The following is a 72,089-nucleotide window of genomic DNA, read 5'->3' as shown; positions in this document are numbered from 1 at the left end:
TTAGGTTATGGGGTTTTACTTGCCGAAACCACCACCTGATTACGAGGCACGCAGTAGTGGGAGACGCCGAATTAATTTTAACCCCCTAGGGTTTAGCGAGCACCCCATGCACGTTACACGAGCGTTTTTGCATTCCGCCTCCAACGGAATGCGGTCGCCACGGCAGTCAGCATGTTGAGCCTGTGACCACGAGCTCCACAGCACTACAACATAGCCACTGAGATACCACGGCGGATAGTTGGCGACAGCGTTTGTAAGAGCACCTGCAGCCGCCAACTAATTTGGGGGTGAAACTTTTTGGTAAGTTAAACAATATGGGGTACCAAAATGGCGACAAACAAGCCGGACTGACAGCGCTGCTCGCCACCGTTGGTGACGTAAAAGTAATCAAAAGCCTGCAATAAACTCCAATACTTCAATAAACTTTGGCTCAAGTCGCCAGAGCAATATAGCGCATATGTGCGCAGTACACGACACGTTTAGCTTATTTTTAAACTGGCTAGTAAGCACAGTCTTTATTCACGCACTTTGCGAAAAATACCCGTATCCTTTATGTGCAAGTGGAAAGCAACGACAGTGCTGATCGCACTTTCACATTCTTGATGTGAGATAATGCTAGCCGCCTATTTCACGTACATGCTCTGTAATTGCGTGCTTTACGTGGTTTGTGCAACTTACAAGCGTAAAAAATAAATTTTATCTGTTCAAATACGATAAAAGGCAATATATACGAGTATATAGTCGACTAGCGTCGATGAGGCCATTCTTATTTCCAGTCATCTTCAGCCTGCTTGTGTGACCCTTTCTTTTTCGCAAACGTCATCAGTATTGCAGTGTCTGTGGTTTGTATTTGTTATTTTTATTTATTTCTTATTTTTTACTTTGCATCTGAAGCATCGAGACGATGTTTTCTGGAAAGGAGAGGGTATGCCACGCGTGTAACAGCTGGCTGTTTTGTTGTTTTGCCGCTTCTGTGAAAAGTGAGGGCCACTTAGTAAACTGAGTGTCGACGAAAACAAGGACGCGCTGGCAGCGAAGGTGCAAGACTGAAACTTCATGTTTCGTTTAGGTTAAATTATGGTTTTCACCATATATAGTAACGTGACTATATTGAAGGTAGATGCAGGCTTCCCGTGCTTTTCAATAAAAATAATGATAGGGAATTTATTAAAACATGCGCCAAGTTGGGTACATTTCCGAGCCTAACAAAAAAAAAAACAAATTGAAAATTCGGGCCCATAACGGCGGCCCTCCAAATTATGTGGCGAATAGTTGTTAAAAATTTCGGTATTTCGCCACCCTAAAAAGTACTTGCATGCAGCCTCCCTAACGGCAGGTTGTGCAGCGTTCCCTCTTGTAATTCTAGCAGAAAGCTCTATATACTCTGCACGAGCCACCACAACGTTGAACGTTTTGACGCATGGCGTTTTCTGAACGTATGCAGGTTTGGACACATACCGGACGCCTTGATCGGCCTTGCGCACTTGGCGGAACGGGACTTCTACAGTGGCTATGCGTGCCGCATCATGCCTCCTCTGTTTCTACAAGTACCGCAGATACCACCGAAATTCCAGAAAGAAAGCTACTACGCTTACAGCATGGTCAGTGCCTGCCGTGCATGTGTCTCGAAATATATTCAGTGAGAACATGAACGGATGCTCGAAATAACTGTGATATTTCTAAGAATGAAATGCTTTTAGCTCACGTTGTCGGCGACCTTCAAGTGACCTTGAGCCAAAAGCCATAACCGTTATCCAGGCACTCAAACGAGAACATCCGGGCATCGTTGGGAGAGCAAAACGAGATCATCTGGGCAACATCCCAGTCAAAAGTTGTACTCCCTTTGGACAGGACCACATTACATACGCTAGTTACTGCCCAAACAAGTTACAAAAATATTGCTTCCGAGTTATTCCTAATGTTTGTTCGCAATATAACTCAAGCTGTACCTTCTAGTACGCTGAAGTTTTATTTGTCATTTTCACTAGCGACGGTCAAAAGGCCGATACAGGGCACCATACACTTGATTGTCAACGTTTCGCGCTGAGGCAGGGTTGTCTGTGCTCTTTTGAACGCCAGCGGTCCGTGAGTTCCGGGGCGTGGGTTTTTCGTCGCCTCGAGAGATGGCGCCACGTTGCGTGGCGCCTCCTTCATCCGGTTTTCTTTTTCTAGCTGGTCAGCGTCCATACGGACCAATGCACAGTATGGCGTGCTGCGGTGTGGCAGGGTGGTGTGTGCCCTTGAGAACATGCACAACACCCATTTTAAGATTAAAAATTATGGGGTTTTACGTGCCAAAACCACGATCTGATTATGAGGCACGCCGTAGTGGTGGACTCCGTAAATTTGGACCACCTGGGGTTCTTTAACGTGCACCTAAATCTAAGTACACGGGTGTTTTCGCATTTCGCCCCCATCGAAATGCGGCCGCCGTGGCCGGGATTCGATCCCGCGACCTCGTGCTCAGCAGCCCAACACCATAGCCACTGAGCAAAATACTGCGGGTCCATTTTAAGATTCTGGCTCGTATCATCTCCAACAAATCTGCTTTGCGGGTAGGCAGTTCATGCTTACATCTACTCTCGATTACGGGAGAACCAGCAATTTTTTTAATTTTTTACGTGTGCACCTATGATTCTTAATTTTACAAAGAAGCTGTTTGTGCAGCTTCACTTTTGGTTCAACATTGTATGCGTTTTTACATGGTGTCCTGTGAGAAATAGATTAGTCATCATGTTTCGTATGATGTGCAGGCAAATATTGAAACGTGGGGGCTAATTATGGTCTAAATGAAAATTGCTTAGCATTCGTTTCCTGATTATTTTATGAGCCCTCATTTGAAACTTCTACACATTTTTTCCGTTGTTGTGGCAGAATCAAAAGCAGGAGCAGTTGTATATAGGGCGAAAATAGGAGTCATTATTTGGGTGACGTGTGCCGAACGTTTCAAGGGTTGTGTAGGTTAATTATGTGCTTTGAACATAATCACTGAATGTTCGTTTTGCCCCTATTTTCATGCCATATACAAGGTGCACAGTTAATTTTTTTGGAACTCATCGGTGCAGTAAATGAGGCATGTTGCTTATATTTCATTCGAATAGGAAGCACGCTGTGGGTGATATGCGATAAAATATGAAACTGTGTAAGTTGACTAAAGCCTCTGCAGAAAATTACTTATAAGGGAATTCCAGACTTTACAGGGGTATTTTAAAAACCGCCTTGAAAGTTCTTCCTCATCATGCAAGAACTCAACGTGCTACGAAATTGTTATTTCAAAAAAAGTTACTTCTTATGCGTGATGCATGGGCTGTTTCAAGCGTGTCGCCTAATTACGGACATTGCGGAAGATACTTTAAGCAATAGATCGAAAGCGTATTACAGCTGTTGTCTGCCATACTATCGAAATGGGTAGAAATTTACGTCACACCGAGTTTACATTCGTTGAAAATGAGGGACCTCTTAAGTTTAATGATGGATGAAGCTTCAGCGTATCTCCCTTAATTATCAACTTCGCGAATAATTACTTAGGCTTCAGTTTCGCTATATTCTCACGGGTTATATGAAGCAGCTTTGGTTTGCCGCGCGACGGTATACATGGGAAGCGAGAGGAGTGACAGGAAGACCCATGGAGATCGTCCAACGAAAGATGCCACTTTACCAACACGCCCGGTCAGCCACCCTTGCAAATTATATGAGGCACCCTTGAAGTCCTCAGTAGACTTAACGAGTCACTTTGTTTAAAATGGTGTGAATAATTACATTGGTATTTTTATAATGTCCCTACAATGGCGACAATTTGTGGTTTAATTACGGCGTCTTGGGTAAATTACTTGCACAAGCGCTCCAGTGCGCTTTAATTCTTCATGAATGGCGTAAAATTTCGGGAACTTTAGTGTTCTGGAGGAACTGTAGCAACCAACAATATCAAATCTAGTGAAAAATACCATAAGTGATATGATGCTGTTTTTCTTGAAGTTCAATATTTGACCTTTATGTTTGTAATTAACCCCCCTACGATAATGCCCAACTCGGGCGCTGTAGGTATTTGTAGTAAATAAATAAATAAATAAAAATGGGGAGAAAATGGTCTGATTGCGCATGCAATGTCAAACGAGCGTTTGTGAAGCGCGGCCTTATGCTAAAAAGTTCTTAAACAAGTGTTCGGAAATGCTATGTGCGAGCAACGTTTTTATTGGTTTAGTCATATGTGGGCAACGTTTAAAGTGTAGTTTAATCGCCAGCAACTAAAGGTCTTTAAACAGTTGGTCGAAAGAAACAGAGTCCGATTTCGCAAAGCTTCTCATTCGCCGAGAGCTGTTTGCCATTAACAATCAACTTTCCCTCGTTAAGTGTCCGAAATCACGATTTACCGGCATCTGCACTTACGAACAATTCAGCGTAAGAACTCTTTTGTGAAAACGGGCGCAGTTTCGATGGAAATAGGGCCGCGATTCTGCAAGGTCATACAAATCTGTTTTATTTTCTTTATCGCGTTTCTAGCCTTCGCCATAATAATAATAATAATACTTTTATTGCCAATAATAAAATCAGCACATTCATACAGCCCTGCCAAAGCCTTTGAAGGCTTGAGCGCCAGAACCTGGCAGGCAGCAAAACCATACACGATACATTAATAGATTATTTATAAGCAGCGAACTCAAGTATAGCATACGAGAAAAAAATGTTATTAAAATTTATACAGTGTCTATGAAAAGAATTTCCATTGAGCATAATGAAACACAGAAACACAGCAATACTATTGAACAAAATGACCATGAGATAATAGATAACCATACACCAATCTGACCGTCATGGTGCAAAGGAATTGCACAATCGCGTGCACGAACACAAGCAATAACGGTAAACAAAAGGAACAAATACGCCTTTACAAACCGATACGCCTTAGCAGTCTCTTTAACTTGTATTCCTTTTTTTGCACAGCAGGTGCTGGGGGGTAATTCATTGAAGTAGGTTGGAACATAATGGGTGCGAGCTCTATAGTGCCGTCCCTCCAAAAGGGGTCCCTGGGCCTTAAAGAACGAGAAGTGTGCGGAACTAGGAATTCACTGGACCTGAAGTGTTTTAAAACAACCGTTTACATTAAAAGATCATCGAAATTCGGCAGCGAATGTATTTTGTAATGGTGTGCGTATGCATTCACGCTCAGATATGTTTTTAAGAGGTATAGCATTTATTCTGTTGTGCCAGCGAACATTGCAGTGCCCGTAAATTGTTATTCCATACTTAGCAGACTGTAGCCTAAAGCATGTGTTGTTGTTTTCCTTACTGATAAGTGCATGTAATATCTTATATTCTACAGTAGACATGATACGGCACAAAGTTTTTTGCAAACGTAAGCAGGGTGGCTGTTACAAGAAAGGTCGCTGTCAAGATATATACCACGACACTTAACAACAGGTGAATACGGTAATGGTCTACAAGAGCAAGATGAACAGTCTGCACAAGGCAAAACAAGAGAATAGTCAAGGGCTACCTTCCTCAAACGATTATGGAAGCAGATTAATTGCATCTTAGATGCATTTATATTAATTAGGTTATTTCGAAACCAGTCCATAGCTTTTGTGGCACCAGACTGTAAAGAAGCAATCGCATGATAGTAGCTGTTGGCAGAAGTTACGATCACCGTATCATCAGCGTATTGATAAAGAGAAATGGGTATCATGCTATAGAGGTCATTTACAAAATTATTAAATAGTATTGGGCTGAGTATAGATCCCTGCGGAACTCCAGCATTAATAATGAAGAATGCGCTATGACCTTGCCCAAATGAGACGAGCTGACGCCTATCCCGAAGGAAATTTGCTAACAACGACCAGAAAGCACCCAGAAATCCTAACAAGGAAAGCTTATTCAACAACAGACCGTAATGAACACTGTCTACAGCCTTGCTAAAATCAAGAAGGAGCGCACAAGCAACTTTATTACTATCGAAAGCTACATTCAACTGATCAGAAAATTCTTCCAGAAGGGTTTGAGTGCTTTTGCCTGGCCGGAAACCATGCTGACTAGGCGACAAAAATGCTGTGGGCGTCCAGAAGCTCGTCATCGTTAACAATATGTGTTTTTTCTAGTATTTGAAAAATAGAAGGCACAATTAAAATGGGGCGATAATTTTCAATTTTATTGCGCGCACCGCTTTTATGAAGAGGTATAACTATGGCTGTTTTCAGTTTTACAGGAACTTCACCACTTGAAATTATGCGATTGAGTAGTGCTAGCAAAACCTCTTAGATGCATTCATATGTTCTGCGCAAATCATTAATGGAAATAGCGTCAATTTCAGGAGATTCATTACATTTTAAAGTGCAAATCATCGGTCTTAGCTCTTCCTGAGAAATTGAAGGCAGATGTTCCGATTCACTAATGCTGTGACGCAAAGTGCAGAAAACCTACATGTGTGTGTTTCTAATTACACGAGAGAAGTGGTTGTTAAACTGATTAGCAATATTCTTTCTGCCGCTGAATAAACTGGATAGAAAATAATGCATTATGTTAGCTTGCGTATAAGTGCGTCTAAAGCTGTTAATTAACGAGCATGTTTTCTTACTACTGTAACTAGCAGCTTCAAAATTTTCTCGAAAATGTGGTTGCTTTGCGGAGCGGATCACGGCATTAACTTTATTTCTCAACTGCCTAAATTTTACCCGTAGGTTTGCACAATTCAGGGTACGCTTGCATTGGGCCCGAAGTAATTCGTTTTCGTTTATTGCAGCTAGTATGTCAGGCGACATCCACTTGTTATCCACGTTACGTTATTTGATAAGTATTGTTCGGGTAGCACTTTCTGGAACACTTCTAAAAGTTCTGGAGCACTTCTACGAGCTTGTAATATAGGTCAACAGGCGACACTATTGCTAAAAAATATTCAGTGATATTGAGCCACCAGCTTATCAAATATTTCGGATCAATCACTGACATTAGTTTTTTTTAGAATCTGTGGGTGCTGTCACAGTACCTGGATAACTCACTGAGCCGTAATCGAAGTAATGGTCAGCAAGATAATTTTCTACTATAGCGGATTTTACGACTAGATTCTGAGCGCAAACGATAACGTGATCAATGCAGGACACGGCGAGCTTACCGGCGAAAAACTCCTCACGAGTCGCTTGATAAACGACACATTCAAAGCCCCATTTGCAAAGGCTATCGAGGTGATCTGCGACCAAGCCTACAGTGGGACGCAGAAGGTCAATGTTGATATCACCTATGATACACACGTGCTCTTCAAGCGATAATGTCGACAATGCGGAATCGAGTTCGGATAAGAAAAGCCGCGCATTGAAACTGGGAGGTCGGTAAAGCGATAACAGAATCACCGAAAAAACGGGTGTGCTCAAGCGTAGCGATATCACTTCAGCTTGGGAAGAGGAAAAAGTCAACTGCGAAGCTGCCCATCTGTTACTTATAAAAACTGCGATGCCTCCTCCTTTTCTGGTTGGACGCGTGTGCGAAAAGGCTTGGTAACCCGGCAATGAATACTGTGTAATGCTCTCGGATCGAGTAAGTACAAAAGCATCGAACGTTAGGCGAGATGATGAAGTGATGGTACATTAATACTTTCCATGTCAGTCATGTCTAGGCCATCTTATCCAAATCCGAGAATTTTTCAATTCGAATGGAAGGTGCTCCCTCAGACTGTCTCGCCAGAACCTTTCCGTTTCTCGTCCACACGAACTTATATCCATTTTCCTTTACTTTGGCGCGGGCCAAACGGAAGAGCTCCCGGTTCATCCGCGTCAGGTTTTCGTTAATGAACAGACCAGGGAACTACTCAGGCTGAGCAAGATCCGGGAGACCTTTCCGAGCGCGAAACCATTTCTCTTTCACTGAAGCGTTCTGTACTTGCACAAGAATAAGCGGGCTAGTGCTAGATTTATTCTGGGTCGGTAAACGGTGTATCCTGGTGTATCCTGCAAATTTCAACTTCCTGGAAGTTCCTTAGGCTCAGTTGTCCAGCTAAGTCGCACATGAAGGACTTCGTCTTCGCCAGGAATCAAAGGGAGGCAATGGATTTCAAAATTGCAACGTCTGCCATATTGCTCAAGTTCATTTATTTGCACCGTCGTTTGGTCTAGAATTTCAGCCTGACGAGCGACCGTACCGGAAAGTGACTACACTTGAACCCGTAGCTGAGACACTTCGGTCTGATGAGTAGTCACAGTAGAGAGCATAGAATCATACTTTCCAGAAAGGAAATCGATAGAGGCTCTAATGTCGGTCAGCGTATCAGCCATCTTTTGACAAGTTGCCAATTGAAAGAGAGCAGTTCCTCAACCCTCACCATGAGTGTCTCAACAGTGCTGGTTAGTTGGTCCAGTTTGGTAATAATAGTCGAACATAGGGGCCAAGTGAGCCATCGCTATGACTGGAACCGGTACCAGACTTACAAGTCTGACACGTCTATGTTTCACGTTTAACAATGGACATTTTGGTGTAAAAACTGTCTGTAATCACGGAACAGTGTTTCCTTCGATGGAAACTTCCTTTGAAACCGGTACATACAAGGAATTTTACCTCTACCGGCTTGTCGCATACTGAACACACAGAAGACATTGCGGTGCAGTCAGCGGCAAAATAGCCAAATGTGCACGTACTAAAAGCAGCTTAAGAAACCTACCTGCCAAGAACGAAGTAACGTTTCAGTGAAAGCGGCCGGTTTTGCCGCTGACTGCTGGAGAGCACCGGGGATGCAGGCTTTATGTACGCTGCAACAGACACCAGGCAGACCGGGTTGAGCTGTCTTACATCAGGTGATGCTGCGGAGCCAGTTCGCGGGTGGGACCATGGATGCGGAGGCCGCATGCACCGCTAGCGTCCGTAATGCCAGCGACCGACGACAGGGATGATAAGATCCGGGGGATGGCCGCCGCGCTTAGCCTGTGAAATCTGCCAAGAACGATAGTCAAAGGCCTTCCGCGTTAGTGCGCCAGATTTAAATAGTTGCTAAGTTTCATGCTCGTCCTAGAAACCCCGCTCAAGTTGCTCGTTAGTTTAATGATTAGCGCGTCCGCAGGCCTGATTTCATGCTCCAACAGTTGCCCATGTGCGATCGCTGATGGCAAGGGCTTACGAAGTTTTGTTTCTTACTGTCCCTCTGCCGTGCCGTCAGCATGACGTGACTGCAACGTCGTCGGTGCGACAATCAATTCGCCACTAACGTCACGCCGCTACCGAAAGCTCCCCCTCGTCCTCTGCGGCAAGGACGGGTCTTCGCCGCGAAAGAGTGATAAAAGTATGAACTGTCGCCGTCGCGCGCAAGCGATCTTGCGCGCGACGTCGACAAGCGACGCGATGGAGATGGCTGTTGCGTTCGCTCGTCGTCAAGTCGATGGCTCCTACGGCATCATCATCAAGTCATCGCTCGCGTTGAGCGACGTCTCCCAGGTGTTTCTGGTATGAGGGCAGCAAGTACGCGCCGTAACGTGCTTTATCAATTTAAGTTGACGTTTTTTACTATACAGAGCAGCATAAAATATTTCTGGAGGTTTTGCAGTTGGTTCTTATCCTTGCACGTATCTAAATTGTTTCGTTTGCTCGTTCTGTGCGGCAATCGGTATGGTACTTCACGGATGTACATCCAGTTCCGGCTTCGCGCTATTGGCTGGTCGCTCACAACACTACCGGGCGACGAGTGAAGAATTCTATATTTAGAGAACCGAGCGATTGAGCGACAAGAACGAGCAATCTGTTCGCACGACGGCCCATTACGTCGATAGAAGCCGTCGCCGTCGCGCAGAAAATCGCTCTCATGGTGTTTGGGCTTCAATTTCTGGAATCTCAGCACCCGCCGCTTCATACCAGGAAATCCTTTGGGTAGCCGGAACTATCTCGGAATCAACATTTGTAAAGAGGTGCAACGCATCAGCTCGAGTCCGTCCACAGAACGAATTGTTTGGCCCTTGTAGTGTAAATGCTAGGAGGCCTAAAACAATAAAAGTTTGTTGTTTCCGGCTAAAATAATAGCTTTGACTAAATATTGATATTGTTGGCTTCCATAAAATCTGCCTCAATGTTAGTTTCATCCGCAAGCTCTTTGACACAGACTCATGTCGAACAAGACGTAAACGGCGAAATCTGCGGGACTTACGTTGTAGGAAGCACACCTCATTCATAACGTACGTGCGACTGCAGTTATCAAGCCGTATCTTGACAACTGGCCGCCGGTATCAAAGAACCGCCGAACAGAAGTAACACTTTGCAGACTTAGGATAGGACACACACACAGTACACACGCATATGTCTTGTCCGGTGGTGATCCACCCACGTGTGATAAATGTGGTGAGCCACTTACTGCGCATCACATACTCCTGTAATGCACTCAATTAGACGCTAATAGGGAAAAGCATTTTCCAATACCACACCGGCAACAAATTCCACTTCATCCTCTAATGATCATAGGTATAGAACCTCTCTTTAAATATCAATCCTTGTTCGAAATTTTAAAAGATGTACATAGTTTTCACGTTATAGCCCCAGAAAATCCGTAGCACGGCTTCTTAACAGAGGTTTCTGCTGCGGTAGCTGCACTAAATGAAAGCACCTGCCTCCAAGCCTTTGGGCTCAAAGGCCTTAAAGAGGCATACGTGCTATTTCCATATTCTCGCATTTCAGCCTCATGATCACTGGTGATTGGTACTATACCCATAGACCACTCCACATATCACCGTCGTAATTTTGTACTATATATAATTTTACACTTCTACGATAGCTATTAACTTTAGACCACTTTACTGCCATGTTACATCCCATCATCGCAACTCACCAATCAGCGCTTACCACAACATTATCAGTCGTGGCGCTCTTTGGCCGCACCTGGCCCTTGCGCCAAAAATAAAAAAAGCGCATATCATCAGCATCATCGGTTCTGACAACGAAAGTGGAAATTGACTTTCATCATGCTCAACGCTTCGCAGAACACGACGCACACAAATCTCAAGATATTTGCCAGCCGAGAGAGGCCGTCTTCGGCGTTGTTCGTGACTGTGCCGATGTTCGCCAAGTGGTACACTTACTTCTACGATGAGTACACGTTCGAGACGGAGTGCGGCGACACCAGCTTGCCTTCCGTTTACGGCACCGTTACCCAGGTGAGAAGGAAGCAGAACTAGAACTTGAAATGAAAATATTCTCATTCTATCTCTGTGTCTAGTTCTCGTTAATTATAAGCCGATTTACTGATAGATAGATAGATAGATAGATAGATAGATAGATAGATAGATAGATAGATAGATAGATAGATAGATAGATAGATAGATAGATAGATAGATAGATAGATAGATAGATAGATAGATAGATAGATAGATAGATAGATAGATAGATAGTAAATCATCTTCCTTATGTCACAAACGGTAATTTGCGAATTTTCTTGTGCAACGACCACCCACGAGCGTAATTGGAAAACTCTGGGGGCACTTTAAATGAAATGGGCCCGGTCTCTAATGAAGCAGAGATAAAACGGCTTCTGCAAAACATGCATTCCGTCGATGAATCGGCGTCAGACGACAAAAAAAAAAGAAAAACATTCTGTTGATCCAATGCCCAAGTTTGAATGTATGTGAAACGAAGCTTCAGTTAAGTAAGTAAATAAATACCATGCAACTAAATGTCTGTCTTTTTTCCATCTAACGCTGCATGTGATTTCATGCAATGTTTGCTTTTGCACCGTGCTCCTCGCACACTTTATCACATGCACTTGTTTACCAATAACATTCTTCTCTATTTACGCCCAAGTGAAAACATAAATCAGGCATGTGCGCAGTGTGAGACGTCGACAAATGAAGTTCACGAGGACAAAGCACTGTATGATGCGTGTGGAAGGAAGAACGATGATGAGGAGGTGTATGCACAGAGAAGTACGACTGAGATGTAACTGCACATGCTTTACGTCGTTATGCGTTGTTTTATTAAGCAGAACAGGGTTGAGCTGACTGGCACTATTTTATCGGTCAAAATTTACTGCTTTAGGCCAGAGCATACAGTGACACATACTCATTTGCCCAAGAATGGAGCAGCCGATGAAAATTTCAGGAAACTTAAAGAAATCGTTGAATATCATGTACCATTCCATTAAGAGGTTTGTGTGCTGCAGGGATACCCATGAACCTACAATACAGTTAAACCTCGGTATAAAGAAGTCGGTAAAACCGGCAATTTCATTCGTTATATCGGAATTTCGTGGTATTGAAATTTCACTTTTATGCAAATAAGTACATCGCCGATCAATTTTTCTTGGACCCAAAGGGGCCACAGAACTTTCCGCATTGTCGGGCAATCGAAGACGCGCAGCAGAAATCGAGATGCGCGCCAACTTAACCCCCACTCCACCCCCCGCCTCGCTGCCCCCTCGCGCGCGCTTGATCGCTACCCTTCTCCTCTTTCCTTTGCTTGCGCGGGAAGGCGGCACTCGTGAAGCCACAATCTTTCTTATCTCACCGTCGCAGGCTTTCACTCGCACCTAAAATACACAGTGCGCAAGGTGCGATAGGCTCTTATCGCCCTTGGACTTTATACGGAACATCGTCAGCTCCACTTCTGCGATTGCTCTTGCCGCGCCGCGCGCGATTTGAGGAGCGCATTTGCAAGCAGCCACTTGTAATTCAATCATTTGACCATCTGCATCCGCGGAAGTTTCTATTTCCTTTCTCGGCATTCCTTTGCGGTGGCAGTGAATCTTCGTTGTATTGGAATCGCATACAAACACACTTCCTTATATTGAGGTTCTGAATAAAAAAAAATAATGGTGTTTTACGTGCCAAAACCACGATCTGATTATGAGGCACGCCGTAGTGGGGGACTCCAGAAATTTGGACCACCTGGGGTTCTTTAACGTGCACCTAAATCTAAGTACACGGGTGTTTTCGCATTTCGCCCCCATCGAAATGCGGCCGCCGTTGCCGGGATTCGATCCCGTGACCTCGTGCTCAGCAACCCAATACCATAGCCACTGAGCAACCACGGCGGGTGAGGTTCTGAATACATGGTGTTCTAGGCACGTGAGGTTATGAAAAGTTAAATACTTCGTTATGTCGAGAATTTCGTTATATTGAAGTTCGTTATATCGTACATGTACAAGTTTTATGTCGCGATTTGTTGTGTTATTACGCCGAACAGGTGTATGCTTACTGGAACTACACTGTTGGTCCTGCATAGTGTTTTGCGTGCCTATAAGGCAACAAACCCGAAATCCATGCCATACCGCGGAGAGTTAGACGAAAAAAGTTTCGCTCTAGTATGCGCAGTTACGGCTGAAGCGAGAATTACGGACAGCAACAGCAAGGTATTAGAATATGACACGGAGAGGATCGTATTGGATGGTAGCTTCTTGGGCCGATCCAATCTTTCAGTCAATACACCATTGATCCCAAGGAGTGCGAGGATGAATATGCTGAGGGTGGTCTAAAGGACTTTAAGGGGGTGTGTCGATGGATTTCTGCCGGAGTGGCACGGTTGGGGAGGCAGAATGGGGAGGTGCGACGAAATGATAGACGGATCGTTGCGACGGCGCATATATATGGAACCCGCTTGTATGTATAGCCATTTGTACTACCTTTAATGACGTCTCTTAAACACGTCTCTACCCTTAAAGACATCGCATTGGGCTACAACGCTACCTTTGCTTTTCCACTTCTCGCGTCATCCTAATCTGGCTGCAAGGGGCCGGGGCAGCATACCAGTTTTCTTTTTATAATGAGGACTAATAAAAAAATTGGCTGCATATCTTCTTCGCTGCAAAAGACGCCGAAAGACGATAGTCTTCTGCTGCCCCTGATACGTAACACCCTGTCTTCTTCTCCCTCCCACCCCTCACGCTCTTCCCCTCCCCTCTCACTCCTCCCAAGATGGATTCAATGGAGGTTTTGCAAAATTCAATCCAAATTTTCCGCGTTTGCCCTGCTCTCGCGCCATCTGTTGGGACCTTTTATTACTGTTGGCTTAAATCCGGATACAGAGCCGCGGCTTCAGTCGGCTTGTTTCTAACGCGTAGCGTCTCTTCGACACCATTTCTAACGCGTTGATTTTTCATTTACGAACGTAAAAACCAGTCCAATGTGTATTCTTATTAAATGAACGCTGTGGATCAGGTTATGTACATATATTTTGACTCAAGTATGCCTGAGATTTCCTTTGCGCTGTATAATGTTGACGTGTATGACCCCGTGCCACCAGTGATAGTAGCTTGGTTGGTATTGGCCGGGCGGTTGAATAGGTTTTTACTGGGTGCTTGAATGGAGTGGCAGACAGACAGACAGAAAGACAACGTGTTTCGCGTTTAGGTAGCCCAAGAAAGACTATCGTCTTTAAAAAACCGTCATATCTTTACCTGGCGACAACTTTCTGTGGCAGCACGGCCAAGGCTACGGAGCCGAAGCACGTATCCTTGGCAATGCTGCCACAGAAAGTTGTCGCCAGGTATAGGCCTCTGCCGTTCTCGCAGATAGATAAGGGGCTATGTAGGCATTAGCAGGGAAATATTTTAAGGTAATTTCGTTAGTTACCTAGTATGTTCTACTTCCCTTTCTTGATTGCGCGCTTTAGGGTCATGTTGTCATTGCGAAATTGAAGCTCAGGAGTAGCGAAGTCTGCTTAGCAAGAAGACTTTTCACCTCTGCTCCGCTTCAATTTCGCACTTGCAACTCGCGTCCTAAAGTTAGGAAATAAAGATAATTAGCACTTTTTCGATAATTAGTGACAATATAGGGGAAACTTTTATATCCTATACTTACGTCCGCTAGTCACTTTACCTGTCTGGAAAGAAGACAGGGGCCCAAGTACGGTACTTTTCGTGTAGCGCCTCGTCGTTCGTTCGACCGCACCGTCTCTTATCTCCACACGGCTCTGACCTTTATGCGCATTCGCCGCTCAGTTTCCGTTGAAGCGATAGACCGCACGTACCTTCGCCCGCTGCCAGCGTTTTGACAGTCGTTGGCTGCAGTCATTCAGTGTGATCTATTCATGTTTGTTTGTGCGCGCTCACACCACGCTTGTTCATTCAGTTAGTAATAGTCGGGCCACATTTTCCAGCGCACGCTACACATGCAATGCTGCCCAGATCGGCAGTGCAGCACTACAGGTGTGTCCCTTCGCACGCGCTGCCCACGGTAAGCGCTTCTCATCAACACCACCGTTTCACACGCGCCTTCTCGTGGTCATCGAGTCTCTCTTCATGTCGGTCTACTTACGCCGCAGCACACCTGCTTACTTAATCCAGCTCATGTTTACTACAATTCAAATTGCTACCAAAGCCGCTCACCTTACTTCGTATGACATTGCTGTGTTGCTATCGCATTCATCGCTTCGCCCTTAGGGCGAAACTGTGACATTTTTTTGTGTAGCGCCTCAAAAAAAAGAAGAAAAAATATATGGTGTAATATATCCGCACACATCCGGGAAATGACGCCGCGAGTGTGGATGGAGCGTCCGTATAATTGCTATCGCAGTAATATATCGCAGGGCTACTGCTAGTGATGATAACGGCAGGACATTAGTTATTCTGATGGCGGCAAATTTCGATGCCTGATTGGCCCCACCAATTTAGGAAGGACACGACTTCTCACGTAATTTTTGTTTTCGCAGGCCTGCCGCAGTCAGGACTGCAACACAACGTTCGTTACGACACCTCATATGGGCGTTTTGACGGCGTGTATTCAAAATCATACAGTGTTAACGTACGAGAATGATGAATCCTACCGATACAAGGTCAGTTTGGGACTTGGGTTCTAACTTTTGCTCGTTCTACGTGTTTAATTTGTGCGACAGAGAAAAACGCACGCTGTCAACGAATGGAGGTTGACAATTTCTGTTACGGAAAAGGAGGAAGATGAAAGCAAGACGAATACTTAAAAAGTTAGAATATCTATTTATTTATTTAATTAAAATCTATTCTGATCTTATTCCAATCTATTCTAATCTATTCTGATCTTATTGGATAATGCAAACCAGCGTGTACTTGTACTTTGTGTAAGTAGTCGTGTATGCCGCGTAGAATGTTTGAATTGCCATTTTATTCTATCATGAAAATTAACATGTACTTGTATTTGGTGTATATATTATGTAGTGTAAATTGCCTATGTTTAAAGTGCGAAGTTTATCTTATACATTTTATATATAATAGATGTTATACATGTATTGCTTGATCGTTAACGTGATGAGCGTTCTTTGTATATGTACATATATGTAGTACCCACCTGCTATGGTCTTAGTAGAGACTGGCAGTGTTGTAAATAAATAAAAAAAGCATTCTGGGATTTTACGTGCGGAAAGCCCGTTGTGATTATGAGGCACACCGTAATGCGCAACCTCGGACTAATGTAAAAAAATAATTAGGTGGTTTTACGTGCTAAAACCACGATCTGATTATGAGGCATGCCGTAGTGGGGGACTCCGGAATAATTTGGACCACCTGGGTTTCTTTAACATGCACCTAAATCTAAGTAAACGGGTGTTTTTGCATTTCGCCTCATCGAAACGAGGCCGCCACGGCTGGCACTTGATCCCGCTATTTGGTGCTCAGCAGCCGCTGAGCCGTAGCCGTTAAGCCACCATAGAACCATAGCCGCTAAGCCGCCACGGTGTTTTTCTTTTTCTTTGTTTTTTTCTTTTTCTTTTCTTGACGTTCACAAAAAGTTACCAGGTTGTGGCTTTTCGGAGTGTCTCCCGTGCAGGAAAACGAACAGTTAGAACGTGTGTGAGTGTATGCAGTGTGCGTTCAGGCACTGCGCCCTCTGGCCTTTGCCCATTCTCGATTTCTCGCTGACTTTCACATTCAACCTTGTGACGATGTCGGAAGATATTTTCCCCAGCCCACGAGCCTATTGCCGGAGAAATATGTAAATCAATTCTTGCTCCCGTATTTCGTCATGCTGTTCAAAAACGATTTCACTCAGGTAAATTGTGTAAGGTTAAAAGGGACATTCTGTCTCGTAAATTTATCCACCTGTTGATTTACGATTGTTATATTCTTCAGTCAATAAGCTGGCCCTTTAACTCGCAAAATAAGAAATACTTTGCTTAAAATTTTTATTCCTTTATTTCATCTTCAAATTGCACAAATCCGTAACAAATAAAATGTGCAAAACTTTCTCCAAGAACCAATTGAGATAGAGTAGGTTAAAAATATTGTTGAGCTGTTGGTTAAAGACAAATCTATGGTCCGAAAATGGTGTTTGGCACTTACTTTGACAAGATCAATGTGTGTGCTTGAGATGCACTTCTATTAAAATAAAAAAATGAGGTACAATTTTCACAGTGTTGAGAATATAACCGCCAAGTGAGCTATGAAGAGAACGATGAAACCCGATGGCTGCTATTATCATTGTGAGATCATTGCGAGATCATTGTGAATACCACTGTTGAAATCGTAGACAAATAAAAGTAAGTTTAAAGGCGCAGACTAATATTGTAATTGTCTTTTTTTTCTGATGTTTCTTTTTTTTTCAAGGATTAAAGCAGCTCGATGTGAATACAAATGAAATTCTAATTTCCCAGTTGGATACGATTACTCTTAGATGTTGCACATAAAAATATTGTATATATACAACAATCCACATGCAGTGTGAACCTAAACTCTTGTTCTTTAACGGGATGAGGTCAACCAAAATATTTGTTTGAAGTTTGTATTTCTCTAAAGGCAAACGGTGGTTAAAATATGCCGCCGGTGTGACTTGGTGGCGGCATTCATCTCTTTTATCGCTACTCAAAGTGGCGGGAGCATTAATATCAGCATAAAGCTTCACTATGGAGCCGACTTAAAGTTTCAACTTTAATAGTAGTAGTTCGAGGTTTTGATCCTCAGTAACTTTGTGGAAGAGGGAACCTCTGTGCCAAAGTAGTGATTGTATGCTTTATTGGACGTGCCAAAAGTCCCGAAAATTAATTGGATTGATTGAAGTTTATTGATGTCTCGTAAAGAGTTAGAGAGGTGGCAGGAAGTAAAAATTACGCATACTAAACGCACATCTTGAAATCTATGTGAAGCAGGTATTCAAATGCTATAAATTAGCGCATTTTGTTCCTGCTTCTTTAGCGTAAAGAAAAGCTGGCTGGTGGACATTTTCTCTATAGCGCACACTTGCCACGAAATATGATTGACGCCAACTAGCTCAAAGAGCTAGTCGGCGTTGGAACGTTAGAAATACACATGAATTTTTAGAGCATCAGGCTGCTATACTGCGAGACAGAGGTTTGGTCCCACAATCGCGCACGTATAATTCAGTTTTCTTTTTTTTTCAATTGTGAGCTATTGGGTAGTACAGCAGCAGCACCCAGTACTCACAGTCAGGAAAATCTGGGAGCGTTTGCAAAGAAAGCTACGTTTTAAAAGCACAGACAGCCAGACTAAGGTCTCTCCCTTTTATGAACCCTTCGGCATGAGTTGCCTATATAGTAAAGAGCACTTGAAACAACTAGCTGATCAGATGATGATTTACCGTTGTGATGCTAACAAAGTTCTGCTATTTTAGAACTAACTTTTTCATAAATGTCAAGATAAAATAATAGCATGCGCACACTTCCACACTGCAGTTTGCAAAAATGTACACACTTCTGTGCATAACAAGCAGTAGTATTGCAAGTAGCTTACTCAACAGGAAAATATGTCAAAATGAGTTAAATATGCGACAAGCTGGTACTCTATCTAACGTGAATTAGCAGTGTATTGCTCTGTTCTCTTATTGCACGCACTCAAAAAGCTGCATGTCCTAATTTCTCAAAGCTACTTTTTTTTTTCTCGGCTTCGATCTCTTCTCGGCAGCTCTGCACATTGAAGAAAGACATGACCCGTGTGCGGTACGGTTTCCTCGCCATGGATATCGACACTGATGACCCGGCCAACCAGTGCGGTCGAGGTGGCTACGCTCGCCTGCGCAGTCTGCGCCGGCTACTCGAATTCTTTAAGAATAACTTCACCTCACCCGACGACTCTGACAACTGCATTAAAGGATTATAGCTGGTTTCAAGAACATACATCCTCTGCAGCGAGCCATATATTATTGGAATTGCCGTGTCATGCTCGTGCAATGCTGTGTAGATTCGTGTCGTGTGGATGTTTCGACCCGACGTTCGGTGTCGGCTCCCGTTCTCGCTAGATCGTTGGTTCAGCCACTTTCTTTTTTCTTATCAAAATACTCCGGACTGGATGTACCTTGGGACGATTGCCAACAGCAGCTCCTACCTGCTTGGCATGTCTATGCACTTGCTGATCATCGTGGTGTTTACTTATCTACATATGCTGATTACTTGACCCGTGAAACATTACTTGACCCGTGATGTTTTCATGGGAAAGATAAAAAAATAAAAGTTCCTGAATACCTCGTTATTATAGGGTACGTACAACATCGTAATAGCTGACACATTGGGCAAGCGTGGAAATAAAGAAAGCCCTTGCGTAAAAGGGTCTCCTAACCACTGAACGATGCTTTAGCAAACATTAGTGATCTTTCGCGAATATTGCCACGTTCATTTTGTTTAGAGTTCAGTCAAGAACCGTCGGCAATTTTAAAGCTGGAACCGCATGACCCAATTTTCGCAATATAACGCGCGGCAGTAGGGCGCGGGCACCGTTCTGCTGGCGGCGCACGCGGAAATCGCAACGGCTAATATTTATGTCGGGGCGGAAAAGCGCGTCGCGTGACGGCCCGCATGCGCTTGCACCAGTGACAATAGCAAGCTCACTCACGGGGTGCCCGAACTCGGTTCCCTCGAACATACGAGTGCATACGACATGGCATACTCGATATGTGGCGTTAGGAAAAGCAATCAGTAAAAGGGCATCTATTCCTGCGTCATCACGTGATTCGTATACCGTTTCTAACTTTTGGGTATCATATATGGCCGAGGCCCGTTAGTAACTATTAGTATACTTACTGCGTTGTCAATTGGGACTCAAAAACTTCTGCTCGGTTCTCTTATCCCAGTTGCTCTCACTCATCCTGGAGAGGATTCGATGTCAATAATTGGCACCACTCCTCACCAACCCTAACCCCAACATGATCCCCCTACCCATCCAACCCCTTAGAGAGCGATGGAAGATCTTGCTATCCAGCCCCGCCTTGAAAGACTAGCTTCGGCTCGTAACCAGGGGCCAGGTGGCGAGAGCAGCACATGGATTCCCGTGAAGTGGAAACTACTTCATTCCGGCGCATGCGCTGAAAAACTCACTAAATAAAGTTTTTCATTCGTTTATTCAATAATTGGTGCGGAATGAACTGTCCCCACGACTTTCAGTATCGGGTTTGGATTGACTCGACTCCGAAAGCTGTTCATGGCTCTTCGTGCCCACTTGTGGACGCTAGAAGCCTTCGGGACTTGCGTAGGACCAGTCCGTTTTTTATGGGAGCCCATCACTCGCAGTGTAGGCCTTCATTTTAGCCAACCACCAGTCCTTCATCGCAGGAGAGGAAACTGACGATTTATACTTGCTTCCTTCGTAACGAAAGGGTGTAATTTAAGAAATAGGTTGGAAGCCAGGTCGTGTAAAAAGAACAATCTGTTGTAAAAAATAAAGCAAAGTATATGCTTAACGCTTCTGTACGAGCCTGTACCTTCTAAACATTAGATTCTTCAGTCTGTCGTGCTGGATTACGCAAGGGTACATCCGAAGGAAACCAGCGGGAACTGAAGTGAGCACACGAAGACAATTTCAAAGCTTCATTTAGCACTTACTCAGTTCTGCTTATGCACGTAGTGCCTACCATAGTGTCTCTTGATGGTGACTCCACAATCCAGCTGCAGTCGTTTTAAGATTCAACCTAAGTAGGAGTCCCCCCCAAGAAATGCGTTCGACAGAATGAGAGCGTAGCAGAGAACACCCACCTAAAAAAATACTTTTTCTTTTTTTCCGTAACCCATACCTTTATATTCCGTAGTACGTAGATACAATAGATTTCCCATCTATATCAGGTAACATTTATTTTCACAAGTTCGAGTAACCAGGTTTGAATGATATTATATTCCTTAAAATTATAACTATTTTTCGTGCCCTTGCACTGCATGATTCATGGACGATGCTCCAAAGTGTGTTGCGCCAGACCAATTAGGAACAACAACAACAACAGTGATGGCTGGGATCGCACCGGAAGGCGCAGTAAGGTCCGAACCCATGCATTTGAGTAGCAGTCATTCTGACAGGACAACACGCTGAATGGTTGAGTTGAGCACAATGGCAGGGACAATGTTGTGTGGAATTCTGTGTTGAACTTGCCGAAAACACAACGCTCAATTCACATGTTATGAAGAAGAAAAAGCCGCAGCTCTTGCAATGACAATGACAATTATCATCATTATAATGATCACGCCCTGCTCGTGCCAGAGAAGAAGTAGCACCCATCGCTTGAACGCAGATGGTTCTTGGTTGTTTCACCAGCTCTCCCGCTTCACCGCTTCTACAGGAGGTCGCGAAGCGAGGGTGAGTCTTGCCATTTTTTAACTCCCACTTTCCTCTGCACTGTGAATTTGTCGTCGCAAGAGAGAGCAGCAGATGTCGCAAGTGCCTGGAGGTGTCGGAATCGCACTCCTCATTCGGTTATCTACTTTCATTGCGCTAGCTCGGACCCACTGAAACCCTCACCTGTTCTGTGTGCTCATCACCTCTTGTCAGTCAATCAGATAAAAAGAGCCTGTCAAGTTAGGTAACGCTATTCGCTATCAAAGCAAACAAAACTGACCTCGTATAAACGGGGAAAACGTTTGATTGGGCTGTTCAAACAACACTGCTCGTTGCTTTGCGTTGGCGGTCACGTAAAGTTAGCGTCAGGAAGTTAGAATAAACTCAAAATGGAATAGTTTTATGTTATACAGCGCCATGTTAAGGCATTGCGAACAGATAAGTGCAGTGTCCAAATCACGCGCCAGCGATCTTGTCTGCCAAGTATCATACCAATGCACTGCGCGAAACTAGGTGAAGTTTCAAAGAAAAGTACGCGCGCCCTTCCTGTTGGGAAACACTCAGTGGCCCAAGCTGTTTAGATGCAAGACAGTAGCGGCCACGACCCGCAAAGGGGAGAGAAGAGACAAAGAAAGCTTCGCTATAAAAGGAAAAAAAGGAGGCTGTGGTCGCAGTGGAGTCGTGACGCTGTCCCTCTTCTCCATTATGGGAGAAGGTAGGGAAGGAAGAAAGAGTAATTGTGAAGAGGGAGAGGTGCTATTTTCTGTTAACCTTCAGGGAGACGGGAAGAAATTGCGGATGCCAGTCGAGGCAAGGAGAAAGTGTCCATTCTCGCAGGGTAAGATCGCCTTCTGGCAGCATGGCAACTGCTTGCCCCACATTTAATTTTATTTTTAAAAGTTAGCCTGCTTGATACTTTGCGTTCATCTTAATCAAGCACATGCAACGTGAGGTGCCCCATCGGTCAACAGGAAAACTAGGAAGTGGATTTAACGAGGGACCAAGCAGTTCCTTCAACAAATAGCTGCCAGAACTCGCTTTAATGATGCTTATCCCTTTTTAACAAGACGCCTACGCCTTATACCACAATTTGATATGGTCATATGGGTTTATAGAGGAGCATACGGGTTATCGTTTGAGAACCCACATGACTTTATTCAATTACGGGCATTGGCATATGATGCATACGGGCTTTTTTAATAGGGTATTCATTATGAACAGTAATAGTTCGATTATACCAGTGTCATTCACAGCAGTGGAGCTTTCCCTATAGACTTCCGAATGGGTCCCCGTAGGGTTGCCAACCTTCCCAAGTTTAGTGGGATAGACCCGACGTTTGATTAAAACTACTGAGTCCCGACCTGACCCAGTCGGGAGGGTCAAATGTACCGAATTTTGCTTTTTCTTCTGCTGACAAACAATCAATACACAAGATTTTATTTTTATTATGCCTAACAGCTAGTTTGCACATTCTTCTATTTTGTCTTCTGTTGCATTGTCATAAACATTAGGGTGGTTTTGTCATTATCATGGTTCTTGTTCTGTTGTAGGTCCTAAACATTTACAGCCCTCTATCTATATTGGTAGCCATGTTAGCCACCCAACTACTGCGCTTTTCTTAACGTAAATGGCAATATAACAGGACAAAGATTATGTGGAACCTTGCTGCACGTATAGACTGGCGATTCCTGGCTCTGACAGTGTCGGTCGTCGCCAGCCTTCCCTCTTCCGCCCGTCCCGACTTCGACTTGAGAGTTGGCAACCCTAAGTAGCTGTCTTCTGCGGCCGTGACAGAGACCTGACTGGTGGTCGTAACTGGCCATTTATAATCTCACAATATCGAAAGGCTCCTTTTGCAATACAGAACTAGTTGTCTGAATATATATATATATATATAAGAAGGGGGTCAAGAAAAAAGACTGAATCCCTCCAGTGCTATTCACTGCATGCTTAGAAGTATTGAAGCTGTTATACTTGGCAAGCTTTGGAGGGAAGATCAGCGGTGAGTATCTCGGCCACCTTCGGTTTGCGGATGACATTGTCCTGTTCAGCAGCACTGGGGACGAATTACAACAAATGATTCGAGGACCTTAACAGAGAAAGTGTAAGAGTGGCGTTGATTAATATGCAGAAGACAAAGATAATGTTCAATAGCCTGGTAAAGGGAACAATAACTAAGCATCGGCGGTCAGCCTCTACAGTGTCTATACAGGAGGAGGTTTATCTAGGTCAATTACTCACAGAGGACACTGATCATGAGAAGAAAACTTACAGAAGGATAAAAATGGGTTGCAGTATATATGGCAGGCATTAACAAATTCTGACTAGGAGTTTACGACTGTCGTTGAAAAGAAAAGTGTACAATAGTTGCATTCAACTGGGTCTAACATATGGAGCAGAAACTTGGACGTTAACAAAGATGCTCGAGAACACGTTAAGGACCGCGCGAAGTGCGATGGAACGTAAAATGTTAGGCGTAACGCCTAGTTACATGAAGAGGCGGGTGTGGATCAGAGATCAAACGGGGATTGCCGATATTCTAGTTCCCATTAAGAGGAAAAAACGAAGCTGAGCAGACCATGTAAAATGAAGGGTAGATAACCGGTGGATCATTAGAGTTACCGAATAGGTGCCACGGGAAGAGAGCCGCATTCGAGCACGGCAGAAACCTAAGGGGGGGATAAAATTAGGAAATTTGAAGGCGCAAGTTGGAATCAGCTAGCGCAAGACAGGGTTAATTGGAGATCACAGGGAGAGGCCTTCGTCCTGTAGTGGACATAAAATGTAGGCTGATGGTGATGATCATTGCGATAAATGTCACAAACACAAAGCACAACTATACAGCTTGCTGCGCGTTTTCTTGTTTATTTAGGAATTTTTGCCACTATCCCAATGGCGAAGATACTAACGGCACTGGAAGGTAAGACTTGGAGAAAGGCAATCAATATTTTCTTCTACAAGTATTCGCCGTTCTTTTTTTTTTTTTTCATGTTCAATAGCCCTCACGCAAGTGGTGGAAACAGCGTAAGTATACGTGAAGATTAGCTGGCAGTTATCATTTTGAAGTCGTCTGCGTTTGGTTTCTGCACTGAAAATTAAAAAAAAAGCTAGATAGCTCAGTAGCTTGTCTCGATAACACGTTGCATAAATATCGGAAAAGATTCGCGTGATTCTCACTCTACGAATTTCGCAACAGAGCACGTTCACCTGCTACACTAGCCAATTGGGACGCAGAACATTTTTGGGGTTGTTTTTAAATGTAGCTGTTTTAAAAATCAAATCATTAAGTGCGTTTTGCACCAAAAGATCCTCATGCGAAGGAGTAAGTTATCTGTCCCTCTCTAATGCTCCCGTCTGTTAGAATCACAAGGGCAGTTGTTTAACCTTTCTTCAGGTTGACTTACACTGGGCCGAAGTAACATATTATTTGTCGTGGACTTACAGGCATTACCAAATTTTCCATGTGTACTCTTCTTCGTGTTTGTCAACTTCCTTTGTTCTTGTCATCTCATTTAACATTTTGTATATATCCAAACACGTGAGTAATAGCAAAAAATCAGTTTATTGTTCATCGTTTTGTCTTGGGGAATTTCTGCCCTTCTCGCCTATTTTCTCTGTCTACCTTTCTATCCACGTGCTCAAATTATTCTGAAAACAGTTTGTGCGTAATTCCGAGGAAATTAACTAAAACGCACGCCGTGCACTACACTGCATAAATCCTCCCAACTTTGGTATACTACTATATGGCTTTGCAGTAAACCCGCCAATTATTATTAATGGCAAATGAAGCGTGCCTTATTCGCATAAGGGACTCGCCTGGAAAGACATTGCGACAAACGCCTGGTAGCCGTAACAATTTGCAAGCTTTGAAAGTGGTTACAAAGTGCGGATCAGTAGCTTTTTCTAACGCAAACAAGGGACCTGTTTCTCGATCGTGTTTCTTGTTTGCCATACAAACAGCTAATAATAATTGGCTTTGCAGATCATCACGTGGCATCTGGACGACGTTATTGCCACCAGTAATCATCGTATTGCTATTCGGACTACTACTCGTATTCTTCGTGATCTTGAGTCGGAAAGAAGGTGAGCACTCTTGTGGCCTCTTCCACGTTCATAGTGTTGCACGCGCTGCCTTTACACATGGCGCATTAATTGATAAACGTTTCTGCAGAATTATGAAATAAATCAAAAACATCATCTTGTGCTGCTCGATGATGAAGAAGGTGAAATAGATGAAGTTGCGGCGAACACCGCAGTTGTCTTTGTATCCTGTAGAGACGGGAGCCTTTTTTTTTTTTTTTGTCCAACGGCTGTGGTGGTCTTGTGGAATCTTTAAGTAAACAGGTAAAAGAACCCACGGCTGCCAGTATCACGTAGCGAAATCTTCCAAAATAATAACTGTAATTGACGGTGCGTGGCCTGACATTTGGGCTAACTGCAATGCTTAGTTCGGCCAGCGCGTGCTAATTTAGACTTGCGAACAATGGAATTTCAGAAAATGTCCCTACTGTCCTTTAAGCAACAAGGAATGTTGCAGTGCTATATGGCAGTTCAGTGCAAAACGATTGCATTTCGAAGCCTATCCTTACAGCTATGTGAAGAGTAGCCTTATGTTTCTTAACAAAGGGAGTGTCAACAAGTGCTCTTCTGAAGGAACGTTGAGATTATTTGCAGAGGGACAGTATTACAAGAGGCGTCCAACTGCCTTCCACGCCTTTGGAGCTCGTTGAGATTGTGGATGCGAAAATGAGATAACTGCGGTCCACGTGATAGCCATATCGCGGTGCACATGGCTTCAACTGAGCGTGTTCTGAGCTCAAAAACGATCTAAATGTGCTCATACTTTTAATTCAGAAGATATGAGTTATTCCGAGAATTAATTTTGTTCGTGAGGGCATGTGTGTGTTTGCTTTACCTGTTTAGAATGAACCAGAAAACGAGCGTTTAAACATTGCAGTGCAATACAGATTGCATTACGTACTGAAACGCATGCTGCCGGACACCTAGCGTAGTGGAATAGTGACTTTGGACTTGAGCCCAAGGGCGCGAGATCGAATCCCGGCAGCGGTGGTCGCATTCCAGTGGGGGCGAAATGCAAAAAATGCCCGTGTACCGTTTGTTGGGTGCACGTTACAGAACCCCAGTTGGCCGAAATTAACCTGTAGTCCCACACTACGGCGTGCCTCATATTTGTATCTTGGTATGGCACGTAACACCCCAGAATTTATTTGAATAGTGCCCAACGAAATTTTTTGGAAATTTCTGTCAACTATTTTCTCTATGTTGTCTGCAGGTGTAACGAAACATGAAGGCTGCCTATTCGTAGTACAGGACACCGACACCATTATTGGGCCCATTAATTAATGAAAAAACGCCCAAGACAAACGTTTACAACGCCTCAATCCTGCATGTTCACTTATTACCAAATCGCGGGCATTTCCATACTGCACCGTCAAGAAGGGACACGGGATGTAATAATTTTGGCTCCGAAATATATACGCATACGCTCGCTCGGTGATAAGAATGAATGCTTATTCTTTGTGGTTTGACAGATTCTTTTGAGTCTCAGCTATGAAAGGAACTGCACGTACGTTATTCCGTAGGAGCGTCATTTCTGGGTAGTTGTGCTTATTGAAACTTTAAGACAATTCAAAGTGCGCGTGTAATATAGGCATAACATACGCTTTGCAGGATCGACAAATCGTTGGAGGTGTGGCGTCGCGTTGATTCTTACGGCTATGCTGATCCTCCTGGTGACTTTCTTCAAGCTGTCTCTCGCGGCAAGTGAGCTTGCAATTCATTTAAACTGCGTTGGCAATTTCTTTTACTATTCTTCTTTCGTTCGGAAATGTTAAGTTCGAAGCGCCGAATGTACGGTTATGTTGCGCAAGACTAGCAACCTATCAGGTGAAACGAAATACGGTGCACTCATGTGGACTACTAAAATCAAGCAAAACTACTTTCGCAAAACACAGATTCCTTTCGAAAAGCTCGTATCTTACAAGGGATTAGCAAGACATGCGCCAGAGACAATAAAGTGATTTGGCTGTGTTTAAATTTAATATTGCTTGGAACTGTGCGAACGATATTTCGAGGAGTGGACAAGGTGCTTTTACTTCTTACTCTGGATGCAAGTAATCTTCTCCCACGTTGTCAGGTTTAATAAAGAAGGGTAAAATTAACAAAAACCTTATCCGTGGCCTTATTGTTTGATAAGCATTGTACTGCCTACCAGCTATACGGACGGGTTCGTCGACATGAGTTGCATAGCTCTTCCAGAGAATGTCGACCGCAACGCAGTATTTACTGATTCATATTCTGCATGCGATCCAGGTGCAAAGCTCGGAAGTAACACAGACAGCGTCAGTACAGCGGAGGGCCACAGAAACTCGACATCCACCCAGCAGAGACGCACGGCACCAAATGTAGCGCAAACGTCCGGGAGGCCCCAGTCGGTGACAAAATCTGGTATGCCGAGCACAACGGGTTCGCGGCAAACAGTCGTTTTAAAGGGAGGAAGCAGCGTGTCCCGTACCATCGATTCATTAAATGGGACCAGCCCCTTACGGGCATCATTGACAACGGGAACAAGCGATGCCCCGAGGACAACCGACGCGCCACTGACCACCTCTTCGCACACGATTAGCAGACATCGAACAACCATTGAGATGACAACAACCAGCGCTTCAGCTATGAACCCAACCACCACGTTCCCTAGGAAGACTACCACATGGATTGCTAACCCGAGTAAGAAATTCCCATTAAGTTTCGTACAGAAATAAGTGCATTGTTCCTGTACGTATTGATGAATTTTTATCTCGTAGAACTGTTTTGGTATGAGAATGTCATCGCGGCGGCCCGTCCGTCCATATGAGTTGCATCGCTTTGCCCGAGAATTCAAGAAACGTTACGTTCTCAAAGGCTCTTATCCATAGGCTGGTCGTCTTCGCTCATAATATGTCCAGCATTGGCATTGGCTGATATTTATTCTTGGAAACCATTCTAGAATAAAAACATTTCGTGAATACGGGCCCTTCATGGTAATGCAATAGTATTAATCTATTCATATTTTGCAGGCGAATCAACTGTTGAGCTTGGAAGTAGCACGGACAGTGTCGGTGGAACGGTATCTGACAGTCAGTTGACACCGAACCAACAGAGCAGTCCACCAAGTATTACACCAACGTCCGGGAGAGCACTGTCGCTGCGAACAATCCGTGAATTGAGCACAACAGCTGCGTGCCATACAGTCCGTTCACAGGAAGAAAGCATTGTTTCACCCACCACCAACGTTTTGAATGGGGCCAATGTGCCACGAACGACCAAGCTATTAAATGGGACTAGCCTGTCGCGAGCCACCATGAGGGAAAGAACAAGTTATGCCCCGACGACAACCGAAACACCACTGACCACTGCGTCTCAGACGATTAGTGCACAGCGAATTACCGTTGAGCTGACTACAACCAGTGCTTCCACTCCAAATCCAACCACCACGCTTTCTACAAATCTGCCCACAACGACAACACCACCACCGACTACCCAGAGTAAGTAAAGTCTATAATAAAAATGTCACAGTTTCGCCCTAAGGCCGAAGCAATGAATGCGATAGCAACACAGCAATGTCATACGAAGTAAGGTGAGCGGCTTTGGTAGCAATATGAATTGTAGTAAACATGAGCTGAATAAGTAAGCAGGTGTGCTGCGGCGTAAGTAGACCGACATGAAGAGAGACTCGATGACCACGAGAAGGCGCGTGTGAAACGGTGGTGTTGATGAGAAGCGCTTCCCGTGGGCAGCGCGTGCGAAGGGACAAACCTGTAGAGCTGCACTGGCGATCCGGGCAGCATTGCATGTGTAGCGTGCGTTGGAAAATGTGACCCGACTATTACTAACTGAATGAACAAGCGTGGTGTGAGCGCGCACAAACAAACACGAATAGATCACACTGAATGACTGCAGACGACTGTCAAAACGCTGGCAGCAAGCATACGCCGCAGCGGGCGTAGGTACGTGCGGTCTATCGCGTCAACGGAAACTGAGCGGCGAATGCACGGCGCATAAAGGTCAGAGCCGTGTGGAGATAAGAGACGGTGCGGACGAGCGACGGGCGCGGTTGTTGGCGGAGTAGAAGTGCGCCCCCCCCCCCCCCCCCCCCCGCTCTTTCCGGCCGCTGGCTTCCTGCTTCCTTGCTTGCGCGTGGGAGATTGAGTGCGTTCGCTCTCCGTGATAGCGCGCGTCCCCGCACGCTTCCGCTCGGGCATACGGCGCGCGGCGAAGATTTTATCTATACGGAACCTCACGGCGACGGCGACGGCAGAAATTCGGTTGAAGTGTCCATATAATTGCTATCGCAATAATAATAATTATTATTATGATTTCGTATTCCGTGCAAAATCACCAGAGAACATAGACCTTTCTGTGTTTCTGCCGGTGATCACCAAGACTCCACCGTCCACAGGATGCAGACTCCTTATAACGCCCACTTTCATAATCTTGATATTTCTTGCAACTCGCTCTCATTGTTCTTTTCCGAGCTTTGCATAAAATTTTCAGGTTAGCAAGCTCAATAAATAACTCAATAAGCATATTATTAATCAAAGTACAACTTCGTTACTCTTTAGTGACGCAGACATTGTGCTACTCTGCTCGATAGAACCTCAATATTAACTTCCTGTCGTGACGGTGTGGGCTCGCTGGTATGTTCACTACCAAGATGTTTGTAGCGTAGGTACACTGAAAAGAAAGAAAGAATAGCCAAGGCAGAGGGCTAAAATATTTTTAGTGAACATCCTCCCTGCATGTTTAAAGAAGCTACCCAGTGTAGTTCCACCTCAGTTTCATCTCAAAGCGTGTACACTTGTGTACAATGGTGTACAATACTCAAAAACATTTGAACAATTTTTCTCCCAGGTGTCTCATTGCTCAAACCTACGCTCCTGTGCACGGTCAACCATTTCACGAACCGCAGTGTAGTAGCCCCGGACGACGGCTTGTGCGACTTCACATTCTACGACTCGTTCTTCAAGGATGAAACTTACGACCTTGCTGCTCCCTACAAAGACAGTTTCAACCATTTCCTAGAGCTAGCTGCGCACCACGTCAAGACACAGTATGGGGCGGCATTTTCCTACATTTATTATGAGTATGAAAGAAAACGTTTTACCTTACTATACAATAGTAATGGATGTATAATGGTACCTATAAAATTATCAGCCATACAGCTCGCAAATATACAGTAGTCTCACACAACCACGTATGTTTTTGTTTGCGATCTCATATGATCATACGTAATCGGATATGTGATATATGTGGCATATGAGCATTTCTCATGACAGATGAACGTTGTGCTGCAATACTTACAGCCACAGTGCAACGACACCTAGTGATAATATTTTTTTTTTCGTCAGCGAGCACAAGCAGGTGGTTGTGTTTGCAATTAGCGGGGAAAGCGTTACCTTCTAACTATAAGTAGCACAAATATGACCGAATGCATTTGTTAGATCAGGACACCTTCATATCAAGTTGCAGATGTCTTTTTAGAAAAATAAAATTTTGAATTTGAACTTGGTGGCAAATGAGTTGCGTTGGTTTAGCGAGCCGGCTCATTAAAAAAAAATAAACATAGAAACTACTTGAGAAAAGGGCGAGCAACGCCTTGGACAGAGTGGCTGATTAAGTCCGCCGACTTAACATGACGCAGCTCGATTCAGTGGCACTGAGGCACAATCAGTTAGGCGATCATATGGACGGTGCGATTCCTTGCTATTAGACAAGTCGTGCGCCGTGCGTGAATTGAATCAGCAACCGGTCCGTCATATGTTCATGCCTAAATCGGGATATGTGCGTGACCACATAATAAGCTGCGGGTGAGTCACTACCTGGGATGTGCACGTTTCAATGCAGGCAAATATCACTGGGGGTAGAGTTTAAAAAAAATAGAGACGTATGATCTCAGTGTGGTCGGTCTGGTTCAATAAGAAAAAAAAAACGTTTAATAGATATTCTACTCGCCAACAGTGCAGATGCCTAAGATTTAATCGAACTTCCTGATACCTGCAAAGAAGCCCTTGTCTAATTACTATATGGCTCGCGGTGCCTTCCCGATTTCACCAATAATGAGTACAATTAAGTGCCTTGAATGGAATTCACGCGTTCAATTTCATATTTCTCCGCCATTTATCATCTGTTTCAAAAAGCCTATGTCACGGCGTGACCTAGACAGGGAGGTGACTTTTAGCTGCGGCACCAAGTGCCTATTTATATGAGAGGCTCCGGCACCAGTCAGCAACGCCGCACGCATTTTGTGCGAACGCGGGCAAAACGCCGACGGCGTCGACATTAGTTCTGCGTGTTGCCGGTGCTGCTGCATGTCCAAGTTTATACAGCTGATAAAGCTACTATCATTTACTCCGTATAGCTCTCTACAAATTTGCTATCGCAATTGATGCTTCGCCTTTCAGGTGAAACTGCGACCACTTTTTTTTCATACATTTTCATTTCCAATAATTTATCATTTCTTTAATTCAATAAATAAGTACAAGTAATTCCCCCTATGTAGTCCTTGGTGTTATTGTTTGTTGGCTTCTTATGATATGCTTGTTAAAAAAATCAGGCCCCTCGGTTCCCTTTCTTCTCGTGACCTTCACTGAAGTGGCTGTTGCTGTTGTTTCAAGTATTGCAATTACGGTAGTTTTAATGAAGTAGTCATTGTCCTAGTTGGGGTAATTCGCCGTTATGGTATACCAGTTGCAAGTATTTCGCGCAGACGACGTTAACCAGACTGCACCGCGTCCGCGTTTCTGCCAGCAGGCGGCGCGGCGCTCTGCTCTACTGAGCATGCGCTGCTAAGGCTGCGGCCGCTGCGTCGGGCCGCGTCGCGTTGGACTATAGGGCAGGCGGATGTGCGCCTGGCGTGGCATCGCCGCCGTGACGCGACGAAACGAACGCCGGCGCGCGCGCACGTTTTTAACGTCGGAGTATAACAGAGCCTTTAGACTTAGAAGGCTTAGGAGTGAGGATGAATGGCGAATATCTCAGCAACCTTCGGTTTGCAGATGACATTGTCCTATTCAGCAACAATGGGGATGAATTACAACAAATGAATGAGGACCTTAACCGAGAAAGTGGCAGAGTGGGGCTGAAGATTATTATGCGGAAGACAAAGGTAATGTTCAATAGCCTGGCAAGGAAACAAGGATTCAGGATCGCTAGTCAGCCTCTAGTGTGTGTAAAGGAGTAGGTTTACCTAGGTCAATTACTCACTGGGGACACCGATCATGAGAAGAAAATTTACAGAAGAATGGAATTGTGTTGGAGTGCATACGGCAGACATTACCAAATCCTGACTGGGAGCTTACCATTGTCGTTGAAAAGAAAAGCGTACAATCATTGCGTTCTACCGGTGCTAGCATATGGGGAACAAACTTCGAGGTTAACCAAGAAGTTGAAGAACAAGTTAAGAACCGCACAAAGAGCGATGGAACGAAAAATTTTAGGCCTAACGTTAAGGAACCGAAAGAGAGCGGTGTGGATCATAGAGCCAACGTGGATAGCCGATATTTCAGCTGACATTAAGAGAAAAAAATTGCGCTGCGCAGGCTTCGTAATGCGTAGCATGGATAACCGGTGGACCATTAGAGTTACAGAATGAATACCAAGAGAAGGAAAGCGCAGTCGAGGATGGCAGAAAATTAGGTGGGGTGATGAATTCAGGAAATTTGCAGGCGCAAGTTTGAATCAGCAAGTGGAAGACAGGGGTAATTGGAGATCGCAGGGAGAGGCTTTCGTTGTGCAGTTGACATAAATATAGGCTGATGATGATGATGATGAATTGGCCCTACTAGGGCCGCACGGGAGCTACGATTTTATGAGTGCAACTGTTAACTTCAATGTTTATCTGCATCAATTATCCTGAGCCCTTTCGAAGTCAAAATAGAGCAACTTTGGTCACTGTAATGCGCAAGAATTATTAGATGTCTTGTTCACAAAGGAGAATGAAAACTTCTGGTCAGTTGCTAGTAAGGCATCGAAGATGATCGTCTTACAGCACGAAATTGACCGCACACGACACTTCAGGCTACATTTATACTTAATATAGTTCAAGTGTCAGTACCAATTATCTGCTCATTTAGCTAACTTGGCTAGATTGGCTACGTATCTTTTAGGATTGCTTTACGTATTAAAGACTTTGAAGGGTTGTTAAGATTGCGTATTTGTTCCGTACATGCACACGTATAGTGGGAGCTGTAATAATAGCAGAACAGCGGTGCCACATCGTCCAATTACTTTCACCGTGTTTCGTACGTTGCTATTGCCTGATTAGCAAGGTGATATTCATGGGTTGCATAGCATATAGATATTCGCACGCATGACGTTTCTCGCGCTTTACTGTTCCAGATCACGGGATCCCATAAACAAAGCGCTGTCAGAAAACCCATCGAAAGTGAAGGCTGACTTGATTAACCTGTCGCACCGTAACATCTCGCACTTTGGCTGCGTCGACATTGGACACGTATACTTCGGCACACACAACTTGAAGCGTGTGTTGAGCATCTTGAAGGTGAGTGTCTGTTTTTCGCGCTCAGAAAAATTAGAAACCAACTTTTTCTCCTAACTATTCCTAGCTTTGTACTCGAAGTCGAAGCGCGTATCGAATTGATATACAGGGTGTTTTACTTAATTTGCGTTAAACCTTCAAAATACGCAAATACTACGTAGCTGGACAAGACCAAGTTAATGTCGTTTGCCATCGCTTGGAGATGCTCAGATTATTTTTGCATTGCGCCGATTTAGATAATCAGTCCTAATTATTGATCAACTTCCTAAATATTATTATTGATGAAAAGTGCCAATGACAAAATTGTAGAGCACCATGAAAAACTCCCGACACAGCTTTCTCTTGCTCAATACGTGTCACATAAAAGTGTTCTTCTGAGCGTCAAAGAAGGCCCCGAATGCACGCTAAGTGCCTCGAGTGGCCAGTCACGCGGCAGTTTTACGTGTATTCACGCGCTTCTTTCACACTCGGAAAAACACTTTTATTTAGCCCGTATTGAGCAACAAAAACCTGTATCGGGAGTTTTTCATGTTGCTCCACAACTTTCTCATTGATACTTTTCATCTAATAGTAATAACTGAGAAGTTAATTAATTAGAACTAATTAAGTAATTAGGCGGAATGCAAAAAAAATTATCTGAGCATTTCCAAGCGACGGCAAACAACATTAACTTGGTTCGGCCCAGCCATATGGCATTTGCATATTTTTAAAGTTTGGTCCAAGTTAGTTGAAGCACCCTGTTGAAGCACAGTGAAAACATTGTCGAAGTGTATAAACTTACGGACGATTTCGCTTTTCTCATTTCAGCGTGTGTACGACATGCTGAAAGACGAGCGAGTCTCTCAGCACCCCATGTACACTATCCTGACCGTCCCCATGTATTTGCCCGATGACGGTGTGTGGCTCAGGCAACTGAGTGACGCCCTGAAGCAGTACGTGCCACGGTCATTGCTGTTATTATAATTAATTCTTGAGTTTTGCGTATTAAGACCATAATCTCATTGTGAGGCACGCCATATGGAAGGGACTCCGGAATAACTTTCAACACCTGGGGTTCTTTAATGGGCACCTAATCTAAATGCACGATCGACCTTGCATTCTTCTTCCATCGTAATAAGGCCGAGTGGCAGCACAATACCATAGCTACTGAGTTACCGAGCTAGCGCGACGCATTGCCATCGCTGTATGTTTGAACTACATGGGTGACTGAATGTAAATTTTGCGTCAGCCTGTTCTCGGTAATATTCCATAAAGAGAAAACACGCGCGTTCCTAGAAAAGCAAACAGTGTAGCTGTAGAAAAATTCATCTTGATCAGGCAATCAAGCTCGAGGTCATCATCCAACTTCTTGCAACTGGGTAAACAACAAAGTTAACAACGAGAATAGCAGCTGTGGCAGTGCGAGGGCGAATTAGTCGGCAAAGTGAAGCACTTTACGCCGAAACTATGGCTGTTCACATCAGTTCTGCCGGACACAGCTGAGTACTAGGAAATGTATGAACCAGGAAATCCACCGCATTGGTAAGTGAGATTAGCACTCGCAGTCAGGGGCGTATCCAGAACTTTTTTTCCAAGGGGGGGGGGGCAAGCTTCTGCTTTCCTCTACGTTACGTGATCCATAATAAATATCGGTAGTTTAAGCAGACTCTATACATGTATATCACAGACATGGGACCCCCCCCCCCCCCCCCCCCTCGCGTGTGCGTGTGAAGAAATTAAATGAAAAGTAAGCTCAGTAAATACAGTAAGTACGACAGGTAGAGTGGGCGTTTGGAGCACCGGTCTCTCATCGCGCGACTGAACGGACCAGTCTTCGAAATCATATCATTTAGACGACCCGTGCGATCGGGGATGACATCATTAATTGTTAATTTCCGTTAAGCGTAGATGGCGTCGTCCTCGTCGGGGCGAAGTGCGTTTCACAAGTCATGGACGGTTACTACGCGTGAAAATGCACGTGTGACCAGGCTATGCCTACTCCCATAGCAAGAGCTTCGTCTCTGCGTCTTTGCGCTAGCAAACTTAAATACGCGCAAAAACGCGTAAGGCTTTTTTTTTTCGAAGCTTTCGTCGCCCTGCTCCCTCATACGAGAGGGTTGCATTTCCTGCGGCAAGTGCATGGGCCGCTGTGTCTTCCGCTGTGTGCGAGCGTGCAGCCGTCATTTGCCTTTACGTCAACAGATTCAGAATTGTACAGAATATTTCACCGCACAGCATAGATATGGCATGTGTACGCATTTGAAGTAGTGCGTGCAACTCATTTCTGCTTCACTTACGCCGGTGCAAACAGGAAGCGGCCTTGTACGTCACAGAATCTCGACTGATTGGTGTACTAGTGACGCAGGAATTAACTCCGGTCTTGTTCAGTGCATAGTGCACATAATCAATTTCTCAGGACGCGTGAACTCCGACGAGAACTGTCAGCGCCTGCAACAAGAGTTTACTTACGCTGTACTGCGCACAGCAGTAATTCATGCTAGTCGGCTGTCTGTTTCGTGCATTCTGTTGCGAGTCGGTGGAATTTCACTGCTGTCATCAACCCCTTCGTGTGTACATTGCTGGTTTGGGATTCCACAACAAAACAGCAACTACCAGCCTTCCGTAATTGCTGGTTTGGGATTCAACAACACAACAGTAATTACCAGCCTTCCGTAGGGGCGCAATCGCAAACAAGAGACATTTCTCGCGCAGGTAAGATCCTGCGCGAGCGCGGCCTAACCGGCACCTGAAGGGAAACGGCAGAAATGTATACCGGAGATTTCGACCACCTGGGGTCTTTAACGTGCACCTAAATCTAAGTAAACGGGCCTAGAGCGTTTTCGCCATCATCTAAAATGCGGCTGCCGCATTTGTTGCTTCAGAATGCAGCCGCCACATTCTCGCCCAAAACTTCACAGAGTGTCAAAGCCCTGACAAACACCATGACAATTTTTTATATGCAGACATGATTCGCTGTAAATTACCAACCCAAACGGAAGCGCCCAGGAATGAAATTGTGATAGTAGCACCGGTTTCATGAATTATGTCACCGCGAAGCGACGAGAACAAAGGGTGGGTAAGGGGGGGAGAAGGTTGCGGAACAAATTTCGGGGGGGGGGGGGGGGTTGAACCCCCCCAACTTTCCCCCTGGCTACGCCCCTGCTCGCAGTACTTCAGTTACTGTGGCATGGACAGTGATTGCGTCTTCTCTGACTTCCTATTATATGACACTGCACTTACAATAGACATGATAATGGCAAAAAACCACTGTACGGAGGTCACTGCCGAAGTTTGATGTCGCCAAGCCAGACTTGCATGACTTTCGTTTGGTTATCCGGCGGCGCTATCTCAGGTAGCAAATGTGCTTCAGAATCGGCAGCATTGCGCATAGCTGCGCTGGCATGACGTGCTTGTGTCAACCATTTGCTTGTCTTTCTGCAAGCGATGCCCGCAAGTGTTCCTGTTTCCCACGTCTTGCATGTCCTGTGACATCCTACAGCAGCGGCCACACACTCGACGGCCTGATCGCCGTCGCGCACCTGTCGGAAAACGACTTCAACGCCGGCTACGCGTGTCGCATCGTGCCCCCCATGTTCCTCAACGCACCCAACATACCGGATAATTACCACAAGATAAACCCCTACAAATACAGCATGGTCAGTAACAGCCTCGCGCAGGTCAACCTACTGTATAGGTGGACTTGAGGCGGTCCTCCATGAAGTCCTTGGGTTCAGGGATAGCACGGGCAAAGTAAACATGTCAGCTGTAGAGATTAGTAAGAGGCGGTTGGAGGTTTGGTGGCAGAAAAGTAGGGACACAACAAACAACGGAGACGTATGGAAACAGAGTTCCCAGTGATGGTTCAAAAAGGTTGATGCCTGGAATTCTTTGTGTATTTGTGTGTTTCTCAAAAGTAAAGGTAGGACATTAGGCAAAATAATAAAAAGAGCTTGGTGACGCAACCCACCACCCCGTTTCAAAGGGGACGCTCATAGCATCCATCCATCCATCCGTTGCCTAAAGTAGCAACCCAAAATATTTTCCACGAAGCGTTCTACCTCCTATTTTCGCATGGCTGTAAGAACACGGGCCACTTCTCCCAGTCGCAGGAAAACTTGTGGGATTGCACGGCATGTTAGGAACGGCTTAACCGATAAACCTTGACGAGGCTTCCGCTGCCGCTGCCGCATATGTGTTTGAAATTTTCTGATTTTTATTGCGGCGATAATAATCCCATAGCATACTGATTAGATAGCTAGGCAAACACATTAGAAAAAAAAGTTAACTGAAGAGTTTCCTCGGATAAAATGCAATGTATATTCGTATTTATATCCTTTGCTATGGAGATCTACTTCCTCCTTTAACGCTTTCAGTCAGACCACACTATTGCATTTCTTTCATTTATTTCATTTTGGGGCCATTCAGACGTTACAGAAAGGAGTGGATAGCAATATAATTTACAAACGTCGACAAAACATATATATAAGAAGCGAGTTCATTAGTCTAGGTGGTTACATTTTGCAGACCTAAACAATGTCCCATCTTTGCTGGATGTGATGGAGGGGGAAAGGTGTTTCCAGTTGATCCTACTGCTTCGGATAAATGAGTTAATATACAGATTAGTTCTTGAAACTAGAACGCAAGCTTTTTAGATGATTATGGAAGCGTGGTGACACGTAATTTGTAATCAGTAAAAGTCAGTATTTCGCATTTTAATTAGCATAAAAATATTGCGAAGCATCGTGACAAGGTCGAACGATACTGGGCCAGTACTCTCGGTCCGACTAATGAAATGCTTCCAACTTCACTAGTTTGCCTTGCTTCTACGGAACTGCTGCTTTGCGTTTGCCTGACAGCCTATGTCATGCCCGACGCACACATATCCTTTGATGCGTGGACTAGCTTATCATTCCTTTTTGTCGGAAAAAGTATGATAATGTTGCATGAATAAAAACATTATTAGTGCAGAAAGTTACTCTCGTTGTAAAGTTGACATTCTTTAGCGCTTTTAGGAACTAATAGCGAGAGAGCAAAATAACAGTAACGCTGTACGTTTTCAACTTGCTTTACATAGAACGAATCGCAGGCCACGTGACGACAGAAAAACGTACCAGCGTTTCTGCTGTTCTGCTCGCTTACTCTTCTTTTTAGACCCTTCTAAATGATCAATAGCTCAAGCTTCTTGCTTGGCGAATGAATCATTCGAGCAGGGTTATTTAATTAACTTATTTATTACTATTAACTTATTTATTATTGCGAAAACCGTTATTGCGCAGAGCCTGGAATATGCTGCCCTATTGAAGTTTGCCAGCAAGTGGAAGCCGTCGTCGACCTTGTTTGTGAGTGTTCCGCTGCACGGAAAATGGTATACGTATGACGACGACTACGCCTTCGACACGCTGTGTGGAGTGGACGAACCACCCTCTCTCTACGGAAGCGTGGTCGAGGTGAGGGAATCGTCGCGTAAGCCATCGTTGCCTCTTCGATAACCATGCGCATCTCTGTTCACACGGCTTGCTTGCAGGTGCTTGGGACGTCGTAGCAAAGAAAAAAAACTACGGGTATTTAGCTGCATGTAAATGAATGATTGATTACAGCGTCATTAACACAAAGCCAGCTCTGTGGCCTAAAATGGGAAGAGGTGGGTCTGAGAGCAAATGAGAGAGGAGGGAACAGCGCGAAAAACACGTGGGCAACACAAGGGCAGACACCACAAGTGATGACTCGAAACACAAATTTGTTGCGCGAAAGCTCATTTTATTGCGCAAAAGACAAATGCAGCTCTCTACAGTAACACTTTTTAAAAAAGTATAGACAGCAGTGAAACACTAAATCAAACATGTCAAGGGAAAAACAATTCAGCTCGTGGCCCATCAGTAAAAATCGCCTAGAAAACTTATTTTTCTCCCCCCTACCACGTTTAACTGAAAGTTCCGTGTGTTCTGTTTTACCACCGCTGTCGAAAGGCAGGTCATTCTTTCGATGCCTGCATGCATAATTACCTCACGCTCGTTTTGAATAGTGATTCTGGTCTTTAAATGAAAAGCTTTGACGTCGAATGACTACAATAAATGAATATTTAATCAGTTTTCAATGTGTAGTATTTGAAATTAATTTGCATAATTGATAACTTTAACGATCCGAGTTTTTTTTTTTTTTGCATTGGCGCCAGCTCCGCTGTGGCACAAAATTAGGTAATTTATACATGTTTACCGACAGTTCATCATAATTCCTGACTGAATAAGTAGACAAGCGTATCGAAACATTTAATAGCGCCACCTCGAACTTTTACTGAAAATGTCGCCGGAAGAATCCGTTACCAACGTACAGTCTGCACCCGTAACTTCAACAGCTGGAACGAGTTTCTCATTTGTCTGCAAAGCAACCTATCATATCTCAGCCTTCTGGGGCTCTTTTGCCGTTGTAGAATGTCATTGCGTTTTGTACTCCGTACTCAGAATTGTTAGTCGGCACTGTTGTGCATTTCAGCATTTTTTTTTCTTCAAGCATTGATGAATTTCATCACAACAGCAGCACAAACGTAAAACATTTGCCTGATGATTGAATGATATGCTAATCACAGAAATCTCTACACAAACATCAATGCGGTAACCGTGAATCGCATGTGGCGTCTTCACGCCAATTGAAGCCGTCGCGTCAAGCTTCCGTAGTATAGCCTGTGTTCGCATTCTGAGCAATTGGCCGGTTGTGGCCGACTGCGCATGTTCCTTTCCTGCAGGTGTGCAAGAATTCGGAATACAACACGACATACGTGATGGTTCCGCACACAGGCGTGATGTCGGCATGCGAGAAATTACAAAGGGTATTCACGTACGACGACAGCAAATCCTACCGCTACAAGGTAAATCTAGTATAGGCCTTACTGGGCACCCGCTTGTGTAACATCAGAAGTCTATTGGTGTAGAATGTTTCTTTGGCTGTGAGCGTCACCAAAGAAAGAAAAGAGTAGATGTTTGATCTCCCAATGCATCTGCAAAGTAATAAGTCATGTCACCATTTATTTAGACACTCATGTTGAAATAATAGTACGAACGGAAAATGCTAAGCGTATACATAGACACTAGTAAAGTAGTAGAACTTGTTAAAATAATTTGCATTGCTAAAATGTTTCAGTAATATGCCAGACGAACTAAAGTGTTTCTGCCCATGTCAACTATCTTGCGCCGCACGTGTTTGCGCTATAATTCTACCTTAATAGCTCACCAATATTTTCAGAAATTGGCAATTTACTATTCTTAAGGATATTGCGACTATTACTGATTTGTAATGCGCAAGAAAGTTGAGACTTGGGATAGTTGGTACGGCGTGGTACGGCATTGTACTGCAGTGCCGCCTGCGTTTCCACTTTGTCATGTGTTTTCACACTGCGGTAGTTATTTCCTGAAGCGCACAATTCTGTTGACTGCAAGCACTTGTGATTCTATTATTTAGATGTTATATACGCTCGTATACAGTACTTAGCTTGAAAATTCACCTTTGTTATGCTGAGGGAGAACCATTAGCACATTTTCCATCCGTTTCCCTGCAGTTGTGCACTCTGAAGAAGAACCTGACGAGTCTGCAGTACGGCATCCTCGCCCTCGGTATTGACTTGGACGATACGACCAACAGGTGCGGTCAGGGCAGTTACGATCGCCTGCGCACGCTCCGCTGGCTTGTGGACTTCTTCAAGAACAGCTTCACCTCGCCAGACGCGTACGACCAGTGCCAGCAAGGGCCTTAATAGACCGAGGAGCACTCCCCAGTCGAATGACGGTGGACACCCGTTTACGAACGTGTTTATCCTCGTACGATGTACTCCGTTAGACATTCACGTTTGTCCTGTGTTTGTTGGACCCATAGGTATTGTTTCGCGTCTGCGCAAGAACTCTTTGCCCCCAGCCCACCAACGTCAGGTGCCATCTTTCATCAGCAGCCGCTCAGTACTGATTGCTCTTCTGCCTGGTGCCCTTTGGTTGCCACAGCTCTTTCTTTCCCAGCTTTTCCTCCTCTGCTTGTTACATGATGTCTGTTTCGCTTCAACCTTTTCTATTGGGCGCTGCCGACCTCACCAGCATCATTGCAAACTCCTTCTCTGCGGATATAATTTTCCGAAAGCACTAACACGGGGCATCTTCATTTATGAAGCGCGCCAGAGACGTGAGCCAATGAAAATTGGATATTTTCAGCGTCTTCCTAATCGTTAATGTCTCGAAAGAGAAGAATTATGAGCAGTTAACCACTGACAATAGAATACAATAGAAACGATAATAAATCATAATAACGGTTATAACGTAGAATTATCAACTGTGGCTTGGTTTTTGTGTAATTATTTGGAACCATTTCATATGTAATCTATTTTTCATAATTTGAAACTATTTCGTATGCAATACTGTTGTAAACTCATGCTGAAGAAACTGCTGTATATATGCCTAAAGTCACGATTGTATAAATAAATAGCCGCCAGGTGTTCAGTCCTGCCTTAAATGCTTAAAGTATCAAAAGTACTTATTACGCAATTATTCATGTCACACACAAACGTGCACCATCACTTGAATCATTCTGTAGCCATCTTATGCATTAGAAATAGTCTTTAGTAGCCTGCATAGATTTCACCAAGGGCGAGTCCTGTTTACCTTTAAAACGATAGTTAATGTCACTTATTTCTTTCAGGCTGACTTAAATCGTTCATGTATTCACTCAGTAGGCCCTTCAGTCACCAAATATGTTCGACAGTCGATAAGTTTGTGCAATTTACATAGTTTAATGCCAATGTGCTGGAGACTCAATTGAAAGCAAATCTAGGTGGTACAATGACATTAGCGCATTTTATATTGAGTCATCATAATTAGAGAGTAATTAAATATCTATCTATTGTAAAGTCATTCGTTCTTCAACTTCAACTTTATAATTTTTCTAGTATTCACTAGAGCCGTCCTTATATACTAGACACGTTTCTTCATATAAAAATTGAATTCCCCACTCGAAGTAATCCCGCGAATAATAGTATTGGCTGGAAGCATAACTTAAAAGAAACATATTTTGCAATTGCTATCGAATCGCCACACGTCAAACGTCCCATCAAACACGGTAGTGCATTTACCAAAGCGTCGTCTGTAGCGAAGCATTTCACTCAGAAGTGAAACAGAAGTGCTTTAGACAAGCAGAATGATCAATTTATTCTAAGCATAATTTTCGTAGTCTCTTCCTTGTCATTACTGCAGAAAAATGGCAAACATAAGTCACGTACGCAAATGTGTTCGCCCTAATTGAAGGGGGCAGTCTTTCAAGGCTTGGCAGACGCTATTATACTCTATCAGGGACGAATTTGTTTCATGGGTTTCATTCCTAAACAAAATTTGGTCATTGCGCAAGTCATCATCAGAGTATCAGAGTAACGGGAATGTTTAATGACACATAATCTGACAACCTTCTTGCCATACGAACCAGATTTCTTCTCCGTCCAAACCTGCAGCAATCAACACAAGTAATTAATTTTGCAGTTTAATGAACTTGAATGAATTTTTGCCTTGTTCAAGACACAATCAAGATAGTTCAAATTAGAAATCCGACTGACACTAACGCATTTTCTCGCCATAAATATTCTGTTCATCGTCGTCCTCCATCCCGTAAGTACTCTCTTCGTGAGCAATTTCTAAGCTTCTCTTTAAGTCGCATGGTATAACACTTGGTATTGCATGACTCCTATAGAACCCGTGGATCTTAATTCAAAAGAGAGGGTATGGTTGACGCTCTGTGGTGATTGCATTGGGAAAACGAAATATACGGGCCCATACACTTATTCATGCTGCTGGTTTGATATATTGGTGGATATTTATGTGAATATATATACTCAGGCTATATGTACAAAACGTGCAAGTACCATCACGCGGGCATATATAAACCCTGTATACTGACCGACAAAGTAGTGCTAGCAAGCACCTCTGTTCTGCGTGTAAGAAAAAAAAAATTCCGATATAAACTATGAACATGTAATATCAGCTCTTCATCATCAGCCTATATTTATGTCCATTGCAGGACGAAGGCCTCTCCCCACGATCTCCAATTACCCCTATCTTGCGCTAGCGGATTCCAATTTGCACCTGCAGATTTCCTAATTTCATCACCCCCCCCCCCCCCCTGGTTTTCTGCCGTCCTCGACTGCGCTTCCCTTCTCTTGGTATACATTATGTAACTCTAATGCTCCACCGGTTATCCATCCTACGCATTACATGGCCTGCCCAGCTCCATTTCTTCCGCTTAATGTCAACTAGAATGTCGGCTATCGGTTATCAGCTCTTATATATCTCTGAAGCATACCTACGTCATAAATAGCACCGTTATATTTAACGGCTTCTTTGGTTGGTTTGACTTTCTTTTATTCATTCATTCGGTACGTGCCACTGGATGTGCGCCTATTCTTGACGAATCTTCCAGAATGGGCATCTACCACTGTAGAGCAACAGCTACAAGATCCCTAGTGTTGCAAGCTGTGTGTTGTTACATACACCTACTATCATTTTTATTGTTACACGGCACAGGAGGCACATATTCACCGTGGGGGCCAAGATTTGGGTGGTTTGCACAAAATCGTTAAAACAAGCTTTAAAAAGATACTGGGGAGAAAACGCATTCTGCTCGGTGTTCAAAGTTATTCTTCCTTCGAGAAGCGCCACACATTGATTTCGTCATCCTCATCTCTCTGCGAGGTGTTTTCATTTCGGCATAAATTGTGAGTGGTTTAGAAAATAATTATAAAAAATTGCATAAAAATAAACTTGACCTTTATAGGGGGCAAACGTAAACGTTTAATGGTGTTGTACGCCGCATGGGATGAAATTAAACACATCGCATTGCCGCTGTTTGACTAGGATTTAATACACAATGCTTGACTGAAGCTTCACTTCACATGGTTTCCAGCATGTGTATTGGCTCTGCATAGCCTTTTGTCCTCAACCCTTCCAATCACTAAGGTGATAATGTATAAAAAAGACGCGTCGTACGTACACTGCTTTGCAGTGTCCATTCTTGCTGAAAAGTGCCTGCACGAGCGAAATCTCCCCTTCATTCACAGCGTTCTTGAGGAAATATGCTAAGGTAGCAAAACAGAATTGTGTAGTCGGGCAGTTTTATGGAGATTTGAGACACGACACGACGGTCACTCTAATTGCGAGCTTAAGAGACATCAAGGAAAGTACGAGAGCAGCTATTATGAACAGGTGGCACTGCGGGTAGCTAAGCCAAAACAGCACACAGATTCGTTTGGCGTCGATGGAATTGAGTCGAAGATATAACTTCGTTTCATACATAGCAGGCAACGCGGCGGAGTCAACCGTTTCACATTGCCTGCGCTCGTGATCTTGAAATTAGCGCGTACTTCATGACACCTACGAATCCACCAAGTAGAAATTGCATAGTACTGCACAAATGCTATGCAAATCCAACGCACATTTTTGAACTTGTGTGAAGCAAAGATTTTGGGAAGCGTTTAATGAAATCCTATAAGTTTGCCCATTAATTTCCTGCGTGTTTTGCGTAATGGGAGCTGGCGCCTGCACATGCACACTAGCGATGGCTCAACTCCTATATTTCCTTGTATTTCTTCATTTATTCTTGTTTAATTAAAATGTACTGCCCGCTTCTTGGCGAATCCCCGCTGTGAAGAGGATCATCATCATCTAGAAGCTGCGATCGTCTCGAAGAGGCAATTGGCATTGGTACGATAGAAGTATAAGGAAAATAGGCGTAAAAAGATTGCGAAGGTTTGCTTTATTAATGGAATTGCACTCTTGATGACGTCCGCTTGTTACAATGAGGATATTTAAGTATGATTTGTTTAGTCACTGAATAATTTCACAGAAAGCAACGTCAATTGGCTGAACACTTATAAGCGTATATACAGCTAATAGTAAAGTGGGCCTGCGTGCGAGCTGTTCGGAAAGGCTGCAGCAGGAACACCCAGCCGCTTTTGCGAAAGTCTGGGAGAGTTCGCAAAGTTTCGCTTTATGACAACGACAATGTTTCGCATTCAGTCCTTACAGATAAAGCCCAAATGACAGGACCGGGGCAAAAAGCCGCTTTACCAGCAGCTTCACAAGGCCTCCCGCCTTGATTGTATTTGGCAGTTGACATTTAAGGTAAGAGGGGGAAAAAAGAGGGGGGGGGGAGGGACACCATACATGGCATATCTTACATAGTAATAAATATAAAGCAAAAATATGTAAACATATATCGGTATGCATCTACACCTTTTCAAGATATAGATGGAATCCATGACATAAATGTAATTTATCAATCGCAATGCAGATTTCAGGGAACATATATATATATTTGAGAAGCACAACTTCGCGGTTATCTTAGGTTTATTTGTCCAGCAGTTTCAGTGGGTGGACTGACCAAAACTGTTGGGTAAATAAACCTAGGAACCCGGTGTGGTTGCTCAGTGGCTATGGTGTTGGGCTGCTGAGCACGAGGTCGCGGGATTGAATCCCGGCCACGGCGGCCGCATTTCGATGGGGGTGAAATGCGAAAACACCCGTGTACTTAAATTTAGGCGCACGGTAAATGACCCCAGGTGGTCCAAATTTCCGGAGTCCCCCACTACAGCGTGCTACAGCGTGATCGTAGTTAGGGCATGTAAAACCCCATAAATATTTTTTTAATAAGCCTAAGAAGTCCGCGAAGTTGTGCTTCTCATTTTTCTAAATACGCTTGGCGCTTAAAAAATCCAGTTACGATATATATATATATATATATATATATATATATATATATAATCAGTAAGCACAACATGATATATCAAAGTTAAGAAAGATAACTTACATGCTCACACGCACACACATGCAACGCACGCACACGGAATATCCCGTGAGGAGCGTCACAGGAAGGGCTGTTTCGTAAATGTCAATTTGACGTTGCGTGACGTTGCGCTGGGCCGCTATTGCAGAGATTGTCCTCCATAATCTGTGGTGCAACGAGCACTGCGAATTATGCTAAAGAGCGGCCATATCCAATGGCAGCCGAGAGCCATGCGCATCGCCGCATTTTCCCATTTGTTTGGAGCCATGAAAATATTTTGTTCATAGCGCGTGCTCATAGCAATTGCATCTCTCTCGGCTGGTGTTCGCATATTACTTTTGGGCCATTACGCTTTTATTTTATTGCGATAGCAATTATATGGACACTCAAAAGCAGATTTCTGCCGTCGGCGTCGTCGTCGCCGTCGGCGTCGCCGTCGCCGTCGCCGTCGCCGTGAGGTTCCGTATGACGTCATTTGGAGATGAAATCGTCGCCGCGCGCCGAACGCTGTATGTGCGAGTGAAAGGGCGCGAGGGGCGCGTCTTTCACGGGGAGTGAACGCACGGCGGAGAACAAACGCGCGTTCTGCGCCGTGCTCGCTTAAGGGCTGCAGAAGTAGGCGTCTCTTTTATTGCGATAGCAATTATATGGACACTCCAAAGCAGATTTCTGCCGTCGGCGTCGCCGTCGCCGTCGCCGTCGCCGTCGCCGTCGCCGTGAGGTTCCGTATGACGTCAACGACGATGAAATCGTCGCCGCGCTCCGGACGCTGTATATGCGCGTGAAAGGGCGCGAGGGACGCGCGATTTCACAGGGAGCGAACGCACGTCGAAGAGCAAACGTGCGTTCTGCGCCGTGCTCCCTGAAAGGCTGCAGAATTAAGCGTCTCTTTCCTCCTTTCCATATATAGAGAGCAAACGCGACTTTTTCCGTCGTGCAAAAGGCTGTGGGGGGACGGGAGGGAGAGAGAGAGAGGGGAGGCGACGTTTAGCTGCCGCACTAAATGCGTATTAAAATAAAAACGCCGCGCGCGTTCAGTGCGAACGCGGGCAAAATGCCGACGGCGTCGACAACAGTTCTGTGCGTTGCTGGTGCTGCTGCATTTCGTTGCAGCGCCACCGCATGCTCGTCACCGGCGCGGAGTGAAGGTCCTCTATGCAGACCCTGCCCGCCTGCGCCAGCGTTTCTCCACTCGTACTAGCCCCATCGCTAGCTGCCGGGTGGCCGGTGTTTCTGCAGCGTAGCAGCGCGTCCTTCACGTGCTGCTTCGCACTATCATGCCTCCGCGTATCGTCAGAACAGCGGCCGAACAGCTCCAACGGAACTCTTCTCGCGCTGAAGCAAGGCGGGCTCGCGTACGTGCCCAGACGCAGGAACAACGTGCTGCTGCGCGTGCGGCGCACGCTGCAGCTCAGCGCCGGAGGCGCCAAGACGCGACCCTGCGGGAACATGAGGCCGAGGCGAGGCGACAACGTCGGCAGGACCATGCAGTTCGGGAGCACGAAGCGGACGCGCATCGTGCCCGCCGTGAGGATGCCGCAGTGCGGGAACGTGAAGCCGACGCGAGGCGGCAACGCCGACAAGACCGAGCAGTTCTGGAACACGAAGCGGATGCGCATCGTGCTCGCCGTGAGGATGCCGCAGTGCGGGAACGTGAGGCCGACGCGAGGCGGCAACGCCGACAAGACCCTGCAGTTCTGGAACACGAAGCGGATGCGCATCGTGCCCGCCGTGAGGATGCCGCAGTGAGGGAACGTGAGGCCGACGCGAGGCGGCAACGCCGACAAGACCCTGCAGTTCTGGAACACGAAGCGGACGCGCATCGTGCCCGCCGTGAGGATGCCGCAGTGAGGGAACGTGAGGCCGACGCGAGGCGGCAACGCCGACAAGACCCTGCAGTTCTGGAACACGAAGCGGATGCGCATCGAGCCCGCCGTGAGGATGCCGCAGTGAGGGAACGTGAGGCCGACGCGAGACGGCAACGCCGACAAGACCCTGCAGTTCTGGAACACGAAGCGGATGCGCATCGTGCCCGCCGTGAGGATGTCGCAGTGCGGGAACGTGAAGCCGACGCGAAGCGGCAACGCCGACAAGACCCTGCAGTTCTGGAACACGAAGCGGACGCGCATCGTGCCCGCCGTGAGGATGCCGCAGTGAGGGAACGTGAGGCCGACGCGAGGCGGCAATACCGACAAGACCCTGCAGTTCTGGAACACGAAGCGGATGCGCATCGTGCCCGCCGTGAGGATGTCGCAGTGCGGGAACGTGAAGCCGACGCGAGGCGGCAACGCCGACAAGACCCTGCAGTTCTGGAACACGAAGCGGACGCGCATCGTGCCCGCCGTGAGGATGCCGCAGTGCGGGAACACGAAGCCGACTCGAACCGACAACGCCGGCAAGACCCTGCAGTACGGCAGCAGGAAGCGGCCTCGCATCGTGCCCGCCGTGACGATGCAGCGGTGAGAGAACACGAAGCCGACACTAGGCGACAGCGTCGCTTGCCACAAGTGACCACCTCCTGCCCACAGACACATTTGGCGGCGGCTACCGCGCATTTCGAAAGACAGTTCTTCAATAATCCATTCGGATATGCGTGTGATGTTTGCGATCGGCTTTGGTTTAAAGCTGACCTCTCGCCTGTCCGAGTTCATCACGTGCCCCTGCTCGCAGCCGAGTTTCCAGACGAAGACGTGCATTCCTTTGTGTTGTGCTCAACATGCCGCGGCGCACTGCAAAGGAGTACCATACCGGCCCTCTCTCGAAGTAACGGTTACGTTTACCCGGTCATTCCCGCTGGGCTACCTCCACTGAACTTGGTGAGTGAGCGTTTGATTGCACCCCGTCTACCATTCATGCAAATTCGTCGCCTCATGAACGGCGGAGGACAGTATGGCATTGTGGGGCCCGTCGTTAACGTACCTGTTGAAGTGGACACCATGGTTAAATCGTTGCCGCGAAACATTCACGAAGACCATGCCATCAATGTCCACATTAAACGCAGGATTCTCAACAAGACATCATACCTCTCTGGCGTGGTGAAAAAATCTCACTTGAAACCTTGGCTTGACGTCTTGTGTCGGAGTACGTTGTACAGGTACTTTGCTATTACTCTTGACGCCTCCTCTTTAGACGCTCTTCCCGACGACGACGCATTTCAACTGCTCGAAGATTCCGTCGAAACTATACCCCAGTGTCCCGACGTGCACAATCCAGTGGATGCATGCGTGGCGCTTAACGCATTCGAACAGTCCGTGGTGTGGGACGAAGAGCGCTACCTGGCCATAGCTCCTGGTGAACACAGACAACCACTGAGCATACTGTACGATGAAAGAGCAGAAGAGTTGTCCTTCCCTCAGATATACCTTGGGGAGCCCCGGCGCGTAAAGGCAGAAGCTCATCCCACGCCCTTTACATATGCCACCAGTGAGATACGTCGCAAAGACCGTCGCGGTGTTTCGCCTCACCACATCCTGTTCATGGCAATGAAAGTGCTCCGATTTAGAGTCAGTCGCGGCCTGGCCGTCACATTTCGCGTCAACGACGACACCGACAAAATTACACGCCAAATGCTTGAAGACGAACACTTCATACAGGATACCATTGACCAAGACATGGCCTTTATGAAGGGCGTTCCCAACACGGTCCACTACTGGCAGCAGCGAAAGAAAGATGTCTTCGCTATGATACGCCAGCTTGGCAAGCCGACTGCGTTCCTCACCCTGTCAGCCTCAGAGATGCATTGGCCTCGATTACTCGCTCTGCTTGAGCGGTTGCGCCAGCAAGATCCCACCTTAGAAGTGCACGTGTCGGAAATGACATCCATATACCGTGCTCAGCTCGTCAACAGTGACCCCGTGGTGTGCGCCATTTACTTTAACAAGCTCGTGAGCGTCATTCTAAATGTCCTGTGTAGCCGCACTCACTCGCCTTTCAAACCTTACCGCGTCGTGGACTACTTCAAGCGCATTGAATTCCAGCACCGAGGTTGCTCACATGCTCACAGCACGCTCACATCTTACTTTGGTTGGACAACGCACCGTGCGAAACCGTCTCCTCCGACATGCCAGAAACGATCCGCCTCGCAACGCACCTCGTGTCCCTCGATACCTCTGTGTTGCCACGCCTGCGCACTCAAGTGCACCAACACACACACACCTGCTACAAGCGCGGAAACTCTCGTTGCCGTTTTGGCGCTCCTTTCTGGCCCACTGACAACACCATGGTGCTACTTCCCTATCCGCCCACACAAGACGATGCCGAAGCCACGCGGCGCGTCGCACTCAAGGAACGCTTCTTGCAGATGCACGCCGCTCTTGAAAGCACGCACTACGACAGCATCGGCCAATTCCTCGAGCACCATGCAGTCACTACCGAGGAAGAATACGTCTCCGTGCTCCGCGCTGGCGTGACGCGCCCGACCTTGTTTATACAGCGAACAGTGCAGCAAAAGTGGATCAACGTATTCAATCCGTGGGTCGCCTCCATGCTCGACTCAAACATGGACCTTCAGATCATCCTTGACGCCTACTCGTGTGCTGCTTATGTAGTGGAATACGTAAATAAGTCCAATCGCGGGGTTTCAAACCTGCACAAAGCCGTGTCGGACATTTTGGCAGACACTCCAAACATTCCTTATGGCCAGGCTCTTCGGTTACTCGGCGTTAAGATGCTCAAGGCTGTTGAGATGAGTGCTCAGGAAGCTGCGTGGACACTCCTCCGACAGGAGATGTCCGAGTCCAGTAGACGAATCACCTACATTGCCACATGCCTACCGGAAGAGCGCACGCGCGTTCGCAAAACGCGCGCGCAGATGGAAGCAGCCGGTCTCGACGCCGCGTCAACGGATGTATGGAAATTTGGGGTGTTGCGCAGATATGAAGACCGCCCAGACATTTTGCAAGACGTGTGCTTGGCAGACTTTGTGGCGCATTACAACTTGCACACCTACCAAAAGCGCCGCGACCCAGCCGTCATTCGTTACCGCTGCTACTCCATCGACGAATCACTCAACTACATGCGGGAAGCAGTCACACTGTTCCTTCCTTTCCGCCGGGAAGTAGACATTTTGGATGGCAATGCTTTTGAGCACATGTACGCTGAGAACATGGACGCCTTGCTGCTCAAAAGATCTGAGTACGACAGTAAGTTCGACATTCACCAGCTGCGCCACATATGCCTCCAAATGTGCACCGACGACGCCCGTAGTAGCGAACTACACACTGCCACTGACCCACACCACGTTCCTTTGGTCGACCAAAACGACGACGAAGATTTGCTCGGACCACCTGATGCTAACTCCGTAGCGCCAAAAGGTCGTTGCGCCGCCGTCTGCACGCGTCAGGATGTCATGACCGGGGACGCCTACAGGGAAATGATGCGTCTCGCCAACAAGGAACAGTTAGAAGTTGTTCGCGAGGTGATCCACCGCCTAACCACACCGACTTCTGACCCACTAAGAATCTTCTTGACTGGTGTTGCCGGTTGCGGCAAGACCTTCGTTCTACGCCTAATTATGGATGCCTACAACCGCTACACTAACACCGCCTCCACTTGCACGCACAACGCGTACGTCGCGTGCGCCACAACAGGCAAGGCAGCGGTCGCCATCGGTGGGCTCACTGTACACGCCGCCTTCAAGCTCAGTATGCGTGCCGACGGGGGCTTGCGCGACGGAGACCTCAACTCCTTCCGTACAGCGTTCACAAACGTCAAGTGCGTCATTGTGGACGAATGCAGCATGATGAGCAGCGACACTCTCGCACGTGTCGACGACCGCCTGCGACAGATCACTGGCAACTACAACGACCCTTTCGGCGGTTTGGACTTCATAATGTGCGGTGACTTGCGCCAGCTGCCCCCTGTACGCTCCAGCGAGGTGTACAAACGCAGCAAAACACGCAACAACATCTTCAACACCCACGTCACTTGGCATCACCTCTCCTACTTCCCGCTTGTGCAAGTCGTCCGGCAGAGCGACGCCATATTCTCCGCCGCACTCTCAAAGATCGGTGATGGTCATGCACTCGAGAAGGAAGAAATCGACATGTTTCAGGCCCGCTTCGTTTCCAAACAGGACGCAAACTCCCGCTGTCCTCACGCCGTCCGGCTATTCTACTCCAACAAGGATGCCGAGGCGTACAACACGCACGACGCCGTCCAAGACGTTCACGATATTCACGAGGCTAATGCCGACGACTCCATCATCGGCTACCGCACCGATGCTGAGTGTGAGAGCGCAAAGCGTCGGCTACACTCACTTACCACAGCTGAGGTTGGTAACCTCCCTCGAAAACTCGTGCTATGCTTAGGAAAGCCCTACATGCTTACCCTAAACATTGACGTGTCCGACGGCTTGGTTAATGGGGCGGTGGGTCACCTCAACCACGTGCAGTTCGACGAAATGGGCCACGCAAAACGTGTTTGGCTCCACTTTCACTGCCGAGCAACTGGCAACATTGCTCGCCTGAAGGCCAACCCGATTCGTCAAGTTGCTGGTTCTGTCGTACCTGTCGATTCCGTCCCGATAGAGCTGCGCACCGCCACTGTGACTTTGGACAGAAGAACGGGTGTGTCCTGTCGTCGCAAGCAGTTCCCCGTGATGCAAGCGAGCGCTGTCACGATACATAAGTCGCAGGGCGGAACGTACAGCGAGGTGGTGTACGATTACCACAAGCGCCATCCCCAGAAACTAGTTTACGTTGCGTTGAGTCGAGCCACCACTCTGCACGGACTCTACTTGACCAACGCAGAGGATGACTTCACCTTCTATCACTGCAGAGAAAACCCGGATCGGGCCTTGTCGGACGAATTTCGTCGCTTACAAAACCATAAGCTCAACACGATCGCCGCCGAGTGCTTTGCCGTCCTCCACTCACCGCATAGATTAGCGATATGCAACATCAACGTGCGCTCCTTGCCTGCACACGCCTTCGATGTGTCGCACGACCATGTCGTTCGCGAGGTACCAGTACTGTGCTTGTCGGAAACGTGGACGGACAGTGCCGTCGAATTGCCCGGTTACAAGTGCGTTACCCTCGCAAAGCGACACGAGCGCCGAGCTGCTGGAGTTGCCGTGTACGAGCACTTCGGAGGAACCACGCTTTCACCGCGAAACGTTCCCTACCAACTCAACACGCTGCCCCAGATGAGTTGTGGCGATGCGTGTGCCATTCAAACATCACAGGGCTTCATCGTCGCAGCTTGCTACCTATCACCAGGAACCTCGCGGTCCGACGTCACCGACTTCTTTCTCCGTAACTTCCGTGCGGTGTGCCTTGAGAATGCACCGGTCATCATCACTGGAGACTTCAACGTCAATGTGCTTCGCCGTGAAAATGAGTGGCTTCTCGCGTTCCTTGATGCCGAACTTGGACTTCGCCTCTTGTCGGACGTCACACAGCCTACTACGCGCAACAACACCTGTTTAGATCTTGTGTTCGGAAAGGGCATCCCATCCCGAGTGCACTGCGTGACATTTCCGACCTACTTTAGCGATCACAAGCCGGTTCTCGTGGTCGTCGAGTGAACTGTGTGCAAACTGATATTTCATGTGTGTTTATCTCGTAAGACTATACTTCGTGCTACACGCGCCTTGTCGTGGTCATCGAGTCTCTCTTCATGTCGCTCTACCGATGCCGCAGCACACCTGCTTACTTACTAAGGTCACGTTCACTACAATTCATATTTCTAACAAAGCCGCTCACCTTACTTCGTATGACATTGCTGTGTTGCTATCGCATTCATTGCTTCGCCCTTAGGGCGAAACTGTGACATTTTTTTTTTAAACACGTTTATTTGAAACAATATTGGTTGAGCATTACAAACCTTCTGCGACTTTTTGCACTTTTCACTTCTGTTTTGTAATGAAGAATAATGACTTTTCACATTATCAGAGGTTGTGACAACAGCGGCTTTCTACTTTATAAAATAAGTGCACGCAAGGCGGCACCTTGAAGTTTCCTCATGTAATGCGAGTAACCAGCGAAGTGAACGAGCTACGGCAGCGCCGGCGCTTGCGTTGTGCAAGTGTCTACCTGCGACGAGCGCAACGCTATCGGTGGTATACGGTCGCTTCTCAGCTAGCCGAGTCGGGCAGAGTCACTTGCGTTTCACGAGACAGTGATCATAGCGCGGCCTAGAACGTGCGCTCATCACCCCTAGGTTGGTCGTGTATGCTGTCTCAAGGTGGAAAACAAGCTCGTTGGTGCTGATATACGATGACTCATTCCGTTTTTCGGGGGGCCCCCGCACCCTCGCTAACGAAGCAGACGATTGCTTTTACGCAGCAGGGGACGGAAGCGAGAAGCGTTTTCGACGGAATAATCGTACTCCTTGTGCTAGTTGCTTTATTTTTACTGAAAAGGAAAACTGGTTTGCTTTATCAAGAATGTTAGGTTCGGTGCTCCATTACAATTTCTTAGGCCTAAACGTCAATATGCTGTCGCGTTACGAAAGCAAATCGGGGCCATCAGCGCCATTTCAAACGCGTCGCGCCTACGTCACGCCTCGAAAAACCCCTGGATAGCAATGTGTAACGACAACGAAAGTCCTTTAATGTTCTTGCCTAAATAAAGAGCTTGGTAAAACAGACGCCTCTAGAAATTGACACCTTATGGTTATTCTCGGACAACATTTACCTCACTACACTTTTTTTAATACTTGGCTACTTTTGTGCCCCAATTGAAGGCCGATTGGCGGTGTATTGTCTACACTGTCAGGCAACCCTATCAGGGCGCAGAACCGTCTTTATTTGCGGTGAGCGCAGCGAGGTGGTCGCGCACTCGCAAAGGCGTTCTGCAATTTCTACATCGTACGGCGACTAACAGCGTCTTCCAGTGCCAAGTGGTGAGTGACAGGCCTTTTTTCTACGCGCTTGTAGACTTTTACAACTTGCAAAGTGACATGCAGAACGCAGTGTTCAGGCGGAAACGCAGTTGTAGCTGAGCGTCCCCTAGGACCCACTCGTGTCACGTTTCAAGCGCTCGGGCGCTGCCGAGAACCGCGTTGTAGGTAGCCTACATGCAACGCTGTTAGCGTGTTGATTCCACATTTCTGATAAGCGCCTCTCATGGTATGTTAGTATGGCTGCCTACATCCTACGAACCAGAGTCTGGCAGATCCGGCTTTCCTCGAACTCGGAGGACGATAGAGGACAAGCACGCAAGCTCCCCCACGACCGTAAAGCAGGCGCGAACGCTAGCCAACGGAGTAGAGTAGGAAAGGGCGATCGCAGAGGGTGGCGAAGCGTTGGATCGGCCGCATCTGGCGTGTTGATCTGGCTGGCATTGAAAAAAAAATTGTCGCAGTTTCAACCGAAAGGCGAAGCATCAATTGCGATAGCAAACTAGAAGAGAGCTATACGGAGTAAGGATAGTAGTTTTATCAGCTGTATAAACCTGGACATGCAGCAGCTCCAACAACACGCAGAACTGTTGTCGACGCCGTCGGCGTTTCGCCCGCGTTCGCACCGAACGCGCGCGGCGTTGGTGACTGTTGCCGGTGCCTCTGGGGGCGGCTCGGAGGTTTTGGACGAGATCAGAATGGGACACTCGTCGACCTGCGTCGGAAATCTTACCCACCTTCTCGCCTCGCAACGTTTTATTGCGATAGCAATAATAGCAAAGCAGATTTCTGCCGTCAGAGTCGCCGTCGCCGTGAGGTTCCGTATGACGTCAATGGCGATGAAATCGTCGCCGCGCGCCGAACGCCGTATGTGCGAGTGAAAGGGAGCGAGGTACGCGCGCTTTCACGGGGAGTGAACGCACGGCAGAGAACAAACGCGCGTTCTGCGCCATGCTCCCTTAAGGACTGCAGAATTAAGCGTCTCTTTCCTCCTTTACAATCACCATATATGTAGAGCAAACGCGACTTCTTCCGGCGCGTGAAAGGGTGTGTGTGGGGGGGGGGGGGGGGGTAGGGAAGGGATGCGACGTTTAGCTGCGGCACCAAATGTCTATTTATATAAAAACGTTGTGAGGCGAGAAGGTGGTAAAGACTTCCGACGCTGCTCGACGAGTGTCCCATTCTGATCTCGTCGAAAACCTCCGAGCCGCCCCCAGAGGCTCCGGCAACAGTCACCAACGCCGCGCGCGTTTTGTGCGAACGCAGGCAAAACGCCGACGGCGTCGACAACAGTTCTGCGTGTTGCCGGTGCTGCTGCATGTCCAAGTTTATACAGCTGATAAAACTACGATCCTTACTCCGTGTAGCTCTCTACAAATTTGCTATCGCTATTGATGCTTCGCCTTTCGGGTGAAACTGCGACAACTTTTTTGTATAAATACGCATTTGGTGTTGCAGCTAAGCGTCGCCTCCCCTCCCTCCCTCCCGTCCCCTTACGGCCTTTCGCATGAGCGAAAAAGTCGCATTTGCTCTCTATATATGGTGATTGTAAAGGAGGAAAGAGACGCTCAATTCTGCAGCCTTCAGGGAGCATGGCGCAGAACGCGCGTTTGCTCTCCGACGTGCGTTCGCTCCCCGTGAAAGCGCCCGTCCCTCGCGCCCTTTCACTTGCACATACAGTGTCCGGAGCGCGGCGACGATTTCATCGCCGTTGACGTTATACGGAACCTCACGGCGACGGCGACGACGACGCCGACGGCAGAAATCCGCTTTGGAGTGTCCATATAATTGCTATCGCAATAAAATAGAGGAGGCGCTGCGCAAGCTCTCGCCTTAGGGAGCCTACATGCAACGCCAGCGCTTGAATGTAGGCTCCCTATCTCGCCGGCGTTCTAACTGCGCCTTCGTAAGGCCAGATCAAAACGCGCCAAGCGTCTCCAAGCGCTCGCTTACCCGGGAGGAGTTCTTTTAACTCGTAGGACCACTCAGCGGCGTTCCATTGGACATTAATGCTTTCTCATTCACAACTCATAAGAAGGGCTTTGGTGTCCTGTGATTTTTTTTAGTGCGATTAGCATTATTGGGGAATGTCAGCCACTTCGCTGTATAAGGCAGGTTTCTGTCACATGTTTCAAATCATTCGGGGGAGCACAACACCTGCGATTTGACTTATACCAACTGATAAAAGTGGGAAAACGAGTTTTTCGAGCTCACAAAATAAAAATAGTTTCACGCTTGAAATAGACGCCTATGTAATACTTTATTGCACGAATGATTATACATTGGGTATTGCATAAAGGTGGGATCCCATAACCCCCGCACGAGTTGTAAAAGGTGTCCCATAAATATATGATTTTGCATAAACATGTGAACAAAAAAAAGCGTTTGCGGCATTACAATTGCATGGCGTCCTTATTTAGTGATGCATGCACGAGAGAGTGACGGTTAGTTTTGCAGCAGATAACTGACAGTGGTGATGTTAATTAAATTAAAATTTAATTCTGGCGTTTTACGTGCCAAAACCACTATCCGATTATGAGGCACGCCGTATATAGTGGAGGACTCCAGAATAACGTTGTGATGTTACATCTGTCGGTAATTTATTCCACAATTGTGCTGCAGTATACCGAAATAGGTCTATAATTAGTACGGGAGTCTGGCACGACTAGCGTGTTCGGTGTTGTTCATCGTAGTGGGTATGCAATATTCGGATAAGTAAATTTTACCGAAGGGCGTAAAACAATTTTGTGCATGATTTGTAAAGCAAGACGAGAACATGATACTGAATGTAATCTTTTAGGGTCAGTATGTTAAGCATGGGGTAAGCGAATCTATCCGAGTCAATACTTTCGAAGTACAGCATAGCTCGAAGCATATAGTACATTGTGCAACAGTAGGGTGCAACAAGGTGTTGGGGTGTATGAATTAGTAAATGGTGATTGCGTACGTAATGTGCGAGTTAATACAGAGTGTCCCACGTGCATGTTGTGGGAAGACGAGACAAAATTTATAAAATATTGAAATTCTTTCACTAACCATCATTCTAGTTTCGTGGATGTGTTTGCGGCACTGTAGTTGACTGTCATGATCAACTGTTAACATTTCGTCTTCTATTGCAAGTGTCAGCTAATGAAGTTCAATGGTTTAGTGTTAGTTAATCGCGCCGAAGTTACATCTAAGTCTGAGATACGGATCCCCAAATATACCGGGCCAGCGGCACGGGAGTGGCGGCGGTTGGGAGGCCGTGTTTAGTGAAGGACTCTCCGTGGCATCCGAAAGAGGCATATGCTCTGGCCTAGGGCCAGTGTGGCTTAAGTTGACGTGGTTAAAAGGCTGCGCTTAATGAAGCTTTCTGTGTGACGTACAGAGGTGTAGACGCTGTGGTGTGTGGGTCTGACCTGCTTCGTCCACCACAGATTGCCAATCAAGGTATATTCAGCAATACGTTGTGTCGTTACGTTGCTTTAATAATTATTGCGTTAACGTGAAAATTCATCGTAAAAAATTATGTTCTTTCGGAAGGTTCTTTCGGGCGGCACACACCAGGCGTGAGCGACTCCCAGTCATCTTCGCTGGAAAACGACACGGATGGTGAGTGGACTGACCGTAATGCTCCGCTCAGTCGGTTCGCGCAACGGAGCATGCTCTGCATTGCGCTGCCGAGTAGCTCACACGCAAGACAACAATCATATAACGAATCCGCTTATACATAGCCTTCTGTGTTACTCCTACAGATGTACTAGTGAACAGCTATGTTCATTACGGAAATGCGCAACAAACGGTACTCTAGTATTCTGACGACAAATATATACCTTGAAGCGTGTGACGTGTTTAATAAATCAAAGCTTACTATACATTCTTTCCCATGGCTTGGCACGTATGGTGGTTCGGTCTTTCACCTAGTAAAGTAGTCCGATCCTGGCGACAGTGCGATAGTAAGGTGAGCTGTTACCGGAGATGGTTTAATGAAACTTCGGCTCATCTGGGCTTGGCTCCGCAACTGAAACTGGGTTCGCGCACGAAAAACTACTTCAAACTAATTCCAACACCTGCGTTGGACTTGTTTATCTTTAGAGGGCCCCTACAGCACCCTTGATAATAATAAAGAAAGAATAGAATGCTGAGTTTGCTGGTGTTTTCAAGCAAGAAAAGAGCAAGGTTTCTTTTGGTACTGATGCAATGTCAACGTGTCTGCTAGAGAAGTTCGTGGCTGGGAAGAGAGCGCACCTGTTGGAGGTTAGCGAAGGCGAGATCAAAACCTTTTCACTTGCCTACCGCATCGGAGTCGTTTCGGGGCCCTATAAGTAAACTAAGGTCTTGTGCCCAATAGTAAATCTTTTGAGGTTGTAATAAAGCTAACTTAGTAAGCTGATCGTTCTCTGAGTGTGCTTTTTGGATAGTATGTATAACGCAATGTCTCCCCTCACAAGCAGTGATGGTTGGAAATCGGCATCTGTAGTTCCCGTGACGTAGCATGTGTTTGAACGACCGAATCACTTGATTAGAGACGGTGGCAATGGTGCCCAGATAGCGCACAAGTCTTGCTACTGTGACAGTGTTAAAAACAGTAGGTTTAAGTTGAGTCTGAAGCTTTCTGTTTTCGACGCCATGCTTTTTACATTTCAATGCTTGAGTAACTGTCTTCTCCACTCCGTAGTTGGCGCCATGAGCGCGAAAGGCCACCATAAAAACATTATCCTCTTCCGGACAACAAAATGTACGATACTTTAGTTCTAATGTCTCTTTAAGTACTTGAATAAATTTTCTGTCATCACAATTTGTTTTCTTTCCGCGAACAACCCAGAAAATGTTGTGTATTTACGTTTAGGTGCATGTTAGAGAACTCCAGGTAATAAAAATAAATGCGGAGTCGCCAACTACGGCGTGCCTCACAATCAGATAGTCGTTCTCCCACGTAGAACCTCAGATTTTTTTTTTTTTTTAGTTTCCAGACGTTAAATTATACAAAGTAATTTTAATTACATGCTTTAACATCACGAATATTGAATGCGCAAGGAGGTTTCAGACGCAGCAGGGCTTTCTCTTTCCGCTGTGTAAAGGACAGGAAACCGCTTTAACTAGACCATATAATGAGGCAACTTTCTTTATGCTTTTTGTTTTTTTATCTGCATTGTCACGTTGCTCCCTTTGCAGCGGCATGGGTTCGGAGGCGCCGAACTTGTGGAGTTACAGCGGCCAGCTGAACCAGCTCTGTCCCGACCTGCTGCCGCTCGCCAAGGTGCACGCGGACCTGCGGTGGTCCTTCACGCCTTTCACGGACCGGCGTCTGGACCACAGCGTGGGATGCACGCACGGGTTGGGTGGTGGTGACACCAATGGGGGCCGGCTGTGCCATGTGTTTGCCTGTCTCTCAGCATGGAATGAATTGCTAGTGTTCATCAACATGGAGCTACGCGAAGCACCTCCCGGTGAGCTCTCACTGACGCGAATCCGTGGAGCGTCCCCCACTGATCTCAGCGATTGGATCCCTGGTTGGATCTCCCACATGCGCAACGGCGCAGTCCTGTTCCACTGGCTCCTTACAGTGCACCGCTGCGTCCGTCGTGTCGAACTGGACGTGCCCGGGGTGCAGAGATTCGGCCCGTACTCTGCGCTGTACTGCGACGCCTTGCATCGTAGCGCGAACCTTCGCGAGCTCACTCTGCGCGGGGGGCGCTCGAATCGGAACGCAACCAAACACCTCGTCGCGTCCGTTGCCCACATGAAACACCTAGAGATGCTGGACTGCACGGATGTGGACTTCTCAGAAGACGCAAGTTTCGGAGAGTACATCGCTACCACAGAAACGCTGAAGCAGCTCACGTTGATTAACGTTGATGCGTATCCCGGCTGTCTTTCCCTTCTCCTGAAGGCACTTGTCTGTAACAGCTCCATAACTGAACTCTCGATCAACATTGAGTTTTTAGGGGCGGGCAGCGATGACGCGTTTTGCTCTTACCTTAAGGAAACTGCCATCCTCACGCGCCTCAACCTAAGCAAACATTCCTTCAGGCAATGCTATTACCTGGGGTCAGTGTTCGAGGCCATGTCGAAAAACAAGAGCGTCTCGAAACTATACCTTGTCGGATTTACCCTGACGACATCAGATGCGTGGTCATTTGCCCGTTTGTTGGACGCGAATCGCGCTCTTAGAATAATTGGTTTGAAGTGTTGCGAATGGAGCCTACAGACGGACGAGTATTTGTACCCGCTGTCGCGGAGTTCAAAGATTGGGGAGTTGGCCCGCACTGATCGAACCCTCTGGAATGTACTTCCTCTCGCCGTAGCCTTGGAAATTGACTCCGGCCTTGAAGAAATTGGGCTAAATGTGAGCGCTTTCAATGCTGCCGAGCAACACGCCGTGCTAAGCGCGATCGCGTCCAATAGTGCTATCAAGAAGGTCGAATTTGAAGTAGCCTCCGACACCTTAAGCTCCTTGTGCGAAGCCCTCCGAGTTACAGGCACAAAAGACAGAGTGGACTTGGGCGTCGTGGACACGTGCGTAGGAGACCTGATCCGTGTACAAACGTCCTGCAAGGAAGCCAATGAGCTTCGTCTGGAGATTACCGGTTACGATGATGCTAAAGCAATTCTAGATTGTGTTAAGGTGCTGCCCTCCTGCACCCGTTTGGTCGAGATGCACGTCTGCCTGCAGCAAACGCCATTTAACATCGAAGCATGCCGTCTTCTCTCACAGTGCATAGAGCACAGCCAGTCTTTGCGACGACTCTGCATGATGTTCTTCGCGAGTGGAGACGCGGTGTTGCTTATAATAAAGGCACTCTTCCGCAACGGCACACTAGCAGATATTAATATCAAAAATTGGCAGCTGAACGACGAAAGCGGCTCTTTACTTGCAAGTCTGGTGGCGAACAGCAAGTTTATCACCCACTTCCATTTCAGATCAGCTTGGCATTTGGGGCACGTACCCCTCATGGCCCTTCTGATCAAACAGCTTAAAAACAATACTACCTTGGTGCACTTGCACATTGACGAAAATTACAATTCTCCGAAGGAAGTGGCTTCGGCAATGAACATTGTAAGACGGAACGCGGCGCTCCTTGATTACGGAGCGCTCTTTGTGATGGGTTCAAGGAACAAGTGCTACGCGGAAGCTTTCGAGCGAGTCGCCCACAGTCCGGCCCTCTTGGCAAGGTTGCAAGAACAGCCCGAAGTTTCGTGTCAACGTCAAGCGAAGGATGCAATCCAGGAAGCTACGCGATGGCTCACGGATATGGAATCGTTCATGAAAGTTGCGGGCATCGTGAAGAATTGCTTGTCGTGGGATGAGAGCGTCGAACATCGCCAACGCTTGGATGTTCTGCCTTTTGACTGTTGGCTTCATGTGAGGCAGTACATAAAGGTCGCTGACGTGCTGCATGATAAGCGACTCGCCACTCCTACTGCGCGACCCAAGCGTGACCCGTCACCACAAGTGATGCGGAGAAGACGCGGCTACAAAGCTCCTTGCTTCCGCCATGATTTGAGCGGGATGCCTTAAATAAAAAGAAAGCCATAAACGCGTGCGAGCCCTCAGCAAACATGTTCACCTTGTTTATTGAATTCTAAAATGCCCCATAATTGTTATGTTCTCTTCGAAAAAAAGAGAGATAATTCAGTTCATGTTACTATTGAACTATAATAACAGTACAAAAGATTGCTAAGCAGTGCATTATGCTTTATGATGAATACCAATAAAATGCGCCTGTCACACATCATATGGACTGAACTCTGGTTTGTTCAAAATGTGCACTATCTCGGACATCGTGAAATTGCTGCGAACGAGAAAATAAAATGTGGAGTACGCTTGAGCTTCGCCTTAAAGAGCTTTATTACGCGATAGTTTTATTGGACGCCGTTGACGCGGACACCTACACCGTATTTTCTGCGACACGGGGCCTGATAAAAATTTAGAAAGGCTCGGTTTTCAACATTCCCCTCAATGTTGCCTAGAACGAAAGTACAGCGAAACACCATCAGAATTGGAGGACGCTTAAGCTTCGCCTTTAATTAAAAGTAGAACGCGATAGCATTCAAAGATCTGTGGCTGCTTATCAGGCTTTTCTCTCGTGTAATCAAATTACAATCCGACGCTGTCCCGTTTGTAGATTGTGCTTAGGTCGTACTTTACGATTCTTTACAGCGAAGCTGTTAAGGGCTCAGTCTCCGATGGTCGTGTCCGCGTGTAGAAAAAAAAAACTTTCATTGGCCGTCTGCTGCATGTGCGAGTGAAAGCACGCGAGGGACGCGCGCTTTCACGGGGAGCGAACGCCCGGCGGAGAGCAAACGCTACTTCTTCCGTCGCGCGAAAGTCTGTGGGGGGACGATAGGGAGGGAGGGGAGGCGACCTTTAGCTGTGGCACCAAATGCATATCTTGCGACCGGGCGCAAAGGAAACTGGCGACTCAATCACCCACGCGAAAGGAGGAAAGCAGGAAGGCAGTGCGGGAGGGAGGGAGTGCCGCTTTTGCTCTGCGAGCAATTAACTGCGTACTTGCACTTTGTGCGGCGACGTGCGGTCGCGCGCACCGTATATTGAAAGCGATCTGCAACACGGCTCGTATACCTTTGTATGCGCTGTGCTTTCGCCGCTCAGTTTCCGTTGAAGCGATAGACCACATGAACCTTCGCTCGCTGCTGCTGGCGCGCTTGCTCACGCCAGCGTTTTGACAGCGGTTGTGTGCGGTCATAACTGTTGTCGATGGTGGCGGCGTTTTGGCGGCGTACGCACCGAACGCGCACGGCGCTGGTTACGTGTTTATGAAGAACGTGCCAACCTCTGCCGTACACCCTATGGCGGTGTACCAGTGGAGTCCTGGAATGAGGACACCACCCACTCGTCCTCAAGATCAACGACCTCGATGGTCCAAATAAATGTTTTCTCTCTCTCCGTAGCGACCATAAGGCCATGGTCCCTGTGGTCACTAAATAAATGAAAACCACTGGATCATATATATTTCTCATTATTTAATAGTTCAAATAACAAATTACACCATCACATCTTAATAGTCATAATCGGAAATACATAATTCCCACCATAGTATAGCTTCGCTGGTCTTCCATATCCACCGCAGTGGAAGGGCTGGCAGTTTTCTGACGGATGTTACTTTGAGAAATTCAATTTTTGTTCACTAACGCCTTGCGCCACGTGGACGGCCTGTGTGGTCGGGGTGGTTCGGGATGCTGTGGTTCGGCATGATTATTTCCGCCAGACGCCGATGCTTAATGCTGACGCCGAAGCCGACACCAACGATGACGCCGGATTTTCTGCGACAAGGGGCCCCTAATGTTATCGCGTTAAAATGGGGGCTGTTTGCACCGGCGTCCATTGTAAACAGGCGCCGACAATTGAAACGCTAACGTGAGTGAGTGAAATAACTTTATTTCGGTCCAGAGAAGGCGCAGGGGAGACCCTGCGCCGCCTGGCTAGTCCCACGTAGGGACCGCCAAGCCGAGCTTGACGGCCCGATTGCGGGCACTCTGGACGGCCAGGGTTTGGTCGTTGAGTTCGGGGCTGCCCAAAAGCGCAGCCCACCTATCCTCGCTGAAGGCGGAGCCGATGGCTTCACACTCCCACAACACATGGTTCAATGTTGCCGTTAGTCCACAGGCAGGGCAGTCCGCACTGGGATACCTTTCAGGGTATATAGCGTGAAGAACCGCAAGGCTAGGATACGCACGAGCTTGTAAAAGTCGAACTGTAAAAGTCACCGTCCGCGCCCTGCATAAGGCAGGGTGCGGGAGGAGGAATACCCGTCTTGACAGATAGTAATGCTTGGTGATCTCATTATATGTAAGCAATGGTTCCCCGCGGGGTAGGGGGACTGCGGAGGCGGCGCGGTCAGTGAGCCCTCGCGCGGCCTCGTGCGCGCCATCGTTAGGGTTAGAGGGAGAGCCCTCAGTCGACCCTAAGTGAGCGGGAAACCAAATGAGAGAATGCGGAGAGATACTTTTCAAGCTTTGGAGAATGCGAAGGGCCTGAGGGGAGACCATCCCGGTTTGGTAGGCCTTAATGGCCGCCTTGGAATCGCTAGATATTGCCTCTCTGCGACCATCAAGGACAGCCAGCGCGATTGTAACCTGTTCGGCTACCAAGGGCTTCGAAGTGTGTACTGTAGCGCAGCAAGTGATCCTGGAATTAGAGGCGACGATGGAGACGGCGAATGCCTCTTGTTGGACATATGCCGCGGCAGCCACGAAGCTTGCCTCAATGCGGTTGGTACGGACATGTTCGAGTAGAGCTCAACCCTGGCCCGACGTCTGCCGACGTTGTGTGCGGTATGCATATTGCGGGGAATGGGCGCGATGTGCAGTTGAGATCTGATGTCGCTGGGAATCCGCACGTTGCTAAAAATTTCCATGGGAGAGTGAGGCGAAAATAAGACTAGCTGATAAGACCTCTTTTTCCTTTTTTTTTTCCGCTGTTTGGAAAGTATAACTATCTGAAATGTTAATTTACGGAACCACTGAATGTCTTAATGGTTTTCTGACCGCTATTTCTAAGAACGTTGAATGGGCAGACCAACAGTGGAGCGCAGTCATCTCTAATGTTCAATAGTTATTTCACTATAAAAGCACAGCATGTCACATTATTGATCACAGAAGAATGAACTGTATAAGCGGCTGTCGATTGCAAGTCTTATATTCGACATCCATTCCGAGTGTTGTAACATGATATTCTTTTGCCTGAAAACGATGTTCTCAGAAGTACGTTCCCGTTTCGTGAGTCGATTCAGGCATCGATAGCGCTATGGAGGACTCTCTCTCTGCGAAAGATATTCTCCACACTGCACGTACGTTGCAAAAAAAAAAAAATTTAAAATGTACGGGAGGCTTGTACCCTGTTGGTAGTGATAAACGGTCCTTTAAAGTTTCTTCCAACTCGAAGTTTCTTACCACGGACAACTTGTCCACCGTACGCTGAAGCTAATAAATACTGATTCAAGGAGATTCATGGGATCGATCGTTTGCAGCATGTGATCGCGCTGGGAAGTCGCACGCTGACCACTGCTATTTAACGCGCTGCCATCGAGGCCCACACGACAATAAGCCGAAAGTGGTCTGTCGTCATGCGCATGAAAGTAGCAGCAATCTCGGTAAGCAACATGGATGTATTCACTCTTAGTTTTGTCCAGCATAACGCTTACCTTCAGACGCTAAATGCTGGGGCACAACGGTAACAACTTATTGTTACACTTATAATTGACATCACTGTGCCATTATTGAGGTTTTTTTTAATAACGGTGTCAATGTGATTCTATTACAGCCGGTCATCGAATAGAAGAGCTCGTACCTTACTTGGCTATTTTAGATTTAGGAGAGAATAATCCTTACAGTTTTGTCTGACGTTTTTCGAGTTTCGTGAAGCGAAGAACATGGGAATGACTTGCAGGAAAATTTGAGACTTATTCTTGTAATGTCACTATCAAATCACACGTCGGTCCACTACAGAAGGTCAAGGGCCGTTGGCCAAATTATTAAAATATGTGGAAGGTTTGCATCTTATTCGGTCACTCGAAAGTATTCCGACAACATACGGCTAGTATTTGATTTGTATTCATCGTAAAGCATCCCTACTTGCACAACTTGTGTCGTAAACTAATTGTATATTAAGTATATATGCGGGCTGCCCAGCTAACGCTGCTGGAGCTAGTTAAGGAACTGGGCAACCAGATACGAGGATGGGACGAACGTTGTTTTGTTAGCAACAGCATTGTGCACATTGCATACTTTCTTTTATTTTAACCTTGATTAGCCAATTATTCATAATTATTCTAATTATTAAATAACTGTGTAATTGTGTGAGCATGAATGTCAAATTGTGCGTCGCATTCGAAAACAACATTTCAAATAGTGCGCCCACCTTGAAACAGAAGACACGCATCGAAAACTGTTGACGCGTCTGCAAAAGTGCGTGGTCGCTCGTTTCCAGTGTGATAAGCACGAAGCGTATTTGGCGAGGCTACACGTTTAAGGGTGCTGCAAACCCTGGAACATGGTTATAACATGGGCACGAATAGGTACGAGTTGTGTCAGGGTATGCGGAAAGGTGTAGTGGTTCCAAGAGTTACGTTTGGAAAGGGGGTTGTTTGCTTGAAGTCGGGGGTACCATCAGGAATCGATGACAAGCTAAGGTCAGTGGGACGCTTCGCATCGGGCGTTCACGGGAAGACTACAAATGAAGCTGCTACAGGGTGATATGGGCTGGACCAGTTTTGAAGTGAGGGAAGCTCAGCGTAAAATTGAATTCCAGGAACGACTGAGGAATATCATCATCATCAGCCTATTTTTATGTCCACTGCCAGCACGAAGGCCTTTCCCTGCGATCTTCAATTAGCCCTGTGCCTGTGCTAGCTGATTCCAATTTACACCTGCAAGTTTCCTGATTTCATTACCCCACCTAGTTTTCTGCCGTCCTCGACTGCGCACTTCCCTTCTCTTGGAATCCATTCTGTAACTCTAATGGTCCACCGGTTATCCATCCTACGCATTACACGGCCTGCCCAGGTCCAAGTTTTTCTCTCTTAATGTCAACTAGAATATCGGCTATCCCTGTTTGCTCTCTCATACAGAGTGCTCTCTTCCCTGTCTCTTAACGTTAGGCCTAACATTTTTCGTTCCGTCGCTCTTTGTGCGGTCCTTAACTTGCTCTCAAGCTTCTTTGTTAACCTCCAAGTTTCTGCCCCATATGTTAGCAGCGGTAGAATGCAGTGAGTGTACACTTTTCTTTTCAAGGACAGTGTCATGCTCCCAGTCAGGAATTGGAAATGCCTGCCGTATGCACTCCAACCGAATTTTATTCTTCGGTAAATTTCCTTCCCATGATCAGGGTCCCCTGCGAGTAATTGACCTAGATAAACGTACTCCTTTACACACTCTTGAGTCGGACTGGCGATCCTTTATTCTTGTTCCTTGCCAGGCTATTGAACATTACCTTTGTCTTCCGCATATTAATCTTCAGCCCCACTCTTACACTTTCTCGGTTAAGGTCCTCAGTCATTTGCTGTAATTCGTCCCCATTGTTGGTTAATAGGACAATGTCATCTGCAAACCGAAGGTTGCTGAGATATCCGCCGTTGCTTCTCACTCCTTAGCCTTCAGAGTCTAAGCGCTTGAATGATTCTAACCATGCAGTGAATAGCATTGGAGAGATTGTGTCTCCTTGCCTGAACCCTTTCCTAATAGGTAACTTTCTACTTTTCTTGTGGAGGAATGTACAAGAAAGTAAATGGGTTGTGAGAGTGTTTAAATATTTGTACAGAAAAAATATTGACTCACAGTGGAGGAAAAGAACTGGAAAGCTCATCAGCAAGTATGAGACAGCTATAGCAAGCAGCATAGCAACAAAGAAGATCGTACACAGTCATAGAAGCTGAGACAATCTCTTGGGTGGCGGCAATGAAAAAAAAAGCTAGATATGTGTCGCGCTTCTCAGTGCATACACCTGCGATCACCATTCTCCCCTCAGCAAGCGTCATTCATCGCCTACGTCCACGTGACATCGCTGCGTAGACGTCTCCGCACTGCGCATCCGCCTGATTTGTTGTCTTTATTTCGACATGTGTTGTAAGCGGCGTAATGCCTAACATACAAATTGCATAATAATAAAAGTTATAGCAGTGGATAAACAAACAGTTATGCATAAACAAACATTGCGTGAGATTGCATGCTGCATAGGATGAAAGTAAACAATTGTACGCACCACTGCTAGTTCTACAAGATTTAATTAACCTGCTCCGATTCACTTAGATTCCAACACGTGGGTTCGATCTGCATAATTTTATGATTCTTATCAACTTTATTGTCGGGAAAAAAGGACCACCTGCTACATCGCTATCTTAAATCGCAACCTTGCGTCGGTTGTGCTTGTTTTTTTAAGCGATGTTATCTGTCATTTCTCTTCATCATGCGCAATGTTTGCATTGAATTGTCGATTAGGTAATTGAGAGTGAGCTAAATGAATATGAATAATTTTTCTGCAACATGAAAAAAATACTTATGACTAGCATGAACAACACTCAGCGACATACAGGGGTCGCATTCCCGTAAGCGCTTCGTTATTTCTGCCTACTTGCTCGCCCATGCACCACGTCAGAGTGATATGTACCATATTTTATGCATTCCCGTTTATACACCCTGCATCGAACGTTAAGCCTTCGACTTCCACCAGGGCGTCCCTGAAGAGACACGACCCTATTAACGCGACAGCGTTAAGGGCCCCGTGTCTCAGAAAATCCGGTGTCGGCATCGGCGCCGGCGGCCAGCGTCGGCGGCATGTCCGTCAGAGAAAATCATCCCGTATATATTTATACTCTCAGATAACTTTCTGTGGCAATGAAAGGAAAACTACGGGTGCGTACCTGGCTGCTGCACATGTGATACCACGTCAAGTAGTCCGGCAGCGTTTGACAGTGCATTTGGTCGCTCGGAAGAGACGCTGAATCGACGCAGCTTCCAGGTGCGACGGTTACGCGTTTGCTCAGACGCGGAAAGGAAAAGCCGCAAAATAAGCAAGCTTTTACACTCAGTGGTGTGTTCTGTCTTATTTAATTGTTGCTAATAAGGCGTTTATGTTTTGTCTTCCACAGCCTACACTAACGTGAATTTAAACGCGGGACTCTTTCAGAAGCGCTCACTTCAGTGCCCTTTGCCTCCATGGATTTCCCTTCATTTCCACAGAAAGTTGTCCGCGAGTATAGGTATATGCATATGCCACGCCTAGCTATATGACATGCGGCATATGCGGGTTATATTGCAACACCATTGTATCACTGAACTTGCTCATACCTTGACTTACATTCTTGACAATGTTATGCCTCGGAATTTTCAGAACAACAGCCCACAAACAAATGTCATGAAACAGAACACCGATAGTGCATGTCTTTTATGTTAAGTCTTCCTCAGACTGAAACATTAAAAGTGCGTAACAATAGCATTAACCTGAAAATGATTTAATTTTTATGGCGCGTCTGTGCGTGACCTCCGCGAACGAGTCTGCACAAGAGGCAGCGTTTCTACCAAAAAAATTGCCCCCACCTCCCCGAAGGGAATCGTGAGGAAATGCGAATGCATTTCTTGCGCCGAGAGTACACGGCGTAGTAATTTTAATGGCGTAAATTAATGACGAGACGAGGATTTGTACCGTAACCATTTATTTACACATTCATCAGCACCTGTTTGTGTTGTCATTGTACCTGACGGGGGCAGTTCGGTATCGGCAGCTCGCTTCACTCGCTTGCGTTCGGCATCACGCGCTCTTCGCTTCGCAGCCTTGTCTTCCGCTTCTTCTCCTCCGGTTGATGATGACGTTGAAGCTACTGCAGTGACATCACCTCCAGCGAGAGGTGTAATGCTCGGGTTGGATTGTATTACACTTCTTGCTAGGGGTACCGTTGCCCGCAGACATTCGCCTTCACCGACTTCACCGCCCAGCCAGCGAACGGTCGAGAGTGAGGCGCGCGCTTCACTCCATTTGTACTACCGGGACGAACGAAGGGAATACACACCCCCAGCCCCATCCCTATCCATAGCGCAGGCCGCACACTGGCGTCGACTACAAACTCGGACTGCCCCATACCCCTTGCTGCTACATGCACGATACCCAGACCAATTCCCCTCCTCATGCAAACTTTGCAGTAAACCAGGAGACTTCCTACACACCCTCCTCACATGCCCCACCTTCCCTCATCCCCCATCACAGACCGTGGCGGAGTCTTACTGGGAGACTCTTTTGACCTGCACTTCCCATCAAGACCAGTGCTGGATCATCTCCAGTGCTATGAGAAGGATTGCGCTCCAAGGGCTCTCCTTCGCTTTGTAAGGGTGCGTCCTCACAGTAAGGGAGCACCCAAGTGCCATGTAGGGGTCTTCGCCCCCACCATTAATGGCAATAAAAGTTTCTACCACCACCACCTTCACTCCATTTATATATACGTGCGAGCGAGCGAACGGGAGAGTGGGGAGCAGGGAGGAGAGAGAGCGAACGGCGATAAAAGGAGCGGCGAAGCACTGCACCTACCCTCTTCTACACTCTCTCCACACACGCGGGAGCTCCGCCGAGTTTCCGAGATGCGAGCGCCCTCACATGCCCGAGCGCGCTCCTCCTCTCCACTCACTCTCCGCTACTCCGCCCGCAGCACTTGCTCCGGTTGCTAGGGGCGAGGATAAGCACGCACGCCCGCAGCTGTTGCTATGGGAGAGGGAGTGAGAGCGGAGAGATAACACCTGCCGGCGCGCGGACACCGACAGACGGCTGACATGCCCCGACAAGAAATGCATTCGCATTTAAAGGGACACTAAAGAGAAACCGGAAGTTGAGCTTAAATGGTAGATTATCCTTTCACGATCACAGCCATACCATTCTTACTGCAAATAGATGTTTAATAGGCGAGAAAATAGCAAAAAACTGAAGGATAGGTGCTGACGCCCTTTCGAATTTCCCGCACTACACGTTCTGACGTCGGAGATTACAAATGCAGGCCGGTCGCGATTGGTCGAGAGCGATTTATCGCTGTT

At 46.5% G+C, this 72,089-nt stretch overlaps 2 protein-coding genes across 2 annotated transcripts; both read left to right on the top strand.

Moving 5' to 3' along the window:
- The first annotated feature begins 49,082 nt into the window (after positions 1-49,082).
- On the top strand, positions 49,083-54,258 carry LOC119457003 (uncharacterized). The gene is made up of 3 exons (XM_037718824.1): positions 49,083-49,192; positions 49,828-50,617; positions 50,737-54,258. The coding sequence occupies exons 1-3, from the start codon at positions 49,083-49,085 to the stop codon at positions 54,256-54,258; spliced, it is 4,422 nt and encodes a 1,473-aa protein (XP_037574752.1).
- A 1,218-nt stretch (positions 54,259-55,476) lies between these two features.
- On the top strand, positions 55,477-63,303 carry LOC119457002 (uncharacterized). Its single transcript, XM_037718823.2, has 3 exons — positions 55,477-55,577; positions 59,097-59,165; positions 60,729-63,303. The coding sequence occupies exon 3, from the start codon at positions 60,733-60,735 to the stop codon at positions 63,073-63,075; it is 2,343 nt and encodes a 780-aa protein (XP_037574751.1). The 5' UTR covers positions 55,477-55,577; positions 59,097-59,165; positions 60,729-60,732; the 3' UTR covers positions 63,076-63,303.
- The last annotated feature ends 8,786 nt before the right edge of the window (positions 63,304-72,089 follow it).

Source organism: Dermacentor silvarum, chromosome 6 (genome assembly GCF_013339745.2).
Source record: "Dermacentor silvarum isolate Dsil-2018 chromosome 6, BIME_Dsil_1.4, whole genome shotgun sequence".
Lineage (NCBI taxonomy): Eukaryota > Metazoa > Arthropoda > Arachnida > Ixodida > Ixodidae > Dermacentor > Dermacentor silvarum.
This window is presented reverse-complemented; position numbering and strand designations above follow the sequence as displayed.

Bases quoted from the DNA above. Each gene is read 5' to 3' on its own strand.
- LOC119457002 (XM_037718823.2), top strand. From the start codon at position 60,733: ATGGGTTCGGAGGCGCCGAACTTGTGGAGTTACAGCGGCCAGCTGAAC.
- LOC119457003 (XM_037718824.1), top strand. From the start codon at position 49,083: ATGCCGCAGTGCGGGAACACGAAGCCGACTCGAACCGACAACGCCGGC. The intron at 49,193-49,827 runs GTGAGAGAACAC...TACGTTGTACAG, and splicing joins CCCGCCGTGACGATGCAGCG to GTACTTTGCTATTACTCTTG. The intron at 50,618-50,736 runs GTGAGCGTCATT...ACATGCTCACAG, and splicing joins CCATTTACTTTAACAAGCTC to CACGCTCACATCTTACTTTG.